We start from the raw sequence: 70,352 nt of genomic DNA on the forward strand, positions 1-70,352 counted from the left end.
ATCCAGCTCCAACCCTCTGCCATGGGCAGGGACACCTTCCACCAGCCCAGGTTGCTCAAGGCCTCATCCAGCCTGGCCCTGAACACCTCCAGGACTGGGACCTCCACAGCCTCCCTGGGCAGCCTGTTCCAGTCTCTCCCCACCCTCACTGTACAGAATTTCTTCCTCATCTCCAGTCTCAATATTCCCTCTCCCAGCTCAAAGCCATTGTCCCTTGGCCTGTCACCCCCAGCCTTTGTCCAAAGTCCCTCCCCAGCTCTCCTGCAGCCCCTCAGGTACTGGAAGGCTGCTCTGAGGTCTCCCTGGAGCCTTCTCTTCTCCAGGCTGAACAGCCCCAACTCTCCCAGCCTGTCCCCACAGGGGAGGTTCTGCAGCCCTCTGATCTTCTTGGTGGCCTCCTCTGGACCCTCTCTATCAGGTTCATGTCTCTATTGGTTTGGGGGCTCCAGAACTGGAGGTAGTGCTGTAGGTGAGGTCTGAGCAGAGCAGAAGGGCAGAATCCCTTATTGACCTGCTGGCCACACTTCTTGCAGTGTTTTAGCAGGAAAATATTGCTGTTAGCCCCCACATGAGCCCAGGCCAATACACACCAAGGGAACCAAGGGACACCAATGGCCAGGGCTTTGTCACTCTGTTAACCTCTGGCTTCATCAGTGGAAAGCCCAGAGCTTGAGCAGTGTCAGTGAGCACAGAGCTTTGATGAGACACTTGCCTTAGCAGATGGAGACAAAATCACGTGCTTTGGTCTCAAATATTGATCTAAACCCTCCCTGGACAGCAGTGATTCTAGGAAGGGTTTATTGTTTGGTCTCATCCTCCTCTCCAGAAATCTGAATGGCAGTCAGGGAGTGTTCCAGGATAGCCTAAGTTGCGTTTGCTGTGGTACCAGTGGTTAACAATCAAAGGAGAAAAAAGAGAAGATCAACAAATCACTTCAGATTGGCTGCTGACTCCTGAGTAGTTAATTGTTTGCTAACCAGGCCAGCTCAGTGTTACAAAGCAAGCCCTACCTGAGCCTTTACAGCCACTTGAGATTAGCAGGGTTTCATTTTTCAGTGGTGTGATTGTCCTCCTCAGGCTGAACACAGGCTGCTGGTGACCTCTTTGGCTGAAGATGTGTGTGAGAAAAGCAGAGTTTTAGCTGTGGTTTAAGGAGCCAAGAAGCAAAGGCTTGCTCTGAGAGGAGGATGCTTCACTGAATTCTGTACCAGAACAGGCTGCCCAGGGAGGTGGTGGAATCCCCAGCCCTGGAGGTGTGCAAAAAACCTGTGGCCACAGCACTTGGGGGCATGGTTTAGTGGCCATGGTGGTGTTGGACTGGGTGATCTCAGAGGCCTTTTCCAACCCAAACGATTCTATGTGGTTCTATGATTGATTCTATGACTGACTGATTGAGTCTATGACTGACTGAGTCTATGGCTGAATTTTCACTGAATTAAGATTCTCCATGTTGCATGCACTCTGCTGGGCAGGGATCTGGTGATTCCATTCCCCTCCAACTGCTTAACCCTTTACATTTGTACCCTCTGTGGACTGGGCATGTAGGCATGGAAGACAAAGCAGTGCTTGCAGAGCCTGCTGGGTTTCAACTCTATGCAAATTGCTTTGCATATTGTGAAGGAACAGAGGCTATTGAGGCTGAGATCTGCTAAGAGCTCTAAGAGAACAGTTTTGCCCTTGAGGTGCTTGGGTTTGATGGTAACATCTGTCCTGGAGCAGAATGCTTGCTCCCTGTGAGGCATTTCCTTTGCAGGAGGGCAATGAACTGGTCCCCTGTGTCACACAGAGTCCAAGCAGTGTTCATTTCAGTCAAAGGAGTCAGGAACAAGAACAAAAGCTCTTTGCTGAGAGGAGAGATGCAATGATCTAAATGATCTATTTTTTTTTTTACAGAGTTGTCAGGGCCAGTTTCTCATTTTACAGACATCCCCTTTAGGAAAGGAGGTGCAGTGCTCAGCCACACTGCTTTAGCACCGTGTCCAGCCTGAAGCTGCCACTGCCAGGAGAGGTCTCCCTGCCACAACTGCCTTGAGAAGCAATACACCACCGACTAGAGCACACACACACACTGCCCACCACTGGATGCATCTCTGCAGCTGCAACCCAAGCTCTGGTCACAACGCACTGGCCAGAGCTCCACACCTTTTGCTAAGTGTAGGATGCTCTGTTTTGGTCTGTTTGTTCAAGGAGCTCTCCCTTACAGAGAAAAAGAGAATTAGGAAAAAAGGAGTTCAAGGTCTCAGGAGAGCTTGGAGAACTTTGCGTTTCCTATAAAATTCAAGATTTCCACAAAGAAGGCTTTGTGTGTTGCCTGGCGATTGCCTGGCCAAACCAGTAAAAAAGGAATTGCTCTGCTGGCTCTGTGAGCTCCCCAGGGCCTCCCTGGCCCCAGTGCAGAGCTGGGGTGCCAGTTCAGGTGGGGATGGCACCAGGTGGGATACAGCTGCCTGAACGCTCACTGTACCTTCTGAGGTGGCTCTATGGGCTCGGTGCCTGAGAAGTCCAGATGCTGATGCTCCTGATGATCAGCCACTCCTTCTGGCTTTTGGTGACAAGTATCCTCATGCAGCTCACCTCAAACAGCACTTTGTGCTCCACCTCTGTCACTTCAAACCTCCCACCGCTGAACTCCCCCAGTCTCAGGTAGGTGCTGCACTGCCTCCCTTTTTTGCTCCCCACCAGCTTCTCCCCTACTTCCAGGGCCCCGTGGTGCAGGATGTCGTTTTGCCTGTCCTCGGTGCCGGTGACCACCTTGATCCTGCTGATCCTGGTGGGCTTCTCAAACACCACCCCATAGAAGTCGCCGGCAGCAGGAGCCTTGCCCCAGAAGTACTCATCGCCGGCACTGTACGCCCGGCTGGCCTCGTAGTGCTCGAAGACATTGATGTTGGTGTGCAGCCTGGCCGGGGGGTTGTCGGGGAGGTCGAAGGATTCCTCCTCGAAGTCGTCGTCCTTCAGCTTGTTCTCGGCCCCCTTGTAAGAGGAGTAGTATCCCATGTGCTGGAAGAGCGAGGGCTTGAAGCGGATCACCTCCTTCTGCGCCAGCAGCCCGCGGAAGTGGATGAGCAGCCAGTCGCAGGGCATCTCCTGGTAGAACATCAGCAGGAAGCGGGCCAGGCGCGGCAGGTCATGCGAGTGGTAGAGCTTCCCGATGTAGCCCAGCTTGGAGAACTCCAGGGTCACCCAGTAGGAGCCCTCCCGCGAGGCGATCACCTTCTTGACGGCCGTCAGGAAGTTCCTGGCGCAGCGGACATCATCCTCCAGCATGACGTAGTAGTCGGAGAGGTTGGCGCAGAAGTTGAGCAGGAAGGCGTAGTCCACGTTCTGCTTGGAGCGGAATTTCACCCGCTCCGCAGGGTCGTTGTAGTTCCTCTTCAGCCCCTCCAGGGCAGGGTAGTGCTCCTCGGGGACATGGATGACCAGCAGCCTGCCGGCGATGATGTGGTGTGCGAAGCGCTGGGTGATGCCCTGCGCCATGCCGGCGCACCAGGCCGCGTCGAAGTCTGCCAGCTGCACCACCACCGCGATCTCCTTCAGCTCCTCGTAGCTCGACTGCTCGAAGATGGACTTGATAGTCTCCAGCAGGTAGTTGCCCTTTTTCCTTTTCACAGAGGAGAGCCCGATGGTCAGGTACCCTGCAGAGGAGAGTGCAGACACAACTCGGTGGGACTGGGGGAACCCTGTGGCCGCCCTGCAGAGCAGCGCTCGGGCACACCCAACCCTTGGGAGGCTGAAGGCTGAGAGCTTTGCCTCAGGTCTCCTCTGGGTCTCAGGGTGGGACAGGGCTCAGGAGGCTGCATGCAACAGGGGTTGGTTGTTGGCTTTCCATACTGCAAGCAGGCAGACACATGGAGGCCACTGCACTCAACAGTGCTGGCTGCAAGGGACGTGGTGGAGAAAAGCCAAGCAAGGAGCAGCTTTGTGCCTGGCAGGGAAAGCAGAGAGAAGAAGCCAGGACTGGGAGGTCTGCTGAAAGGAAGGAGAGGATCAGCTATGAGTCACAGCACAGCTTCAGAGCAAGGAGCTACAAAATGCAGCACAAAAATGTGATGGACAGGGGAACTGCCAGCTGCTGGCACTGTAAGCCCTCTATAGGACTGGTTGGACTGAATGAGCTTAAAGGTCTCTTCCAAACAGAACAATTCTATGACGCAACCCCTCTCTGTGTCCCCCCTGGGAATCCCTCTGTGTCCCTGTCCCTACACCCCTCCATGACTTCATAGTTTAATGAACATTGCAGGAATATTTTTTCCCTGCCTTTCTGTTCATTTTTAACTGAAGTTGTCCAATTTTCCCTCACTTGTAGTTACTCTTCTACTCCTCATTATGGACTCGGTGAACTTTTCACAGGGAACTCCCTATTGCAAGTTGTGATTTAAGGATTATTTGAAAGTAGAAGGATTCTTTTAAGGTAGAAGAGTGATTTGCAAGGAGAAGAATTAGTCTGTAGAAATAAGTTTTTACTGCTGCTCCATCTTTCCAGGGAGAGATTCATCTGAATTATAAGGAAAGAATTTTCCTCTCTGCTGTTCTGGAGTCACTGCCATTGCATTTTTGCTAGCAGTTGAAATAATTTTGCTTTTCCAGGTGCTAATGCAGCTCCATTTTCTTACCTTTTGATGTAACCCTAAAGTTCTGACTGACAGGGAGTGCTTCACCTGACCTCCCCCCCAGCTGTTGTAGAGTGTTTGGGTTAGTACCAGACTGCTGAAGTGGTTCAGACTTTCTTGTGAGGCTTAATTCTGCTCCTAATGTGGTTGTAGAGTGAAGCACAACCCCCAGAAGCCACTTCTGCTGCTTGCAGAGACTCCAGTTCCTCACATCTCCTTGGAGCAACCTTTGCTTTATAGCTTTCCATGAAGTTCACAAGGTGGTTTTGCTTGACCTTGAGTGCTTGGGCTTCTGAGCCTTGGTGAGCTGTGTGAAGTGATTGCTTTGGAGCCCAGAGGAGACTTGTCTGAAGCCTGGGCATGGTCACATTGCACTGGAAGATGAAGTCCTGAGCCCTGCCTCAAGTCACAGTCACCAGATTGTCCGTCTGCAGATGGCTGAGAGAAAACTCCTCCTCTGCTGTCCCCACAACAGCACCACTCACCTAGAACTGGGCCTGGGGAACTCTAGGCTGGAAGTGAAGAAAAATTTCTTTGTTGCAAGGGTGGCCAGGGGTTGGAACAGGCTGCCCAGGGATAGGGTGGATTCCCCATCCCTGGAGGTGTTCGAGAAGCTGTAGATGTGGTGTTTCAGGATGTAGTTTAGTGGTCGTGGCAGATGCGTTATGGTTGGATGTGATGATCTTAAAGGTCTTTTTCCAGGCTAAATTCTGTGATTTGGTCAGGAGGTGACCAGGAGGTGGTCTGGGGCAGTCACTCCTAGGACTGAAGTAGCAGTTGCCCAGGAACAGCCTACACCAAGAGAGAGCTGTCCACGGAACTCTGAGCTCCTCACTGCTCCTCAGGCCCTTCTAGAACCCCCCAGGGAATCTGTGCAGGTCACCCTTGTGCAGTGCCCTGGTTCCAGGACATTCAGAGGGCAGTTACTTACTTTTCTTTGGCAGAGGTGTGCCAGCCAGGTAGTGATAGGAAATGTTCCTGGCTGCTGAGAAATTGGAGCCAGCCTGAGCAGGGTGCAGGGAGCGCTCGGGGCTCAGCTGGTGCATGGCCGTCTCGCTCAGGAGCTGCTTGTCCCCTTCCTGTTGGGAGAGAACAGAGCACGGAGCAGGAGAGGGGAGAGACAGACACAGACATGTTTGTGAGTGCCAGCAGGGAGGAAACAGGCAGCTTTCCAAGAGCAGCATCTCACAGCCAGCTCTCGGGAAATGATGGAGATGTCACCTTGGGTTTGTAGTAGCTCAGTGTCAGGCACTGTTGGCTACAGAGAGTCCATCAGAACCCTTCAGGTTATGGGAACAAGGAAAGAAAGGAAGGAACAAAGGAAATAGGGAAGAGGAAGAAAGGAAATTTGGACAAGAGCTCTAGAAAGGTGGCAAACACTGAATCATTGCCACTTACCACAGCTTCACAGATTGCATTGGCTTGGAAGGGACCCTCCAAGATCCTCTTGTCTAACCCCCTGCAGGCAGCAGGGACACCTCTAGCCAGAGCAGGCTGCACAGGGACACATCCAGGCTGATCTTGAATGTCTCCAGGGATGGGGCCTCAACCACCACCTCAGGCAGCCTGTGCCAGGATTTCACCACCCTCAGGGTGCAGAACTTCCTCCTGATGTCCAACCTAAACCTGACCTGCTCCAGTTGTGCCAGGGGAGGGTTAGGTTGAAGAGGAGGAAAAATTTCTTTGGTGAAATAGTGGTCAGGGATTGGCACAGGCTGCCCAGGGAGGTGGTGGAGTCCCCATCCCTGGAGGTGTTCCAGAAAGCTGTGGCCATGGCACCTGGGGCCATGGTTCGGTGGCCAGGGTGGTGTTGGGTTGCTGATTGGACTGGATGATCTCAGAGGGCTTCTCCAACCCAAACCATTCTGTGATTCTATGATTAAGCAGGGCTGGATCCTGTTTCTTGCTCCATGGTCCTTTCTCCCACCTGAGGAACTCACCAGCACGTGGCCATCTTCAATGTAGAGGCTGATGAGGAGCAGGCAGAGGACGAGCAGCCCTAGGAAGGGCACTGCTGAGCGCTTCCGCATGCATCGCATCTTCTCCAGCTGCTTCAGGCTGTGTCTCCTACCAGAGGCAAACAGCAGTGTCACCTGGGGAGGCACTCACACCTCTGCCAGGGGCTCACCACCCTCACTGGGAAGAATTACCTCCTGATCTGCAGTCTCAATCCGTCCTCCCCCAGCTTCAAACGTTTCACTCTGTCTGACAGCCTCAGAATGACACAAAATGCAGCCCCAAGCCCTGCTGTGTCCTGAGCACAAGGAGATGGATTTCCTCTGCTCTGGAGGAGTCAGCTCCTATCCAGGGGCAGAGATGACTAAGAGATGTGAAGATCTATTGGCTCAGACAGCCACGCTGCAGCTCATCCATCAGTGGCTGCCTGGCTGCTGGGGAGTTCATCATGCAGGCTGTGGTATACAGGGTGGGGTTTGGAAAATGATGGAGACAAGGAGCTGCTGGCACTGGAAAGAGAAGGACAAGGACATAGTCCTGAAGCTCTGCACCACAGAGACACAGCACAGCAGAAAAGCATGGACCTAGAGCATGGACCTAGGCCCTTCCTGGGCTAAAAATGCTGGGGCAGATGGTGTCTGAGGTCCCTTCCCACCAGAGGCATTCCATGAGCAGCCCCTAGTGCTTGCTGACCCCTTGGTGTTTCTGCTGGACACAGGAAACCCTCCTTCAGGCCTCTGTGGGGCTGGCAGTGTGCAGTCACTGACAAAGGAGTGCAACCTTCTCAATGACTTCATCTGCTGGACCCTTCTGCTTCCACCCAGTGCCTGTCCCCATGCCCTCAGCTCTGTTGATTTCTCCATGGGATAGAGCCCAGGTGCAGGCCCTGCATTGACAGGCACCATGGTGAGAGTCCTGCTAAAACAGCCTTGGATCCAGCAGGAGAAGTTTTTCCTTACACAATGAGCTGCACCTGGATTGCCTGGGGAGGCAGGAAATGGAACTGCCCTGCTGATGGAGAGACATAGAGCCCAGGCAGCAGTAAGCACTCAGCTGTGGCTGGCAGGGCAGGAGGGAAAAACATGCTACTGGGGACAGTGCTCTTTGGGATAGTGCTCCTTGGAAGCTGTGGCTTTCACATAGGAAACCCCCAGGTTGCTGAGTTGTGGCTGTGTGAAGAGGTGTGGGTAGAAGAGGAAGCTGTGCTGGCCTAGAGGGTTATGCTGTGTGGCAGCTGGGGTGGGAGGGCAGGACTTGGTGTGCTGGTGCCTGGGAAGCTGGCCGTGAGCCAGCAGTGGGCACTTGCCAGCAGGTGCCCCTGGTCTGCCAGGGGGCTGGGCTGGATGATCTTTGGAGGTCCTTTCCCACCCCTCCCATTGTGTGACTCTGTGAGTCCAGATGTCAGCTTGCTGAGGTTCAGCTGCACATCTAAAGAACAATTCTGTCCCTCCTGACCAGCAGAGTTTCCCATTTCCAAAAGGAGCAGCCCCCAAGGCTGAGTGGAAAGCAGAACCCCTCTGAGTGCAGAGGGTTTTAGCCAAGACAAATGGGTCCTGGAAGTTACCCCAGGAGGGCTGTTCCCATTCAGAGTGCTTGGAATTGAAATGAGCTTCCCCCTGCTCCTTCATCTTACCAGTGCAGCCTGGAGCGCTGACAGCTGTGAGTCAGGGACTTGATCTGCTGGTTTCAAAGGCAAGATCTAGGGGACAGACCACACCCATGGAAGGGTCACAGCAAACTCAGTGCTGTGCTTAGCCCTCTCTGCTGAACTTGGTGTTTGATCTCCTTTCTCCTGCAGCTGACTCCCACTGCTGTGCCCTGCTGCCCTGCTGGGAGACCTTCAGCCTGCAGCTTGGGCACACCAGCAGGGGCAGGGGGCAGGCCTGGTGGCAGTGTGGGCAAGCAGCTGTGCCTGGGCTGGGGTTTGTCTTGTTGGCAGAGCTTTCCCAGTCTCAGCTCCTCCTGTGGGACATCTCCAACAGACAGGATGCTGTAAAGCACACTGCGGGGCTCAGAGGGAAGCCTTTGCAGTTTCCCAGGTGTGATGGTTTGAAATTGTCTTTTTAATTTTTCCATGCAAAGTTCAAAACAGAGAAAGTGAAAGAGTATAAATAAGTCACTATTGGGTGTAAGAAAGCAAAATAACGATTGTTCTAAACACTTCCATTGGATAGATAGAAATGTTTAAGAACTATTACCCAAAACAAAGTAGGCATTCGGCACATTCTGCGTTCGGCAGTGGGGGCAGTTGCTGGGCTGTCTGGCTGCTGTTTCTTCTTCTCTTCTGGCTGAAGATAACACACTGACCTTGGCAGCTAAGTTAACAACTTTCTGCTCTAACTCACTCTGCTTTCTGTCCAAGGGGGGTCTGAGGGGGAAGCTCCTGGGAGAGAGAGAGAGGCCCCTTTGGGAGGGTCCCCTTGGGGGGAAGCAAAGGGAGATCAGTTGTGCTTTTTCTGTTGATTGTATATATTTGTAAATGTTGTGAATTTTGTATATTTGTACATATTAATTGCATTTCATTGTAGATTTTAGACTCTGCTTGTAAATACAGCCTTCATTTGCTTCCAGACTGGGCTAGCCTGGTTATTGTTGGTGGGGGGGGGGAATTTCAGCTCACACTGACACATTTTTTATTTTCGGCGCTCCAACTCGGGGCTCGATTGCTTGTTTGATTTATTCCTGCTCAGATTAGGAAGCAAAATGAAGCTGTTTTGGATTTTGAGTAACTTTATTTCCTCTGTTATCAGTGTGATTGTCTACAGATGGGCTGTTTCCTGCATGATAGACAAGATTGTGAGATATGTGGCATATAAGTCGTTTCTTTGTGTTAAGAACAAGTTACTGAATGCTGTTGAATTCTGTTGTGGTCTTATTGGGCTAAGAAGATATGGTAACTCAACTATGAATCTGCTAGCAGACACATTTGAGTTTGTTACTCCTCTTACAACTACAGAGGGTCTTTGGAACCAGTGGTACCCTAGATATCTTGTGCTAGCCTTAATTTTGTTGTTTCTTGGAATAATCATATGGCTGCTGATAGCACTGTGTCAAGAAAGGCGTAAGGCTACTCACTCTTCCGACCTGCGTAGATGTAAGAGGAAACATAGAAAAGCTCAGAGAGGTTCAGAATTGGTTTCTGATTCTGATTACGGTGACCAGGAAATCACAGTTCAGGTTTGTGAGAAAGCTGCTGAAAGTTTTGACTCAGAGCCAGCAGCAGTAGCTGCGGGACCTTTGCCAGAATCTGAGATAACAGACTCGGGTACACAGGCAGACATAGTTACACAGACAGACTCGGCGACACAGACAGACTCGATTACACAGGCAGAGAGGGGTGCACGGGCAGACAGGGGTACACAAACAGACACAGCTGCACAGAGAGAAATGGATGCGCAGACAGACATGGTTACACAGAGAGAAATGGTTGTCCAGGCAGACATAGTTACACAGAGAGAAATGGCTGCGCAGACAGACATAGTTACACAGAGAGAAATGGTTGTGCAGACAGACATAGTTACACAGAGAGAAATGGTTGTGCAGACAGACATAGTTACACAGAGAGAAATGGTTGTCCAGGCAGACATAGTTACACAGAGAGAAATGGTTGTCCAGGCAGACATAGTTACACAGAGAGAAATGGCTGCGCAGACAGACATAGCTGTGCAGGCAGACGCCATTAACGAGGCACAGTCTCCTCCTCCTCCCTCTGCTGCCCAGACGGACGCAGCAGTGGCTGCAGGATCTCAAAGCACACCTCCTGCCAACCCTGCACAGACTCCCTCTGCTCCTGCTAACCCTGCACAAAAATCCTCTACTCCTTCCAACTCTGCTGTGAATGTGAAAGCCAATCCAGTAAATTTGGTGGCCACTGTAAGCAGAAAGCGTAAAGGAGCTACAGGAGGAGATGCAGATGCTGCAGGAGATGGTGCAGATGGAGATGAGGGTCCTTCTACTCAAGGTCCCTCTGTTAAGAAAGATCCTTCTGGTGAGGAAGAGAAGGTTAGCCTTAAAACTCTGGCAGACCTCTTGAGACACCACATGGATGATGGAGATGTAGACCCTGCTAAATTAGCAACTGCTGGCAGTGCCTCTGAACTCAAGGAAATTCAACGGAGGATTAAAATAGGATTATGGGGACAGCGACCTCAGGATGATGATGATGATGAGGATGACATACAGTCAGCTAATGCACCCAGACAGGAAATTAGACATGTGAGGAAGGATTACATCAGAGGAGATAATGAGCCAGTCCTGTCTTGGCTAGCCAGGTGTTTTGATATGGGAGCCCCAGCATTGGTGGTAGGTGACAAGTCGGCCTCTCAGTTGGGGATGCTCTCAAAGGATACAGGCATAGACAGGCACCTAGGCAAGTGCATTGGTAAAGTTTCTCTGTGGGCACGCCTCCTACTGGCAGTCTCGCTGAGGTACCCCAGCAGAGATGATTTACCATGGAACCCTAAGCCTTGGACCACAATAGCTGAGGGAATCAAGCGTCTGAGAGAATTTGCTGTGAGAGAAGTAATGTATGGAGATCATAAGACTCTGAATCCTGATGAAATTCCTGTTGGAACAGGCCTTGCCAAAAAGCTCATTAAGCTTGCTCCTCCTAATTATGCTACTATTCTGGCAAGCAGGATTGTGGCAAGAAATTATGGTGGAGCACCTCCTACTGTTGGCCATTTCACTGACCAAATGAGGCAGTTGGAGGATAGTCTTGCACGTACTTCTTTGGTTTCAGCCATTGAAACTTTGTCTGGAGAAATGAAGAATTGCATGAAAGAGCTGAAGGAGGAACTTAAAACCTCCATATCCAACTTGATGAAGGGGGATGATTCTGATTCCTCTTCCTCCAGATGGATACAAGTTTCAGCTGTCAGAAACAGACGTGCTCCAAGAAGGCCATTCCAGAATAGGTCAAACCAAAACAGACAGCAGAGGCAATCACGTGGCAGTATCTGGATAACTCTGCGTGATCAGTTTGGTGAGAACATGAACAGATGGGATGGTCAACCAACTTCTGATCTTTTCAAGAGGTTACGGGAGCTGCAGAGGGGCAGATCCCGAGGTAGCAATACCAGGAGGGTAGCTGTCGCTTCCTCAGTTTCCCAGAACAACTCTGATAGCTCCAACAGTGATCCTAATTCTGGTGCTGGACGTTGTGCCAGCTGTACATGTGGAGGTAATCCCCACCATTAGGGGTGCCCTGCCTTCCGCCAGGGGGAGGTAAGGGATAATGGAGATAACAGAATCTATTGGGATGTGTACATCCAGTGGCCTGGCACTTCAAAATTTCAGAAGTACAGGGCCTTGGTTGACACAGGAGCTCAGTGCACCATAATACCATCAAATTATCAAGGGGGAGAATCTATAACTATTCAGGGAGTCACTGGTGGATCTCAAGAGTTGTTTAAGATAGAGGTTGATATAAGTTTAACTGGGAAGCAGTGGAAGAAACATACTATTGTAACAGGTCCTAATGCACCTTGTATTTTGGGAATTGACTTTCTGAGAGAAGGGCGTTTTAAAGACCCTAAGGGTTACAAATGGGCTTTTGGAATAGCAACTGTAGAAATTGATGGAGGAAAATTGAAGTTGTCCATTAGACCTGAGCTTTCAGATGAATCTGCAGTTGTGGGACAACATGAGATAGAGGATGTAAAGCTGCCGGTTGCTTCTCAAACTGTGCATCACAGACAATACAGAACCAACCGTGACTCTTTGGTGCCCATTCAAAACTTGATTCGTCAGTTGGAGAGTCAGAAGGTCATCAGCAAAACTCATTCACCTTTCAACAGTCCAATCTGGCCTGTGCGAAAGCAGAATGGAGAGTGGCGTCTGACAGTTGATTTCCGTGCCTTGAATGAAGTAACTCCACCCATGAGTGCAGCTGTACCAGACATGATGGAACTCCAATATGAGCTGGAATCCAAGCAGGCCAAATGGTATGCTACCATAGACATTGCTAATGCTTTCTTCTCTATTCCCATAGCAGAGGAATGCAGGCCTCAGTTTGCTTTCACCTGGAGAGGCATTCAGTACACATTCAATCGTTTGCCCCAGGGGTGGATTCACAGTTCAACCATCTGCCATGCAGTGATCCATGATGCTTTGGAGAAAGGTGGAGCTCCAGAACACATTCAGTTCATCGATGACATCATCGTCTGGGGTGAGACTGCTGAAGAAGTCTTCGAGAAAGGTAACAAAATCATTGACATTCTCTTGCAAGCTGGTTTCGCTATCAAGCGAGACAAGGTGAAAGGACCTGCCAGAGAAATCCAGTTTCTGGGAGTGCGGTGGCAAGATGGTCGCCGTCACATCCCAATGGATGTGATAAACAGAGTCTCCACCATGGCAAATCCCATCAACAAGAAAGAAACTCTGCGTTTCTTAGGCATAGTGGGATTTTGGAGACTGCACATTCCTGGATACAGTCAGATTGTGAAACCTCTCTATGATGTGACTCGAAAGAGAAACAGTTTCCAATGGGGTCCTGAGCAACAAGCAGCCTTTGACCAGATCAAGCGAGAGGTAGTCCAAGCGATGGGTCTGGGACCTGTCCGAACTGGTCCAGACATTAAGAACATTCTGTACACGGCCGCGAGTGACAATGGTCCAACCTGGTGCTTATGGCAAAGAGCTCCAGGGGAGACACGAGGACGTCCTCTTGGTTTCTGGGGTCGTGGCTACAGAGGCTCAGAGGCAAACTACACTCCAACAGAGAAAGAGATTTTAGCTGCTTATGAAGGAGTGAAAGCTGCTTCTGAAGTGATTGGAACTGAGTCACAACTTCTTCTAGCTCCTAGATTGCCAGTTCTGAATTGGATGTTCAAAGGCAAAGGTTCTTCACCACATCATGCAACAGATGCTACCTGGTCTAAGTGGATGGCTCTGATAACACAGAGAGCTCGAATGGGAAATCTCGAAAGGCCTGGTTTGGTGGAGGTGATCACAAACTGGCCAGAAGGCACAAGCTGTGCTAAACCTCCAGAGGAGAGAGTAACTCGTGCTGAGGAAGCTCCTCCTTACAGTGATCTGTCTGATGATGAAAAGAGATATGCTTTGTTCACAGACGGTTCCTGTCGTCTTGTTGGGAACAAGCGGAGATGGAAATCTGCAGTGTGGAGTCCAACGCGCAGAGTTGCAGAAGCGAGAGATGGAGAAGGAGAATCCAGTCAATTCGCAGAGGTAAAAGCTGTCCAGCTAGCTCTTAACATAGCTGAACGTGAGAGATGGCCAAAGCTTTATCTCTACACCGACTCGTGGATGGTAGCCAATGCCTTGTGGGGTTGGCTGAAAGACTGGAAGAAGAATGGCTGGCAGAGGAAAGGAAAGCCAATCTGGGCTGCAGATCTGTGGCAAGACATTGCTGCTCGCATTGAGAGAATCCCAGTGAAAGTGAGACACATCGATGCTCACATTCCTAAGAGCAAAGCTACTGAGGAACAACAACACAACCATCAGGCAGATCTAGCTGCAAGAGTTTCCCAGGTGGACACAAACTCTGATCCTGATCCTGATCTTGACTGGAAACACCGAGGTGAGCTGTTCTTAGCTCGGTGGGCCCATGACTCGTCAGGACATCAAGGCAGAGATGCAACCTACCGATGGGCTCGTGACAGATCCATTGACATTTCCATGGATGCTATCACACAAGTCATCCATGACTGTGACATTTGTGCTGCTATTAAGCAGGCAAAGCGGATCAAGCCCTTGTGGTACGGTGACCGATGGTCCAAGTACAAGTATGGTGAAGCCTGGCAGATTGACTACATCACTCTACCTCGTTCTCCATCTGGTAAGCAGTATGTGCTGACTATGGTAGAGGCAAGCACTGGATGGCTGGAAACTTATCCAGTTCCTCATGCAACTGCACGTAACACCATTCTTGGTCTGGAGAGACAAATCCTGTGGAGACACGGAACTCCAGAGAGGATTGAGTCGGACAACGGAACTCATTTCAAGAACAATCTTGTAAAAAACTGGGCCAAAGAGCACGGCATCGAGTGGATATTCCACATTCCCTACTATGCACCAGCTGCAGGGAAGATCGAACGCTACAACGGTTTGCTGAAAACCACTCTCAAAGCCATGGGGGGTGGATCTTTGAAAAACTGGGAGAAACATTTAGCACAAGCAACCTGGTTGGTGAATAGTAGAGGTTCAGTGAATCGAGCTGGACCTGCCCAATCAGATTTGTTGCGAAAGGAAGAAGGTGATAGAGTTCCTGTTATCAGAGAAAAGAATCTGTTAGGCAAAACTGTTTGGGTATTTTCTCCTTCAGGAGAGGCCAAACCTGTCCGAGGGGTGGTTTCTGCTGAAGGTCCTGGTCACACCTATTGGGTGATGCAAGAAAATGGTGAAATTCAGTGTATTCCACAAAGAAATCTAACTTTGGCTGAGAGAGGTTAAATTCAGAGTGTTGCGCAGATACAGCATCGCGCCCAAGAGGAGAGTTCATGAGATCTACGGTGCACGAACCCTGAGAGCCCTGAGTCACCTGAGAGTCCCTGTTCCTTCCTTCGCTCCATCTGCGAGGAAACAAGCTGTTTGCTGTTTTTCCTGTGATTTGACTCTTTTGAATCATCTACATCTGAGATAGCCGGAATGGACTATGGTCTTTATTCACCTATTGTTGTAGATATTATTTTAGATTAGATAAATGATAGTAGCAGCCAATGGAATTGTTTAGAAGGGGTGGACTGTGATGGTTTGAAACTGTCTTTTTAATTTTTCCTTGCAAAGTTCAGAACAGAGAAAGTGAAAGAATGTAAATAAGTCACTATTGGGTGTAAGAAAGCAAAATAACGATTGTTCTAAACACTTCCATTGGATAGATAGAAATGTTTAAGAACTATTACCCAAAACAAAGTAGGCACTCTGCACATTCTGCGTTCGGCAGTGGGGGCAGTTGCTGGGCTGTCTGGCTGCTGTTTCTTCTTCTCTTCTGGCTGAAGATAACACACTGACCTTGGCAGCTAAGTTAACAACTTTCTGCTCTAACTAACTCTGCTTCTCTGTCCAGGGGGGTCTGGGGGGAAGCTCCTGGGAGAGGGAGGCCCCTTTGGGAGGGTCCCCTTGGGGGGAAGCAAAGGGAGATCGGTTGTGCTTTTTCTGTTGATTGTATATATTTGTGAATGTTGTGAATTTTGTATATTTGTACATATTCATTGCATTTCATTGTAGATTTTAGACTCTGCTTGTAAATACAGCTTTTCATTTGCTTCCAGACTGGGCTAGCCTGGTTATTGTTGGTGGGGGGGGGGAATTTCAGCTCACACTGACACACCAGGGCAGACAAAGGGCTCCAATGTTTCTGTGTAATGATCTGAGTGTATTGAACAGCTTTGTGACTCTTCAGCAGGGTTCTGCTGTTCAGAAGCAGAGCTGTTTCCAGTGTGCCATCACCTTTTGTGTCCCCTGTTGTCACAGCACCCTGCAGAAGGCTGCTCCTCACGTGGGGCTGGACAAATGGACAGAGGAATGGAGAAAGCAAATGATAACTGCATTTGTTGGCTGGTGCCACAAGCAGGCAGATTCCTCCCCGGTTGCCATGGTGATTGCAATGTGTGCTGCAGGAACAGATCTCAAGCAACTTCTGGCTGTGTGCTGCTGCACTCACTTGAGGGCAGGGATCCATCCAGAAGGATCAGGACAAGCTTCAAAAGTAGCCAGGGCCAACTGCCGGAGGTTCAACAAGTCACAGTGCAAGGTCCTGCAGCTGGGTCAGGCCAACCCCAGGCACCAATCCGGGCTGGATGCAGAGTGGGTTGAGAGCAGCCCTGAAGAAAGAGCCTTGGGGGTGTCGGGTGCTGAGCAGCATCCCAGGAGCCAGCAGTGCCCTCCTACAGCCCTCAGGCAGCTGTGTGCTGGGCTGCAGCCAGAGCAGTGTGGGCAGAGGGCAGGAGAGGGGATTCTGCCCCTGGGATCTGCTCTGCTCAGACCTCACCTCCAATCCTGCCTCCAGTTCTGGTGTCCCCAGCAGGAGAAGGACTCAGAGCTGCTGGAGAGAGTCCAGAGGAGGCCCCAAAGATGATCCAAGGGCTGGAGCAGCTCTGCTGTGAGCACAGGCTGAGGGAGCTTGGGGTGTGCAGCCTGGAGAGGAGAAGGCTCCAGGGGGACCTCAGAGCTGCCTGCCAGGACCTGAAGGGATCCTGCAGGAAGGCTGCAGAGGAACTTTTGCTGAGGGTGTCTAGAGCCAGGCCAAGGGGGAATGGTTTGAAGCTGAGGCAGAGCAGGGTTAGAGTGGAGCTGAGGAAGTTCTTGAGTAGGAGGGTGGTGAGACTCTGGCACAGACTGCCCAGGGAGGCTGTGGCTGCCTCCTGCCTGGGGGTGTTGAAGGCCAGGCTGGATGAGGCCTTGAGCAGCTGAGTCTAGCTGAGAGATGTCCCTGCCCATGGCAGGGGGTTGGAAGAGATGATCCCTGAGGTCTCTTCCAGCCTGAGCCATTCTAAGTTTTTGTGCATAACCCTCAGGTCCAGCTGACTCTCCACCTCCTCTGGGTTACCAAGCCACAGCTCTACCACAGAAGTGCTGCTGGCAGGGATGCTGTGGAGCTCAGGTAGGTCAGGTGCTGCTCATGCTGGGGCTATGACCAACACTTTCAAAGGCCACCTGTGGCTTGGTCTAGTCAAGGCTGGGAAGATTCCATGGATGCCTAACTGTTGGAGGAGGGGAGAGTTGAGTTGCAGAAGGTAGTTCCTTCATCTGAGGTGTTCAGATCTGCTACAGCAGCAGCCTGGCAGTACCCGAAGGGAGCTCCAGGCAGGCTGGGGAAGGGCTGCTCAGAAGGGCCTGTGGGGACAGGACCAGGGGCAGTGGTTTAGGTTGGACATCAGGAGGAAGGTCTTTAGTATGATGGTGGTGGAGCAGTGGAACAAGTTGCCCAGGGAGGTGGAGAAGGCTCCATCCCTGGAGACATTCAAGGTCAGCCTGGATGTGGCTCTGAGCAACCTGCTCCAGTGGGGAATGTCCCTGCTGGCTGGGGGTGGCCTGAGAGACATTTGCAGGTCCCTTCTGAGCAGTGCATCCTATGACAATGTTTACAGCCATTCCCCAGCCTCTCTGGGCAGCTCCTTGCATTGCTCCATGGCCCTTCCAGTGGCTTCTTTGCCAGGTGTCTCACCTGAAGGTCTCAGGCTCTGACCTGAGCAGGGTGCTGCAGCGGTGCCATTCTGTCACCTAACATTAAGCAGCACAACTGTGACATTAACAAAGCCACTCACAACATCTCCTTCGTGCCACCAGGTGCAGGGACTGACAACTTCAGTGCAAAGCCATCTCCCAACAGCTCACAAGGAAGAGGTGAGAGTGCTCCTAGCAGAAGCTGGCACCACTGATGGCCCAAGCCGGGAACTGAAAGACAAGAAGTGAGAAGAGACTGCTCAGGCCTCCCCAGCTTCAGCAGGATGCCTGTGGGAATGGCTAAGTTAAGAGCAGTGGGAAGGACACCAATTAGCTGAAATGCCAGGAAAATGCATGTAGTATTGAAAAATCTGATAAGTAATGCTCAGTATGAACAGTGTCCAGGCAAAACCACATCCCCACCCCACATCCTGCTCAAGATCTCCATATGCCACATCTGGAGATCCAGCTGTGCCATGGCAGAGAACGTGAACGGGAAGCTCCCAGCCGCCCCCCCCCCCCACCCCGGTGGAGGGATTAGCAGTGGCATCTCACTGGGAGAAAAACAGCCTGGGGCAGACAAGCCCTGAAGCACTCTTGAATACCTAAAAAGACAGGAAATCAATAAGGCCTCTCATTATTGGCACAGAGGTTTAATGAAGTGGAAAACTTTGGTGTAGCAACAAATTAAAGCTCCATTAATGTCCAGGGGTAATGAAGAACAGAAAATGATGCAGAAGAAAAGGCTCCATTTGCTTTGCCTTCCCCATGCACTTCAGGCACAATTGGGATTTATTTTTTCTGTATTAAATAGCTAAGGAGGACCTAAAAAACCGTAATTTTAATGGACATTTAACGCTTATTATGAAACAAAGCAGCTCCAGGGCTGCAGGTGGGGTGTGAGCAGAGCAGAGGGGCAAAATCCCCTCTCAGTACTGCTGCTCTTCCTGCTCTGGATGCAGCTCAGCACGCAGCTGGGGTTGGGCTGCCAGAGACCATTGCTGGCTCCTGAGGAGTTTGTCACCAACTGATACCCCCAAGGCCTTCTTCTCAAGGCTCCTCTAGAGCCACTCCTGATTGGGATGCCCTGACCCAGGTGTAGGATCTTGCACTTGGCCTTGTTGAACTTCATGAGGTTGGCTTGGGCCCATAGTAGACCATAGTGACATGGTCTGTGCTGCAGCAAGGACTCTGCTCACAGATAAATGCATGGTCTGTGCTGCAGCAAGGACTCTGCTCACAGATAAATTTATGGTCTGTGCTGCAGCAGGGACTCTGCTCACAGATAAATGCATGGTCTGTGCTGCAGCAAGGACTCTGCTCACAGATAAATGCATGGTCTGTGCTGCAGCAGAAACTCTGCTCAGCACAAGGAAGACTTTGGGATGCTGGAGCAGGTCCAGAGAAGGGCAGCCAAGCTGGGGAAGGGTCTGGAGAACAGGGCTGGGGAGGAGCAGCTGGGGGTGTTCAGCCTGGAGAAGAGGAGGCTGAGAACTATCTGAGGGCTGGGTGTCAAGAGGAAGGGGCCAGGCTCTCCTCAGGGGTGCCCTGTGACAGGAGAAGGGGCAATGGACACAAACTGGAACCCAGGAGGTTCCACCTCAAGGTGAGGAGAAACTTCTTTGGTGTGATGGTGCTGGAAGCCTGGAGCAGGCTGCCCAGAGAGGTTGTGGAGCCTCCTGCTCTGGAGCCTTTCAATATCCACCTGGCTGTGTTCCTGTGTGCCTGCAATGGGAGCTGCTGCTCTGGCAGGGAGTTGGACTGGGTGATCTTCAGAGGTCCCTTCCAACCCTCCCATTCTGTGACTCCATAATTCCATGATTTTCAGGCACACATCCACACAGCTCAGCACTGAAAACAAAGCAAAGCCAACATGGCTCAGACAGAAACCATCTGTAAAACACCAGAGTTCCCTAATTTTTGGTATTCAGTCTGCCCTGTCAGGAATCAGGTTGCAGCTGTGCCTCAGTAGTGACTATTTCCTTTCATTGCCTAAGTTGTGGAATTCAAAAACATCAGGAAGAAATGGGAGACTGAATTTTCCCCAAGTGGGTCAGCAATATGGGTTGCTATGGGCAACTGAGCTGCTGCTGAAGCTTTGTGTTTCCACTGCTGGGGGAGAATGCTGGCTGCCTTTGTATGCCTCCCGTGGCGCTGCTCCTGCAGTGACACACTTGGAATGACTCTGCTTTGGGGTCAGGTGGCTGAGAGGGGACAGGAAGAGAGATCACTTATTTCTAGATGGGAAAAAAAAGTAATCCCTCTGCAAAATAAGGGATTGCTGCTTGGAAGAGGAGGAGTTTGATGCACAGTGCAGCCATGAGTGATGGGCTCAGGTTTGGGTCCCTCACTCCCAGAAGGACACTGAGAGGCTGGAGCAGGTCCAGAGAAGGGCAACAGAGCAGGGGAAGGGTCTGGAGAACAGGGCTGGGGAGGAGCAGCTGAGGGAGCTGGGGGTGGTTAGTGTGGAGAAATGGAGGCTGAGGGAGACCTCATTGCTCTCTGCAGCTCCTTGAAAGGGGGCTGCAGTGAGCTGGGGGTTGGGCTCTGCTCTCTAGCAATAGGTGATGGACAGGAAATGGCCTGAAATTTTGCCAGGGAAGGGTTAGGTTGGAGAGGAAGAAAAATTCCTTTGGTGCAAGAGTGGTCAGGGATTGGCAGAGGCTGCCCAGGGAGGTGGTGGAGTCCCCATCCCTGGAGGTGTTCCAGAAACCTGTGGATGTGGTGCTTCAGGACAGGGATTAGTGGCCATGGTAGTTGGGTTTGTGCTTGGACTGGGTGAGCTTAGAGGTCTTTGTGGTGTCCTATGGGAGGCTCCAGCTATGGACCTCCTGCTGGGGGTCCCACAGCTGGACCCAGCACTCCAGTATCACTCTGCTGTCAGGTGTCAGTGAATGTGTGATGGAGCTGATTGACAGCTGGTGATGTCCTACCTCTGAGGACAGCTGGTGAGCTCTGGGGTTCTGGAACACATTGCTCCTTACAGCCACAGCTTGGTGTGCAACTCATCCATCCATCCATCCGTTCATTCCCCCCTTTTCTCCCTTTCATGGGATCAGAAACTCCCTCATCAATCACAGCTGTTTCCTCAACAGGTGCCTGTGACAGTGCCACACTGCAGTGCCCTGCAGTTATTCAGAGACTCATGGAATGGGTTGGGTTGGAAGGGACCCGAAAGCTCATCCAGCTCCAACCCCCTGCCATGGGCAGGGACACCTCCCACCAGCCCAGGCTACTCAGGGCCTCATCCAGCCTGGCCTTGAACACCTCCAGGGTTGATGTGGATGCTGCAGTCAGGGATGCTGCCTGCTGTTAATGCTCCACAGGAACCCCTTTCTTATTTCACCTTCTCCTCAGGGCACAGATTGCATTTTCTGTCCCACCAGATGGAGCACTTTGGGTCAGTATTAAGCCATTTTGCTCTTCTCCTTAGCTGGAGAATTTCTTCCCTGACAGTGTCAAGCCCAATATCTGCTGATAATGGAGAGTGATTCATCGTGCCCACAGCCTCTTCTCTCCTCTCACACAGTGTGAATCCACCACAGCTTCAGAGATCCTCAGCCCAGGGATCCCAGGAGGCTGTGATGTGTCAGCAGCTCTTCAAAGGCATGTGGCAGGGGATCACTTCTAGCTCTGCTCTAAATGTTCCACCTTCCAACTCCATTTCCTTTCTCTTTCCCTTCTAATCCCACTCCCCAGTTCAATTTGCAGCTCAGAGAGGAACCCCCAAACCAAATCAACCCCAAAACACAGCTTTCATTACACTGTGAAGCAATATTTCAGTGGAAGCACTAAAAATCTTCTCTCTGGCCCCTTACAAACTCTCTGGGAAGCTTGGTGAAAGCTGCCTGACAGAGAAAGGCCTGGGGGTGCTGGGTGACAGCAGCTGAACAGGAGCCAGCAGTGCCCAGGTGGACAAGAAGGGCAGCAGCAGCCTGACCTGGAGCGGCAATGGTGTGGGCAGCAGGAGCAGGGATGGTGCCCCTGGGCTGGGCACTGGGCAGGCTGCACCTTGGGTGGCTTTTGGGTCCCTCACTCCCAGGAGGACATTGAGGAGCTGGAGCAGGTCCAAGAGAAGGGCACCCAGGCTGGGGAAGGGTCTGGAGAAGAGGGCTGGGGAGGAACAGCTGAGGGAGCTGGGGTTGTTCAGTGTGGAGAAGAGGAGGCTGAGGGAGACCTCAGTGCTCTCTACAGCTCCCTGGGAGGAGGCTGCAGTGAGGTGGGGGTTGGGCTCTGCTCCTTGGTATCAAGTGATAGGAGAGGAACTGGCCTGAAATTGTGCCAGGGGAGGATTAGGTTGGAGATGAGGAACAATTTCTTTGGTGCAAGAGTAGTCAGGGATTGGCACAGGCTGCCTAGGGAGGTGGTGGAGTTCCCATGCCTGGAGGTGTTCCAGAACCCTGTGGCCATGGCACTTGGGTACAAGCTATAAATATCACCTTGTAGCCACCCTGCAGCCTCCATTCCTGAGCTGTGACAAAGGGACACTCAGTTTGTCACAGAGCATTCCAGACATGTTGAGTTCTCTTCCACAGCAGTGTGATTGCGAAGGACCCCCCCAGGCTCTGTTATCTGCTGGGATTAAAGCAGTGTTGCAGGCTCCCTGCCACTCAAATTGTTCCCCAGCTGGTGAGGAGCAAGGAAATGTGGAAGAGGCTCTCTGGAGGAAACAAACTGGGAAGGAAAAGTTCCCTGTTTGCAGCAGAACTGCAGCTGCACTCTAGCTGCTGGCAAGTTCCTTGCTCCTCAGCTGGGATGGAAAATATTTTCCAAGAGCATTTTCTTCTCTCTGATTCCTTTTGGGAAGGCTGTGCAGGCTGATAAGGATAAGGCTTTGCGGATGCCCAATGACTGCTAATGACTCTGTCTGAAAGTGCAAAGGAGAGAACAGCCCTGAGGATGAAACTGGTTCCACTTAGCTGCTGGCATGGTCTCTGTCTGGCGTTTTTAAGCAACCAAAAGGGACAAGGAAATTGCAGCTGAGAATCAGCATGGAGACAGCTGTCTGACAGCTAAACTCTTCTTGATCCCCCCTGAGCCTGCAGAGCCCCTCAGTTTCTGAAGACTGCCAACCACACTGCCCATTTGTTTTTATTTTCAATCATCAAACCCTTTTCACTCCACCTTAAAAACAAAACAGCCAAAAGCTCCCCAAAGCAAACAGCACACCACCAAACCAAGCAGCAATAAACCCCAGCCTGAACTAACAGCTCAGCCTTGAACAGCTCAGTCTTGAACAGCAGGGACTCACAGACTGCATTGGCTTGGAAGGGACCCTCCAAGGTCCTCTTGTCCAACCCCGTGCAGGCAGCAGGGACACCTCCAGCTGGAGCAGGCGCCTGGGTACACATCCAGGCTGATCCTGAATGTCTGCAGGGATGGAGCCTCAACCACATCCCTGGGCAGCCTGTTCCAGTGTCTCCCCACCCTCACTGTGCAGAACTTCCTCCTGATGTCCAGCCTGACTCTGCCCTGCTCCAGTTCCAAACCATTGCCCCTGGCCCTATCCTCACAGTCCCTTTTGAGCAGTTCCTCCCCAGCCTGCCTTTAGCTCCCTACAGAAGAAATTCTTCCCCACTGGGCTGGTGAGGCACTGGAACAGGCTGCCCAGAGAAGTTGTGGAAGCTCCAAGCCTGGAATTGTTCCAAGGCAGCTTGTGGGGGGTCTTGAGCAACCTGGGCTGGTGGGAGGTGTCCCTGCCCATGGCAGGGGGTGGCAACTGGATGAGTTTTGGGGTCCCTTCCAACCCAACCCATTCTGTAATTTTGTGCTCTCCACTCAAGCACAGCAGTAGCTCTCTGGAGAGAGACAAAGAGGAGTGGTAATTAAAGGCAGGAGTGACAGTTGGCTGTGTTGTGATGCTGGCAGAGCAGAGCATAGCCAAGCTCCCGTGGCACAGCTCTGGCAGTCCCCAGGGGTGCACAGCAGCACCTGTGCAGAGACTCTGCAGAGGCAGGCAGCACTCAGGGGACATCCCTGCCAGGTGACTCACTGGAAAATAATCTAATCACTCTGGGGGATGATTGGCAGATCAGCAGGTGGGGAATCCACAGGCACATCACAAAGGATCTCCCTTGCAATGCTGTGTGAAACCTGCTGCAGGTCTGGGTGTGGATTCACAAACAGAAATTGCCTGCACACAACAGGCTGCACACAACAGGCTGCACTCCAGCTCCTGTTCTGCTCTGCACTGATTCATTTTCACACACATAAAACTCTTTGGGTTGGGAAAGCCCTCCAGGATCACCCAGTCCAACCAGCAACCCAACACCACCAAGGCCATGGCCACAGGGTTCTGGAACACGTCCAGGCATGGGAACTCCACCACTTCCCTGGGCAGCCTGTGCCAATCCCTGACCACTCTTGCACCAAAGAATTTTTTCCTCATCTCCAACCTATGTGAATTTTCAACCCACCACAACCCAACCCTCCCCTGGCACAATTCCAGGCCAGTTCCTCTCCTATCACTTGATACCAGGGACCAGAGCCCAACCCCCACCTCATTGCAGCCTCCTCTCAGGAGCTGTAGAGAGCACTGAGGTCTCCCTTAGCCTCCTCTTCTCCACACCAAGTACCCCCAGCTCCCTCAGCTGCTCCTCCCCAGCCCTCTTCTCCAGACCCTTCCCCAGCTTTGTTGCCCTTTTCTGGACCTGCCCAGCCCTCAATGTCCTTCTGGGAGTGAGGAGCCCAAAACTGACCCCAGGTTTCAAAGTGTGGCTTCAGCATTGCCGCCAGCACAGGGGCACCATCCCTGCCCTGCTCCTGCTGCCCACACCACTGCTGCTCCAGGCCAGGCTGCTGGTGCCCTTCTTGGCCACCTGGACACTGCTGGCTCATCTTCACGTTTTGACCATGTCAGAAAATCTACAGCTTGATGCCAACTTGCAGCCACATTTTAGGAGTGAGAAATCACTTTGGGCATGATGGGATGAGGAAGTGTCCTGTTAACTTTCTCGCCAAAGAGCTGGGAGGGAGCAGAGGCAAGACAGGCAGCTGGGGCAGCCAGTGGCCTGGGTGAGGCCATTAGTGCCTCTTACATAAGGGCAGGGCTGGCAGGGGCTGGGGTTTGCTGTGCTGGCTCTTGGTGCCTGTGGGAAGCATCAGGTGAGTCATTGGTGTGTTGCACTTTTGCTGTCTGGCTTCACCTTCAGCGTTCATTGTTCTACCTTTTCTTGCCTTCGTTCTATGATCTGGGGGATCCTGCTTGGCCTGCGGGGTTGGACCTGATGACTGTTGGAGAATGGCTCGAATCTAGGGGGCATGGATCTATGGAACAACTGCTTGAGCAAAATGTGTAGGCTGTACTCCATCTTGTTGCTTACTGCTCACAGATAGCTTTTAGGCTGATGTGTTGCAGCTGTGTTATCGAACTACAGGATGTGCCAAGGTTACTATGGCCTTGTGGTTGTCCTTGCAGCTGTGTTTAACAGGATGAAAACAAGTACCTAATTAGAGAGAAGTTTGTGGAACTGCATGTAGGATTAATTGCAAGTAGGTGTGACATTATAATCGAGCTTTTTCCCTTAAACCAATTAAATGATGACACTTGGTATATTCAATTAAGATGTACCAATAGAATTATGCCATTTGTGCATATTTTCCAAAGATGCTATATAAGCTGTGCTTTTGAACAATAAAGTTGAGACTTGCTTATCAATCATATTGATTGTGCGGGTCTTCCCTCTCCACCCTCGCCGTGGGTTCTCCCCGACAAGCAAGTTCCCGACAAGCAAGTTCCCGACAAGCAAGTTCCCGACAAGCAAGTTCCCCAACAAGTGGCGCCCAAACAGGGACACGAAGGATCAACAGGGACACGAAGGATCAACAGGGACACGAAGGAGCAAAAAGGACAGGAGGGAACTGTTGGAGACCCCATGGCTGCTGAGGAACACGGCGGGCCCGGAGAGGCATCAGGCTAGGATTGCAGCGGCTGGCGGGCGAAGTACAACTTGACGCTGGTGTAAGAAGTTCGTACGCAAGGTGTGTTTAGTATCGCCTGGGCAGGAATTCTACAGAAGTTCCGCTCGCCATCTGGGTAAGGGCTGCAAGCTTGGTTGAAAGCTGCACTAGGAAATCTCCGGGGTATGGAGAGCGTAGTGGCCCTTAGTTTACTTAAAAGTTTCCTTGAGAAACGCAGAGTAGAGGATGTGGATTTAAAGAAACATCCAGAACTTTTATTGCAGTTTGGTAAAGAGCATGGATGTTTTAAAGTGTCAGAGGATGTGTTGAAGTGTGGAGAGAAGTAGGTAATATTTGTGGGATAAGGAAATTGATGATGATAAAGCTGTTATGGACTGTTTGAATCGATATCAGACTGAGAAAAAGGTTGCAGCAGTAGCCACAGCTGCCCTAGATGGAGTGCGAACGGGATTGGAAGTGGGAGGCACTGACCCTATCACAGCCCCGCAGACAAGACAAGACGGGCACACAGACGCAGGTTGCTGGACAAGCGGCGACACCACAGCCCAGCCTGCCCGGCCTGGCCCCCGCATGGCCTTGCCACCAGCCTCCGGCGGCTGGAGTCCAGCCAAGGGCAGGGCAGCACCGACCCAGCGCCGCTGCCACGGGCAAGGGACCCGGGGGCCCCCTGAGCCGAGAGAACTGCGCTGCGGCCCGCCCCCGAGGCGTGCGGCCCCGCAGGAGAAGCCCCCCAGCCTGCATCGTAGGAATCCACCTCAGCCCGGACTTTGACACCTATTAAGGTGAACCACCAGAAACATAATGGGACAGAATCTAATAAAAGAAAAGGGAATTGAGCTGGGTGTGGGGGAGATAACTGAAGCAGTGGATGACATACCAGCAGTCTCCGCACCTCCCGCCCCTAGCTGCCCAGCTGCTCTGTCAGTGCCGGGAGAAAAGGGTGCTGGAGAGTAGAAAATCCTCTTCCTAATGAGCAACTTAAAATCCCTATGAAGTGGAAAAGTCCCCGAGATTTTGTTATAGCAGCAGCAGCAGTAGCATTTACAGCTCTTGATTTTTTTTTTTTTTTTTTAAAGAAATGTCACAGTTTTTTCATCAAGAAATTAGTGAAAAAGCAACTTTGGAGCTGAAGGCAGTGCTCATGCAGTCAGAACTTTCACTTCAAAGTTTGAAAATCTGCACATTTCTGAAGACAACAGCATGTGAACAACGAAAAGAAAAAAAAAAGGAAAAAAGTGTCTTCTCTACTGCCGTTTGCTACGCTCTTTTTCTCTCCCCCCTTTCCTTCTCCCTTCTTATGTCACTCCCTTGTTTTTTAGCTGTTGAAGGTCTGCAAGCTGTGTTTTGATTTTAAAGTAACAGTGTTAAGTTTTGTTAAGAAAGGTATTTCACCATTTTATGAATGCAACTGATATCTATGTATTGTTTTTATCATTAATTTTGATTGTAAGGCATTTTGGAACTTTATTATTTTAGTGTTTGTAATTGTTGTGTTTTTTACAATAAGTATGATAATTATTGACTACCCAAAAAACAAACAAACAAATTTGGTACTTGTGATAAGGTATATTGAGTGTTATAGAAAATGATGTTTGTTTATAAGTTTTTAGTGATTATGTTAAAGTATGTTTTTTAATCAACAAGCATAATATCGTATAAGTGTTATTGGTTTTATGAGTTTATAGGTTAAGGTTTCTCTTTTTCTCTTTTTCTGGTTTGAACCTCTCTTTTTTTTGAGTTTGCCGGCAAAATTTTAAAAGGAGCTCTATATGGTAAATAAGTTTTTATTTTGAAAAGCGCACATTATCTTTTTTTTGGTGTTTTTTTGTATATTATATTGATGGTTTAATTTTTATGTAGGTTCTTTTTTAAGTTTTTAGGATCTTTTTTGATATTAGCAGGACATAAGATTATTTTAGGAACGTTATAGAGTGTTCTATTGTTTTTTGTGCTTATAAAGGCTTTAAGATAAGGTTATAAGACTATGAAAAGCGACAAAACCAACCAACCAACCAAAAAAATTCTTTTCCTTTTTGATACAGAGGTTTACCCTAGGGAAAACTCAGGGCTAGGAAAGGGATTCACCTTTTCCCACCTACAGGTTTTTCCTGATGCCAGCATGGCAAGGCCCAGCGCAAGACTCCAAGGATGGGACAAACAGCAGTGCCCATGAAGCTGACAATCAGCTTTTGTAGATTTTGATTGTTTTGCGTATTGCATATGGATGTATCATGTGAAGTGTCAATGAGGTCACATCCCGAGCTTTTCTCGTACAAAAGAAAAGTGGGGGAATTGTTGGAGAATGGCTCGAATCTAGGGGGCATGGATCTATGGAACAACTGTTTGAGCAAAATGTGTAGGCTGTACTCCATCTTGTTGCTTACTGCTCACAGATAGCTTTTAGGCTGATGTGTTGCAGCTGTGTTATCGAACTACAGGATGTGCCAAGGTTACTGTGGCCTTGTGGTTGTCCTTGCAGCTGTGTTTAACAGGATGAAAACAAGTACCTAATTAGAAGTTTGTGGAACTGCACGTAGGATTAATTGCAAGTAGGTGTGACATTATAATCGAGTTTTTTCCCTTAAACCAATTAAATGATGACACTTGGTATATTCAATTAAGATGTACCAATAGAATTATGCCATTTGTGCATATTTTCCAAAGATGCTATATAAGCTGTGCTTTTGAACAATAAAGTTGAGACTCGCCACCCTTGCCGTGGGTTCTCCCTGACACGTTCCTGACAAGCAAGTTCCCCAACAATGACCTTCAGAGGTCCCTTCCAACCCCCTTCTATGATTCCTTGTGTTCTGTTTGAATCTCCTCAGCCCCTGAGGCTTTGCATTTTACTCCCAGTTTCTGCTTCCCGTCTGGGGTCAGGGAATAGTTGTGTTAGTGGCTGTGTAGGGCTGGACCTAAACCCAGCCACCAGCCTTGGTCCTTGGGTAGGACTCCAAGAGAGGTTTAGTGGATGGTACATGTGGCTGCTGGGTTGGGTTTGATGGAGAAGGGGCTCAGCACAGCTCCTGGGGGGGCTTGGTGGTGTCAGGTCGAATGCTTAGCCTCTGCTCAGGCAGGAAATGTGTGCCAGGAGAATGGTAAACCCTGGAATTAGGTTATTGCCTGGAACAACAGCAGTTGTAATTGACTGAGAAATGAGCAAGGGAAGGCAAGGAAAGGAGGGCAGCCATGGGCAGGTTTGTGATGGGAAGGGGGAAGGTCCCGGAGCATGGCTCAGTGCTGGCGGTGGGCATACAGGCACTGCCTGGGGGCAAGCTGCACTTGGGGCCCAGATATGGAGAGCAGAGACTCATGGAATCAGAGCAGTGTTTATGGATGCTTCCAGCACCAGTGGGCATGGTAATCGTGGGGTTGTGCTGCTCCTGTGGAAGGGGACAAGGCAGTGACCCCACGTTGCTGGTGTGCACTTCCAAGCCTGTCCCGGGCCACACCAGGCACCGAATCCTGCTGGTGTCGTACAGCTGCGGGAAGGACCCGAAAGCTCAGCCGGCTCCAGCCCCCTGCCATGGGACACCTCCCACCAGCCCAGGCTGCTCGGGGCCTCATCCAGCCTGGCCCTGAACACGTCCAGGGAGGAGGCATCCACAGCCTGCCTGGGCAACCTGTGCCAGTGTCTCCCCACCCTCACTGTACAGAATTTCTCCCTCATCTCCAGTCTCAGTCTCCCTTCTCCCAGCTCAAAGCCATTGTCCTTCATCCTGGCACTCCTAGCCCTTGGTAAAAGTCCCTCCCCAGCCCTCCTGGAGCCTCCTCAGGTTCTGGAAGGCAGGTCTAAGCTCTCCCCGGGACCAGGCTGAACACCCTCAGCTCCCTCGGCCCAGCCTCATAGCAGAGGTTCTTAGCCCTCTGATCACTTGGTGGCTTCCTCTGGACCCTCTCCAACAGGTCCAGGTTCTTCTTGTGCTGGGGGCCCCAGAACTGGAGGCAGTGCTGCAGGTGAGGTCTGAGCAGAGCAGAGGGGCAGGATCCCCTCCCTGCCCTGCTGCTCTCCCTGCTGTGGATGCAGCCCAGGACGTGGCTGCATCTTTTCTGATGTCACATTTTGCCAACCTTCTCTGCTGTGCAAGATTACAGAGCTAGGAGTGTTGGGATGAGCTGGTGCCAGGTTCAATGACTGTCCCTGGTTAATATCTCTGGGAGGGACAGCACTTCCACTTGGGGAGGTGAAAATCCAGCACTCACCCCCAGCAGCCATTGCCACTTCCAGTTCTTAACTTGCAGCTTCACAGCTCTGTGATGCATGTTCAGCCCAGCCCTGCTGCAGCCTCCTCCCACCACGACTTTACTCTGACTCCTTCCTTTCACACTTCATTAACGTGGTTAAATATTTATCCTGCTGTCACAGCCCATGTCCCCAGCAAGACTGAGGTCCTATTGTGTTAATTGCTAGGCACAGTGCAAACACAGGAGTCCATCATCTTAATTACTCAGGAAAACTGTGCTTAGCTTTCTTTGGAGAGTCCCTGGCTCTGTGAAACACTTCCACTCTCCTGATGGAAAATAACCTTGCCTGATAGCCATGGCTTTCCTTGGAAGGGAAAATGATGACCTGGGTTCCCACACTTAAAGCCTGGGCTGCTGGCTGGCAGCAGTCACACATTGCCCTCCTCCTGGTTATGGTTATGGCTCTGCTCCACCAGCTCCACTAGCAGCACTCAACACTGCAAGGTGAGCAGAGAGCTTCACAGCACACAGCCAGCAGTATGCACTGGGGTGGCAAAACAGAGCAGAAAGCAGAAGTTTGCATCCACAGGAGTCAGAGGACCATAGAGTGCTTTGGGTTGGAGAAGACCTCATAGATGACTCGGAGATTCCTGGAATGGTTTGGGTTGGAAGGGACCCCCAAAGCTCATCCAGTTCCAGCCCCCTGCCATGGGCAGGGACACCTCCCATCCAGCCTGGCCTTGAACACCTCCAGAGAGAGGACATCACAGCCTCCCTGGGCAACCTGTGCCAGTGTCTCACTACCCTCCCCTCTTCCTCTCCAGTCTCAGTCTGCCCTCTCCCTGCTCAAAGCCATTGTTCCCTCATCCTGGCACTCCCAGCCCTTGGCAAAAGTCCATCCCCAGCTGTCCTGCAGCCCCCCTTAGGCTGTTCTGTGTAAGACTGGCAGGCAGATGAGGTACAAAGCCTATCTGTGTTTCTTAGATAGCAATGAAATGTTTCCCCCCCCCCTGTTTCTAACTGCCTGCTGCCTTCAGAAAGGTGAGCTGGGGTGAGGGTTTGAAGGGTAAAGTGTGTGGAGATGGCTGAGGCCAATGAAATTGATGAAGGAGTAACTGATTAGTGCCAGACAGGAGTGTGCAAGGCTGTGCCTCTGGGCATGCAAAATTGAATTTACCTCTATTGCTGCTTCACACAGTGGGGAGCTGACATTAGCACCCAAACTGCCACTACAAAGGAGCAGCAAATTCTTTTGATAAACCTCAAGCAGTGTTGTAATGGCACTGGGGCTGGGACCCAGGCAGCAGATTTCAGCTAATCTCTCATCAGGCCTGTGGGATCCTCCTGCTGCAAATGCAGTGATGCAAAAAGAGGCAGCCCTGCTGCTAAGGCTGGTCCTGCTCAGGCCACTGAAGGCAAAAGGGAAAGAATCAGCAATGAACAGATGCACCCTTGGGGATGACACCAAGCTGTGTGGTGCAGTTGGCACCCTGGAGGGAAGGGAACCATCCAGAGGGACTTGGTCAGGCTGGAGAGGTGGGCCCAAGCCAGCCTCATGAAGTTCAACCAGACCAAGCGTGAGAGACCTTAAATATCATCCAGCTCCAACCCCTTGCCATGGGCAGGGCACCTCCCACCAGCCCAGGTTGCTCAAGGCCTCATCCAAACTCATCCATGCCCTCCTTGGGCAACCTGTGCCAGTCTCTCCCCACCCTCACTGTACAGAATTTCTTCCCTCATCTCCAGTCTCAGTCTCCCCTCTCCCAGCTCAAAGCCATTGTCCCTCGTCCTGTCACCCCAGCCCTTGTCCCAAGTCCCTCCCTAGCTCTCCTGGAGCCCATTCAGGTACTGGAAGGCTGCTCTGAGGTCTCCTTGGAGCCTTGTCCAGGCTGGAAGCCCCAGGTGTCCTGAGGGCAGTGTGAGCCTGCTGCAGGCACTCAGGCTGTCAGTCTCTGGATGCATCCGGAGGCATGGAGCAGGTGGGATCTGGTCAGCTATCTCCTCTTACCCCTGTGGTCAAACATTGTTCATATCAATGATTCAGCAGTTGTCTGTCCCAGCCCTCTGTGAGTCTCCAGCTCCTGCCACTCAGAGTCACTCCAAACCATTTCTTACAGTGAAACTCTCCTGGAGCTTAGACTCCTGAAATACTGGGAGGCCCAGGAGGGAATTGAGTGCCAGGCTGCAGGGAGCTGATAGCTGCTCTCCCTGGCACAGGAAGGGAGCTAACAAGCCCTCTGAGATCCTGGGGCTGCTCATTCTCTTGTCTATTTCTAATTTAGAAGCAACCTAAAGGTCTTTGTCTGTCAGATACCAGGCAGAAACAATTCCCCTGCTGGGACTAAAACGTTTGCCTGCTAAAACTTTTTGGTGAAAGCAAAGAGCTGAATATGTTTTGAGCGCTCCAGCCCTCAGAAACCTGTGCTGGAAAGAGTGCAGGGAACTGCTGCTGAGAACCCCTGGCAAAGGGGTGCTGAGCATGCTGTTGGGCATGGAGAAGAGAAGGGTCTGAGAGACCTTAGAGCAGCATCCAGTACCTGAAGGGGCTACAAGAAAGCAGGGGAGGGCTTGACAAGGGCTGGGAGTGACAGGATGAGAGGGAATGGCTTTGAGCTGGAAGAGGGGAGCCTGAGGCTGGAGATGAGGAAGAAATTCTTTGCAGTGAGGGTGGGAGACACTGGAACAGGTTGCCCAGGGAGGCTGTGGAGGTCCCAATCCTGGATGTGTTCAAGGCCAGGCTGGATGAGGCCTTGAGCAAGCTGGGCTGGTAGGAGGTGTCCATGGCAGGGGGCTGGCACTGGATGAACTTTGAGGTCCCTTCCAACCTGAGGTACCTCAGTGTCTTACTGAGCCACGTTCATGCAGGCTGACTCTGAGCTCAGTGAGGACTGCAGGCAGCACTGTCAGCTCTGCTCCAGCTACCACAGCTCCTGCAGGGTTTAGCAGGACATCCTCTGCAGGCTGTGTCCTCATAACAGTACCCATCAAGTGCATCACCTCTGGCTCATTCCAACCTGCCAACTTCCAGCCCCTTCCCAGCCCCACCATGGAAGAGGCCAGACCCATTCCCCAGTGATACCCTCAGAGCTCTGGTGGCACAGTTCTGGTCTCCAGGCACTAGGAGTCCCACTCTGTTTCTTTGAGAAGACAGAGGTGTTCTTCAGCCTCAGAGTGGCTTTCCAGTGCAGCAGTAGACACCAAAGTCAGCCAGCCTGGGGAAAATTTTCTAGTGCCAGCTAGAGCAGCACACAGCCACCTAGCCCCTGCTCCCTCTGCTTGCTGCTGGAGGAAGCTGAAAGGGGAGGTAGAAAACATAGTAGCAGTGCTGGATTCTAACAAGTTGCAACAAGCCAGAGCTTCATTAATCATCCAAGAAAGCCAGAGAATCATTAAGGTTGAAAAGGCTCTGAGCTCATCCAGTCGAACCAGCAACCCAGCACCACCATGGACACCAAACCATGGTCCCCAGCACCACGGCCACATGGTTCTGGAACACCTCCAGGCATGGGGACTCCACCACCTCCCTGGGCAGCCTGTGCTAGTCCCTGACCACTCTTACAGCAAAGCAATTGTTCCTCCTCTCCAACCTAACCCTCCCCTGGCACAGTTCCAGGCCAGTTCCCCTCCTTCTCAGCTGATGTTAGGGAGCAGAGCCCAACCCCCACCTCACTGCAGCCTCCTCTCAGGGAGCTGTAGAGAGTAATGAGGTCTCCCCTCAGCCTCCTCTTCTCCAGGCTGAACACCCCCAGCTCCCTCAGCTGCTCCTCCCCAGCCCTCTTCTCCAGACCCTTCCCCAGCTTGGCTACCCTGATGTGGGCACTGGGAGATGCAGCCTGGCAGGAGAGAGGAACTGTGGGAGCTGCCTCTGTCCTTGAGGAGAGCAATCCAATGCCATGCAGCCCAGCTGCAATGCTTTGAGAAGATGTAGCAGACATCAGCCACAGCTGGAGGCTCAAATGGTTCTGGGAGCAGGGAAACAAATGGTCAAGAACAGGAGCAAGAGGAATTGTAAGCATGGGAGACACTGAGTGTGAAAGCTGGCCTGAGCTTCTCCCCCTTGCCAGCCAGTGAGCTACATTTCCCAACCTTTCAAACTCCCTGAGTGCCAGCAAATCCCTGTGGAAGCTGTGAGGCCAAGTCCTCTGTTGCCCACCCCTGCTGCTGCAGAGCTGAGCTGAGTCCATCTGCTGCAGAAATAAATAGCTGAGCCTCCACTGTGCAGCAGCTGCTGGGCACCGTTACTGGTTTGTGATTTATGCTCCTAGAGGGGCTCAGTGCCACACCCAGATATTAAAGAGCTTAATTAGAGCAGAGTTAAAAGTCTGGGAGGTAGACACAAGTGAAAATAGGCAGCTAGGCTGTGTGGAGAGGGTCTGAGCTCTCCAGGGAGTGATCCAGCTTGGCTGCCTGCAATCATCTCAAGGGTGAGAGGAATCCTGGCTTTGAGATGTCTCTTTCTCTGCCCCTGTTGTAAGAGGAACCTTCCTGGCTGAAATGAGCTGCAATGAGCATCACCCTCAGCACAGCACAAGGGACTGTCTCTGTGTGCTCCCAGGGTCACAATCCTGCGTGGAAGCAGAAAGTTGTGGAAACAAAAAGCACCATGCTGGGTGCAGGCAAAAGATCTACAGAGAAGGTGGGGAGTCACTGGCACAGGCTGCCCAGGGAGGCTGTGGATGCTTCCTCCCTGGAGGTGTTCAAGGCCAGGCTGGATGAGGCCTTGAGCAGCCTGTGCTCAAGGTGTCCCTGCCTATGGCAGGGGGTTGGAACTGGGTGGTCTGTAAGGTCCCTTTCAACCCAACCCATTCCATGAGTCTGAGTCCAAGCTGAGGCTGTAAAACCTGAGCTGTAAGCCCTTGTCCATGCCCTCCTTTTAGTACAATCTCTGCTGTGCATTTTATTGAAGAGTCCAAAGAAGGCAGGAAACAGAGAAGTTGTCAGAGTCCTGCCTGTGTGATAAGTGTGTGAGCTGCAGCAGTGCTCCCTGACTCATCCTGGCAGGTGCCCTCCTGGAGGGAAGTCAGGGGCTGCTCTGGGTCTGTGCCTCTGGAGTCCTGTCCAAAGAGCAGCAGGGGCTTGGGGGTGGCTGCTGCCCCACATCACAAACTCTCTTTGGAGTCTCTGCTCCCTGTGTCTTTACTGACAGAGAGGAAAGAGAGGGCTGCAGAGGGACTGTTCCTAGAGGCCTGCAGTGACAGGACCAGGGGCAATGGTTTGAAATGAGAGCAGAGCAGATTGAGATTGGATGTGAGGAACAAGTTCAGCGCCAGGAGGCTGCTGGAACACTGCAACAGGTTGTCCAGAGAGGTAGGTGAAGCCCCATCCCTGAAGATATTCAAGGTGAGGCTGGACAAGGCTCTGGGCAACCTGATCCAGTGCAGGCTGTCCCTGCTGACTGCAGGGGGGTTGGGCTGGATGACCTCTGGAGGTCCACACCACTCTGTGATAAAGAATCTCAGTGACACCCAAGGAAGGTGGCTGTAGCACAAGGGTTTGGGGCTATTTTTGGTGATTTTCAAGTTTCTAGAGGAGTCTTCTTGCAATCTATTGGAGATAAAGCAGAAACCTGAGTGACTCTTGGCCGTGGGATGGAGCACAGAGGAACTGCTTTGCCTCCTGCCCTTCCTGTAAGCTGAATGCAGCAGCAGCAGCAGAGTTGTTACAGTTGCACTTGAATTTGCATTTCCTAAGGATAGTTTTCCTTTGCCAGCTCCAGGGGAAGAATTGCCTCTGTTTTTTCTGACTTCTGGTGATATGGATTCTCTTCCAGCAACTGATGTAAGGATCACGCTTGTGCTTAGCTGACAGCTTGAGTCCCTTAGGAAATATCAGATGCATTGAATTTATACATATATAATACGCAGATATAAACAATCCCCATTTGTCACTCCCCTCCCAGTCATCTGACAAAAGCAGTGAGTGTCTGGTGTGGGAGGGATGACTCAGACCTTCATTGTGAGGGTTGTTACCTGATACTGTTGTGTGCAATGTGTGGCTTGACTCATTCATAGAGCTCAGGCAAACCAAAGGAGCTGCTCTCGCCCTCAGGCACCCTGCTGCTGGGACAGGACCCAGCCAAGCAGGGCACAAGGAGGGCCAGGCCCAGGTCAGTCTGCTCTGCAGCCCCTCTGCTGGCACTGGCAAGGTGATGCTCAGTGTTTAAAAAAAAAAAGGCCACAGCACTAGGTTGGTTGGTTGGTTGGTTTGTTTTTTACCCTAGAAATGTGGTTTCCTTTGCTTGGAAGAGAAACTTAATTTCTGTTTGAAAATAAACACAAACCCCACCCGTGTTTTTCCTGGGAAATGGCCCTGCAGAAAGGATTTCTCTTCCCTTTGAAAACTTAACCTAGAAAGCATCATTTCCTAGCAGGATGTGGTTGTTACCTGTCTGGATTCTCACCTCATTAGGCTTCCTTGGCTTGCCTGGCTCTGTGATTACCATCTAATAAAGCAATAATTAAAAGGACTCCTATATTGGGAACAGTCTTGGAATGCTTGGGACCAGGAGAAGGTGAGTGTGTGGCACAGCAGCATTAACCCTGTGCCAGAGCCACGCCCCTGTCTGAGCAGAAATAGCAGTTTGCTCACAGGTGAGCCTTGAGCCTTGGCTGCCTGTGGGAGCAGAACCACTGTGAGAACAGGCAGGAGCCTGGGAATGAGGCACTGACAGATGACATGGATCTGTGCAATGTGCAGGCATTAAACCCGAGGGAGACACTGAAATGCTTCCCATTTTTGATTTAGAAAGACGAAGATGGCAAAAGGGCAAGGCTGGCATAAGCTACACTTGAGTTAAGTTTGATTCTGCAGGAAGGGTAAAGCACTAAGATGCCAACTGCTCCTCTCCCTTCCAGGCCATAGGCAGCTCCTGTCTGAGCTGAACATCTGTCTCGTGTCAGCAAAAAGGCAACAAAGCACAAGGAAGCTTTCACCTTCACAAAAATGTGGTGTTCTGAGCCCAGCCACCTGCTTTAGTGGCCACGGTGGTGCTAGGTCAGTGGCTGGGCTGGATGATCTCAGAGGTCTTTTCCAACCCAAACCAATTCCATGATTTAATATAAGCTTGGGATCATTTGGGCATATCACAGCCCAGAGCTGAGTGAAGAATGGTAAATGCCAGGAGGTGCAAAGACAAGGCTGAAGCAGCAAGAGGCACAATGTGTAACAGAGCTGAGAAAACCTCACGTCTCAACTGTTCTGCTGCTGCTCCTTATCAGAGCAGACCTGGTCACAGCTGGGCTGAAGGCAAACAATCCTCAGCTTCACCAAGCTCCCTGCACAGGGCAGCATCTCAGCTTTGTGTTGTGTAACCATCTGAAATAAACACAGAGTTCTCCAGGGACCCAGGCTGGGAGTGAACTCCTCTCACTGTAAGCTCAATGTCATCAAGCTTCTGAATTAACTGGAGCCTGCTAGTTACTGTTTGCCACTAGGTGCAGTAGTTAAAGTGGTATTGGCTGCTGCAGACAGGAGCCCCTCAGCTCCTCCAGTCAATTAAATCCTTTATTGCAGCTGGCTTGTCACCCTCCGTGTCACTTTAATCTCTGAAATACACACCGGTTCCAAAGCTTTCAAGGACTGATTCTGCTGCAAACCGAGGGAGCTGCACAGACAGGATCCTCTCCCTCCTCCTCTTCCTCCTTCTCCTCCTCCTCTGCAAACCTAAAGCTGCTAATGATGTGAAAGACAACACCCCTTCTGTGTGTGCACTCCAACCTACAGACTGAGACAGCTTTTAGTATGAGCTACAGAGTGTAAAGAGGAGAAACAAACCCAACTGAGCTGTGCAGGGTGGTTTGCTCCCAGCACACTGCACTTGGATCACTTCTCATCTTTGACTCAGTTTCTTACTGCTGCAAATCACAGAGATTGGCAGAATAAAGTAACTGGAACTAACCCCAGAGCTGGAAACTTGAACAGCTTGGGATGCATCTTCCCAGATTTGTGATCTAGAGCTGCAAAAGTATTCCAGGAGTATTGTTTTAAAGTTCGTATGCAAGCTTAGCATGCCCTCTGCTTACACCTCCCCATTTATTTGTTAAGCAGCAAAGGCCAGAGGTGAAAGGAAAGGCAAAGGTGAAAGAGAAGGGAAAAGAAAGGAAAATGCAGTTTGAAAAAAGGAAAACAGGGAAAAGAAAGGAAAAACACAGGCAAAATGGGAAAGGAGGAAAACCACAGGTTAAATAAAAAAGAAAGGAAAAACACAGGGAAAAGGAAAAGCACAGGTTAAAGGGAAAAGAAAGGAAAAAAGGAAAAGGGAAAAGAAAGGAAAACGCAGGTTAAAGAAAGGAAAACCAGAGGGTAAAGGGAAAAGGCAGGAGAAGCAGGGGTGTGAGATGGTGGCTTTGTGCAGTGTCTCAGCCCAGTAACTCCTGAGTGCAGCCGGAGAGCAGTAGCATCAGCATGCAGGTGAATGATTTCCGTGCGCTAGAGTGGAGTTCGCAGCCACAGACCTGTTCCTGCTTTCCAGCATCATCTCCTGCGTGCCAGCCACAGCCGCTCCTCGCACACTGCAAGCCCCCGGAGCAGGCGAGAGCTCTGCGGTGCAGGATGGGCTCCTGCCCTGCCTGTGCCGGAGCAGGCTCTTACCGGGCAGAGCGAAGCGGTGCTCGGTGCGGTGCGAGCAGGCAGCGGAGAATCCACTCCCGGAGACGAGCTGCGACCATCCCCAGCATCCGTCACCGGCTGGGAGCTGCCGCCCGGGCTGGGGGCTCCGTGCTGGATGATGTCAGACAGCGACCGGCTGGAATCTCATTGGCTTCCCTCACCTGGAATCATCTCTTAACCCTCAGCTGCCAGCCGTGCTCTGCAATGTGCCGCCAAGCCTCAGGCAGATGCCTGCCCCTTGCTCTTTTCTTTCCCTCCCTTTTTTCCTCTGTTCTTTCTTTTTTCCTCTCCCCCTTCCCCATCCTCTTCTTCTTGCTTCCTTTGTCCTTTTCTTTTTCAGAGAGTCACAGGATGATAGGGGTTGGAAGGCACCTTGGAGATCATCCAGTCCAACCCCCTGCCAGAGCAGCATCATCTGGAACAGATCACAGGAACACATCCAGATGGGCCTTGAAAGTCTGCAGAGAAGGAGACTCCACAACCTTTCTAGGCAGCCTGCTCCAGGGCTCAGCACCAAAGAAGTTTCTCCTCATGGTGAGCTGGAACCTTCTGTGTTCCACTCCGTGCCTCTTGTTCCTTGTCCTGTCACTGGGCACCTGGCCCTAGGTGCCCCTGCTCTGGCAGGGGAGTTGGACTCTAGGTCCCTTCCAGCCCCTACCATTCTGTGATTCTGTCGCTGAGTCTTTTGAAGCATTTCACACTAGCAGGAAAACCAGAGAGCTGCACAAATGCAGCTGCAAACTTCTTTGCATGCTGAGCAGCAGCCCAGACCTTCTGTAGCAAATGAGGCATGAAACACACAGGCAGATAGGTGCTATCCTGACTCCAGTGGCACCGCCAGCACAGGCAACATCATAAATCATGGCAACTGGCACAGGAGGCCAAAGCACTGCTTAAAGAATTGATTGATTTATTTACTTTTCAATAAATAGATATTTTCATCATGCTCAGCCTGAAGGCTCCAGGCAGACCTTAGAGCAGCCTCCCAGTACCTGAAGGGGCTCCAGGAGAGCTGGGGAGGGACTTTTGGCAAGGTCTGGGAATGCCAGGACAAGGGACAATGGCTTTGAGCCGGAAGAGGGGAGACTGAGACTGGAGATGAGGAAGAAATTCTGTACAGGAGATCCATCTGGCTGTGTTCCTGTGTGACCTGCCCTGGGAAATGCTGCTCTGGCAGGGGGCTTGGACTGGGTGAGCTCCAGAGGTCCCTTCCAACCCCTGCCATGCTGTGACTCCATGGTATGGTGCAACCAGGGCATTTTTCAAGCCAGATGAAGCCATGCAGTCAGATTTTGTCAGCATGGTGTCTGTTTGGTCTGGACCATTTCTAGCTCTAACTATTCAGGAGAACACAACTTCCAGGTATGATTCCTGTAAGGCCATCAGCCTTCGTCAGGCATCATCCTGCTCCTCATGGCTCTCATCTCAGCACTTCCTGCCTTCTACCTTTGACATCAATCCCAGGGAAGCAAAGCTGGCATTCCCATTCTCCAGATCCACTTTTCCTGCTCTGGAATTCTGTTTTGTCACCTTGCATGGCAATGACTCTTGTTTCTCTACCCCTTTCCAGCTGAACCCCTGTGTTTGCTGAGCAGAAATAAATGCCCAGAGGCTCTCATCTCAGCCTGGAGTACATCTTGACTAATGAGTTACCCTCCAGACCCCCCCACCCCAGTGCTCTTGATTAAGTCCCCAGGATTTAATCTCCTGAGCCTCTGTAAGTTGGTTGAAGAAGCAGAGGGAAATGGCAGAGCTGTTCATCAAGCTGATTTTAGAGACCTTATGTGGCCTGGTGCAAGCTAAACCCTCTCTGAGGATATTTCTTGGTCTGTTTTTCCCTCTGTGTTGGACTGGGTGCAGTTGGCTCCTTGCTTTTGATTTTTTTTTTTCCTCCAAACAGAATATGATACTTTGTAAAAATACTGATTTGGGCTTGGTTTGGTCTGGCTTTCTTTGTTTGTTTTTGGTTTTGGTGTGTTTTTTGCCATGAGGGAGAGAAGTAACCAAGTGTGGTATTCAATTTACTGTGAATAAACACTCAGTCAGCTTGCTCTCCAGGCAAAGGAAAAATTACTTTCCATAGGTGAAAAAAGCCCAAGTGGGTGCAGAATAAAAGATGCAAATCCAGCAGGTGCTAGAGGAGAGATTTTGCTTTTTCCACAGAGCAACAGGATGTGGGAATGGTGCTGAAGAATTCCTAAGAGGCTGCAGTGCAGTGGGGCTTGGGCTCTGCTCCCTGGTATCAAGTTATAGGAGAGGAACTGGCCTGGAATTGTGCCAGGGGAGGGTTAGGTTGGAAATGAGGAAAAATTTCTTTGCTGCAAGAGTGGTCAGGGATTGGCACAGGCTGCTCAGGGAGGTGCTGGAGTCCCCATCCCTGGAGGTGTTCCAGAACCCTGTGGCCATGGCACTTGGGGCCATGGTTTGGTGGCCATGGTGGTGTTGGGTTGCTGGTTTGGACTGGATGATCTCAGAGGGCTTTTCCCACCCAGACAGTTCTCTGAGAATCCTTCTCCAGCAAAGCAGAACTCAGGTTTAAGTGTGCATTTCCCAGGAGCTGCAATCGTGACTGTATTTAATTGCCTGACAATTATTTCTGTCACATCAGTTTAATGGTTAAACCAATTATTTATATTATAAACCAGAGCTCTGCACCAGGCACTAATTGAAACCCACAAGTGGCTTCTTCAGGTTTGCTGAACCTCTGCATTATTGATATGGGAAAGGCAAGGGCTGAAGGTCTGGGTGGGTATTAGAGCTCAGCCAGGTGAGGAGGGGGCTCAGAGGCTCAGGGTGCAAGCACTGAGCTCCCATAGCCCTGGGGCTGAGCTGAAGGCCAAGCCAGGCAGAGCTGAGCACTGCTGAAAAGGTGATTTGCTTCTGCACCCTGGCAACCTGAGCCTCCTGCTCTGGGGAACTTTCATCCAGGAGATGGCAGCTATGTTGGCATGCCCCTGCAAACCACCCCCTGGGCACCCAGGCCTGTGAGGGTTTGGCAGTTCTTTGTCAAACACTTACTTGGTTTTGACTAATAAATGACTTAGCTATTGACTCCTAAAGAAGCCATTTAAAGTTTAGAAGTTAAAAGGAGATCCAGGAAGGACAAACATAAGAGGGAAGTCTCCTAAGGACTTCACACCCAGCAGTCAGAACACAGCAGCACTTCACAGCTTCCCCCTCACCCCAATTTCTGTTTAATTAACACTGCCTCTGGTTGCCAGCTTTAGCCCAAACAGAGAGATCAGAAGCATTCCTGCAAGCCACAGCTGCTGTGTTCTGTGCTTTGGGCAGAGCAAGTAGCACAGGGATAAAAGATTGAGGAGAACTACACAGAAATAGAGTTTTAAATATCAAATACTCATTCCAGCAGCTTGACCTGGAAGGCAGTTGGCCATCCTGGAGCAGCATTTTCAGACACCACTGCAGCAGTGTTCAAATCAAGAGGCAAAGAGCAATTCCTGCAGGCTGAAGTCCTGGTCCCTGAGAACACCTCTCCTGATCACTGCAGAACGTGGTGCAAGCATCCTCCACTGCAGCCCAAGGTTTCCAGTCCTGGATGTGCCAGCTGCCAGTTCACATGCCAGGGCATGTGAAGGTACCAGGTGCCAGTGCCAGCTTCTGAGTGGCATACAGCAGGTGAGAGATGTGTGTCCCTGGTTCCAGGGAGCCATGGAAGAGTATGGGTGGGAAGAGCCCTCTGAGCTCATCCAGTCCAACCAGCAACCCAGCACCACCATGGACACCAACCCATGGCCCCAGGTGCCATGGCCACAGGGTGTGGAACACCTCCAGGATGGGGACTCCACCACCTTCCTGGGCAGCCTGTGCCAATCCCTGACCACTCTTGCACCAAAGAATTTGTTGCTCATCTCCAACCTAACCCTCCCCTGGCACAATTCCAGGCCAGTTCCCCTCCTTCTATCAACTGAAGCTAGGGAGCAGAGCCCAACCCCCAGCTCACTGCAGCCTCCTCTCAGGGAGCTGTAGAGAGCAATGAGGTCTCCCTCAGCCTCCTCTTCTCCACACCAAGCACCCTCAGCTCCCTCAGCTGCTCCTCCCCAGCCCTGTTCTCCAAACCCTTCCCCAGCTTTGTTGCCCTTCTCTGGACCTGCTCCAGCCCTTCAGTGTCCTTGGAATGAGGGCTCAAAGCTGCACACAATACCTAAAAGTAGCCAAACTCAGATATTTTGGTCAATGCTGATGCCTCTTTCTTAACATTCCCCATAGGGAATGTGGCCTGGTTCAGTCAGCTGCAGTGGCTGCAGCTGGAGAGAGCAAGGAGAGGTCCCTGCCCCTTCCAACCCAAACCATTCCTTGATCCTACAGCTCTGTGCCAAAATCCTGCCAGCACTCTCAGAGCCTTGGCTGTTAGGCCAGTGAGGTGCAGTTTGTCCTCCTTTGGAGTGAAGGGTGAGTGGAGCACATGCAGAGGGTCCCAGGGACTGGCAGCTCTCTACATGGCCCAGCTCTAACATGGTTCATTAAGCACAGTCTATTAAATGATAACAGCTGAGGGGCTGGAGCTGCTGCAGAGGTTACAGCTTGGTGGAACCATCCTGCAGAAGATAAAGAGCCTGCTGGATTGAACCTGCCTGGGCTTAGGTCTGTCTGTCTCGGTGATGTCAAATGGTAATGCTGTGCTGCTGCTGGGATCCAGGGGCAGATCAGCTCTCACAAATGCAGTTGTCTGCCTGGGAGCTGGGCTTCTTATCTCACTTTCTAATCAAGGCAGAGCCAATCAGTGCAATCACTGGAGCCTAGAAATAAGTTCAGCTCCTTTTGGGTACCTATGGAGAGATGCAGACAGAATCACAGAGCTGCTGGGTTGGAAAAGCCCTCTAGGATCATCCAGTCCAGCACCAACCCAGCACCACCATGGCCACTAAACCAGTCCTTTGCAGTTTCGTTTACCTCTCTGTCCCCTTCCAATTCCAAATCTCTTTGCAATCCCAAAATCTCTTACTGTCACTGCCTGGCCCCTCTGAACTCCCAGAGCTGGTGTAAATGCTTTCTCTTAAAACCTGCAATAATAGCAAACTTCCCCAATGCTTGGCAGTGCCCTTATGGGCAAGGCTGACTCCCTGCTTTAGTTTTGATGTGCTCATTTGCTGTGGAATTATTGGCAGGAACTAAATTTCTTTGTATTTTCCCCATGATTGTCTCAGCAAGGTGCAGGCTGAGCCCTGAGTTCCACAGCTCTCCTCCACCTCCTCCCTGTGCAGATTGCAGCCTGGCTGGAATTTATCCCTTTGGCAAAAGGTAAGAACAAAGTCTCTGAATCACCTCAGTCCAGATGAAGCCTCCAAGGAGGCTTTATCTCATCATGCTGCATACAAATGAGTTTTATCAGGAGAGCTTCCCCAGCTTTATTTGTCTGTAGCTCCCCTGGGAAGGTAAAAAACACAACAGAAAACAACCCAAACTGCCTCACTTTTATGAACTTCCAGAGCTGGTGTAAATGATTTGTTTTCAAAAATAGAATGTTTTAAAAAATTGGATGTGGCTGTGAGCAGCCTGCTCTGGTGTGAGGTGTCCCTGCCCATGGCAGGGGGGTTGGAACTGGGTGAGCCTTGAGGTCCCTTCCAACCCTGACAGTTCTGTGATTCTATGAATAAGAAAATCACAGAGTCCTAGAATGGCTCAGATGGGAAGGAACCTCAGAGCTCATCTCCTCCAACCTCCTGCCACAGGCAGGGACACCTCTCAGCTAGACTCAGCTGCTCAGGGCCTCATCCAGCCTGGCCTTCAACACCCCCAGGCAGGAGGCAGCCACAGCCTCCCTGGGCAGCCTGTGCCAGACTCTCACCACCCTCCTACTCAAGAACTTCTTCCTCAGCTCCACTCTAACCCTGCTCTGCCTCAGCTTCAAACCATTCCCCCTTGGCCTGGCTCTAGACACCCTCAGCAAAAGTCTCTCTGCAGCCTTCCTGCAGGATCCCTTCAGGTCCTGGCAGGCAGCTCTGAGGTCCCCCTGGAGCCTTCTCCTCTCCAGGCTGCACACCCCCAGCTCCCTCAGCCTGTGCTCACAGCAGAGCTGCTCCAGCCCTTGGATCATCTTTGTGGCCTCCTCTGGACTCTCTCCAGCAGCTCTGTGTCCTTCTCCTGCTGGGGACACAAGAACTGTAGGCAGGATTGGAGGTGAGGTCTGAGCAGAGCAGATCCCAGGGGCAGAATCCCCTCTCCTGCCCTTTGCCCACACTGCTCTGGCTGCAGCCCAGGACACTTTCACAGCACTTGGTAGTATCCTCCTGGACAGGGCTGATTCCTTGCTTTCCTGTATTCCTCTGTGTGGAATTCTTGGCATGAACTCCATTTAGCACAGGATATGAAATGGCTTTGGTGGATGCACTGAAAACTCTAAGTGGGTTCTAAGTTTGTGTTCTGGGAGCTGGTGGAAATGTTTCCTGGCTTCACATTTCAGACCTCTGAGATGCTTTCTGGGACCTTCAGACAACATCTAGCCCTAAGGTCTCTTTGCCAGGTGACATGTGGTGCCAGTTGGATGTCACCCTTCTGGCCCTGGCAGGGGAGGTCACTGCTGGGTGTGGTTCAGCTTTGCAGGTCTCAAGCCACATTTTGTAGGAGGTCTCTTCTAGACTCCACTGATCCATTAACAATTGAAGGGCTGGAGCAGGTCCAGAGAAGGGCAACAAAGGTGGGGAAGGGTCTGGAGAAGAGAGCTGGGGAGGAACAGCTGAGGGAGCTGGGGGGGTTTAGTGTGGAGAAGAAGAGGCTGAGGGAGAGCTCCTTGCTCTCTACAGCTCCCTGAGAGGAGGCTGCAGCCAGGTGGAGGTTGGGCTCTGCTCCCTTGCATCAGCTGATAGAAGGAGAGGAACTGGCCTGGAATTGTGCCAGGGGAGGGTTAGGTTGGAGAGGAGGAACAATTTCTTTGCTGTAAGAGTGGTCAGGGATTGGCACAGGCTGCCCAGGGAGGTGGTGGAGTGCCCATCCCTGGAGGTGTCCAGAACCCTGTGGCCATGGCACTTGGGGCCATGGGTTGGTGTCCATGGTGGTGCTGGGTTGCTGGTTGGACTGGATGCTCTTGGAGGCCTTTTCCAACTCAAACCTTCTGTGATTCTGTCCTTGTTGTTGTTGTTATTTCCCATCCTTTCCCCTGCCATTCAGCTGTCTTTATCTCAGCCTAGCAATTCCACTTTGCTTTTCTCACTCTGTGGTGTTTTCCTGCCTGGCACAGCAGCTAGGATTAGCCAACCCACCCCTGAAGCTTTCAAATCATTTATTGCAGAACCTGATGGCTTTTTCATCTCTGTACTGAGAGATTCCATCTAGGCAATAAGATCTCTCCTCCTGTGCAGTCAGCTCTCAGTAAGCAATCCCTCTGCTCAGGCAGGAGGGAACTGCCAGCAGGGTATTTTTTTTTATTTGGCAGGATGCTCAGAGCTGGAATTGTGCTTCCTGTGCTGGTGTCTGAGTGTTGATATCTGCAGCACTCAGCCCTGACCATGGTGCTGGGCTGCTCATTCCCCTGGGGTCTAGGAGTGGAGATCCTGAAGGCAGCTGAAAAAATCCTGATGGTTCACCATGAGGTGTAGAGCCCTGCAGCTGGGGAGGAACAGCACTGTGCACCAGCACAGGCAGGGCTTCCCTGCTGGGGAGCAGGGCTGGAACTCCATCACTTTTAAGGTCCCTTCCCACCCAAAACATTCAAAGAATCGATGGATTAGGTCAAGCCCCTCTCAACTTGTTAGCCCCTCTGGAGCTGCAGGGAAGGGGAATGCACAAATGTGCAGTGAGCTGTCCTCAAGCACACTAAAGCTGAGAAATAGATTTGCTAACTAAAAAAAAAAAAAAAATCATTTCTACCTACCCAGAGTCACAGACTGCATCAGGTGGGATGGGACCCTCCAAGGTCATCCTGCCCAGCACTCAGCAGGGACATCTCCAACTGGAGCAGGCTGCTGTGGATGCACTGGGAAGGGGCTGAAAGCTTAGCTTCAAACCCCTCCTGCCCTGTTGCTAGCTGCCTCCTTGCCTGGTTCTTTCCTCTCTTGGCTTGGGTGATTCCCCCTGCAGGGCATTTGGGACTCCTTTGTCCCCAGCTCTGTGGCCTCCTCTGGACCCTCTCCATCAGGTCCATGTGCCTCTTGTGTTGGGGTCCCATAGCTGGACACAGCACTGCAGGGAAGCAGAGCTGGGCAGGACCCCCTCTCTGAATCTCTGGCAATGGGCACTTGGGCTGCCATTGGCCTTCTGGGCTGCCAGTGCCCATTGCTGGCTCCTGTCCAGCTTCTCCCCTTCAGGGTTGCCTTGACCCAGCTGCAGGATCTTGCACTTGCCCTTATTGAACCTCATGAGGTCCTCCTCATCACCACCTCTGCAGCCTGTCCAGGACCCTCTGGGGTGGCTCCCATCCTGTCCTTCAGTCTTGTGAACAGCACCACTCAGCTTGGTGTCATCTGCACACATCTTGTCCAACTCCCAACCTCCATCAAAGCTTTCTGTTCATAGAATGAAAAAAACCCCAAAATCAAGCCCCTGGGAGCCTGCCTGGAGGTGATTCACCCTGAGGGCTGCAGCAGCTGCCACAGGGACCCACAACACCCTGAAATTCACAGAGGTTTGCCCTGGCTCTGTTGTTCTCCACCCAGAGTGCTGTTCCACTCTCTCTGACCTTAATTAGGATAATTGATAGTAGTTTTGGAGCTGCACACAGCTCTAATCAATGTACTTACAGCTGCCCTGACAGGAGAGAAATGAAAGAGCAACTGGGAGCTCTCTATTAATAGTGAGGGACCAGAAAGGTAGAAGCAGAGATTCTGCCAGGACTCCAGGGCTTTTGGGGGGCTAGTAATGGAGGGGGAAGGATCACAGAATGTCAGGGGGTGGAAAGGACCCAAACAGATCATGGAGTCCAACCTCCCTGCCAGAGCACACCCAGAGGAGCACACTGACCTCCAAGGGCAGCAGGAGGCAGGACCAGTGTGAGAGAGGAGCCTGAGAGCAGCAGGAAATCAGATGGCAGCAGGAGGGCAGGGACAGAGAGAGGGACAGAGACAGGGACAGAGGTAAAGATAGGGATAGGGGTAGGGATAGGGATAGGGATAGGATAGGGACAAAGATAGAGACAGAGATGAAGTTAGGGTAGAGATAGGGATAGAGCTAGAGAGAGAGAGATAGGGACAGAGACAGAGATAGAGCTAGGGATAGGGATAGGCCAGGAAAAATGTCAGAGCTGGAGACCAGGAACCATGTGTGGCTGGGATGAACCTGGGCATGGCTGCCCAACCATCAACCCAACACCACCCTGGCCACTACAGCTTGTCCCCAGGTGCCATGGCCACGTGGCCCTTGAACAGCCCCAGGGAGGTGAATTGAATCCAAGGTCAAATCCAGCTCCTGATGGGGGTAAATCCCTAGGGCTCCTGCATTTTGTCTGTGTGAGGACCAGGTTGTGTTTTAATGCACTGTTTGGTCTGGTGCTCTTTGAACAGATGGGTTTGGAAGTGCTCAGTAGGCAAGAGCAGCAGGCCAGGTACCCCCCTGACCCCACAGACCCCCCTGATTCCAAAGCCTTTTCAGCAGCAGCCCTAAGAGCTATCAGGCTCAGAGCTGGCTGGCAGACCACAGGTGCCTTTGGCTCTTTGCCATGAGCCAGGCTCAGCTGGGGGTCTCACAACGTTGAGTTGGTTTTTTTTTTGTTTTCTTAAATTTCCTTTTTGGTTTTCTCTTCTATCCACTTTCAGCTTCCCTCTGAAAATGAAGCCTGCTGAATCCAGATTATCAGAGCTTGAGCTAAATGGCCACAAAAAGCTTTCTTTGGCTTCTTTTCCCCTTCCTGCCATGCCAGCCACTCCTCACTCTGAGGAGCCTACACATTCTTCATGCTCTAGATCTCCCTGTCCAAACATGTTAGGGATAGATGGATGCTCTTCCCTAACTTTGCTTCACTTTGAACCCCCTTGGTGCTCCCTCATGGAATTGCAAAGCTGCCATCATTTGTCAGCTCCTCCTTGCTTTGTTGCCAGCAGATGTTAGGAGAAAGTGAGTTCAGCTGAAGTTCACCATGGAATCCATGCACCAGATTTTACCTGTGGGGCCAGACCAGGCCCAAAGGTGTCCCAGCCCAACTGCAGCTCCTAGCACATGGCAGGGGAAGGTGCTCCAGCAGGGTTCCCTGAGCAGAACAGCTTGGAACAGGCTGTCAAAGCCCAGAGCCTTGTCACCTCCCATGGACTCTGCCCAGCAGATCCCTGTCCTTTGAGCTGGGGAGCCCCAAACTGGACACAGCACCCCAGGGGTGGTCTCAGCAGGGCAGAGCAGAGCAGGAGGAGAACCTCCCTGGCCCTCTCTTTACCCTTGTGCAGCCTAAAGAGCAGAGTGAAGGGAGCTGTGCTCGGTCCCAGCAGCCTGCTCTGCACACCAGAGCTCTGCTGAGCCCCTGCACTGCACCATCCCAGCCCCTCTGCCTTCCCCCAGCTGGGATTTGGTGTCTGGATTTGCCTCCTGCCCCAGAGGTGCCAATCCAGCCCCTTATTAGCTGTCCAATATTCCTCCTGTGGGTTTCCAGCTATATCACCCAGCCCCTGGAAAAGGCATCAGCTGCATGACAACCTTCACCTTTGGGGTCCTTGCTTTTCAGCACATGGAACAGGATAAATCCAGCTGGTTACCACTGGGCGGATGCAGTCCAGTCCCTGCCTGCCTGAGTGGTGGTCTGAGGCAGACATCAGCCTCTGGCAGCCATTTCTGATACTTACAGACGCAGCTGGAGCACAAATCTGTGCAGATCAGCAGCTTCTGCAAACCATTTTCCTTCCTGCTCCGGGGCCTCCTGTGGGGGTGCAGCAGCTCTGGGGATCACAGCCAGCAACTGTTTCACAGAGTTAAAGAATGGTTTGGGTTGGAAGGGATCTTAAATCTCATCCAGACACCCCCCACCAGCCCAGGCTGCTCAAGGCCTCACCCAGCCTGGCTCCAGTGTCCTTTTTTCCCTATTACAAAAGCTGTCCAAAAGCTGATCAGGGGATGGGTTGGGTAGGAAGGGTCCAGTGCCAACCCCCTGCCATGGGCAGGGACACCTCCCACCAGCCCAGGCTGCTCAAGGGCCCTGGCTGCATGCAGAGCAGATGGTGATGGAGCAGAATCCTTTAGTGCTCCTGCTGGAACTGAGGGAGATGGAGCAGGATTTCATCCCTGCCAGGTGCCTGGCACTGCCTCAGCTGTCCAGCTACCGGCAGCATTCCCTCAGGGAAGCAGCAGCATTCCCGGGAAAGGTACAGCTGCACTCTTCTAAAGGCAGCAGGGAGGGGCTGTGCCTTTTCCCTTGCTTTCTGGGCAAGATTCCTGCAAACAGGAATGAGGATCTTCCATGCAGGAAAACCATCAGATCACAGCAGTGCACCCGGGGTTGGCTTTTCTGGGGACCTTAGTCTGCAGTGCAAGGGAAGCTTGGGGTCTGCCCTGCCCACCTCTGCTCTCCCCATGCACAGGACGCCCCTGGGAAGTTGAGGGCTTGCATGGGCATGGGGTTGCCTGGCAACAGCATCAGTGTCAGCTCCTCTCAGGTGTGCTGTGTGTCCATGGCCAGAGTGCTCTTTGTCTTCAGCAGACCTCAGCCATCTGTGCTGCCAAGCCCCTGGTACCCATCAGCTGTGTGATCACCACCTCTTCCTGGCTCCACCAGCTGCACTTACAGGCAAAACAGAACCAATACCAACTCCCCAGCCTCTCTGCCCAGAGCATGACCTCATTGACACTGCTGCTGCCTCCCTCTTCACTGCTCAGTGCTCTGATGGCTCTCCAGGAATTAAACTGTGCCCACAGCACCTGAAGACCAACTCCTGACTGCCAACCTTCCTGTGCCCAGTGACGTTGCTCTGCCCTGCTGTAAGCATGGCTCTTGCATCCCAGTTACAAACTCTTAAGGTGCTTCCTTCCCAGGGTACCCCCAAGCACCCCAAAGGCACTGAAGGCAGGGCTGGGTCTCAGTTTCACTGTTTGAGAAGAAAAGAGCAAAGCAACAAAACACATCCCCCAAAGCCAGACAGCAACAGCAGAGATGCTTCAGGCATGTCCCTGCATGCCTCTGCATGTCCTTGCATGTCTCTCTGTTCACAGATTTGTAGAATGGGTTGGATTGGAAGAGATCTTAAAACTCATCCAGCTCCAACCCCCTGCCATGGGCAGGGACACCTCCCACCAGCCCAGGCTGCTCAGGGCCTCATCCAGCCTGGCCTTGAACACCTCCAGGGAGGGATCATCCACAGCCTCCCTGGGTGACCTGTTGCAGTCTCTCCTCATCCTCATCTCCAGTCTCAGTCTCCCCTCTCCCAGCTCAAAGCCATTGTCCCTCATCCTGGCACTCCCAGACCTTGTCCAAAGTCCCTCCCCAGCTCTCCTGGAATCCCTTCAGGTACTGGAAGGCTGCTTTAAGTTCTGCCTGGAGCCTTCTCTTCTCCAGGCTGAACAGCCCCAACTCTCCCAGCCTGTCCCCACAGGGAGGTTCTCCAGCCCTCTGATCACCTTCAGTGCCTCCTCTGGACCCTCTCCAGCAGCTCCAGGTGCTCCTTGTGCTGGTGGCCCCAGAACTGGAGGCAGTGCTGCAGGTGGGGTCAGAGCAGAGGGCAGAATCCCCTCCCTGTGCTGCTGCTCTCCCTGCTCTGGCTGCAGCTCAGCACTCAGCTGGGGTTGGGCTGCCAGGGAACATTGCTGTGTCAACTCTGTAGGTGACCCTGCATGGACAGGCAGCTTGGACTCAGTGATCTCTGGAGGTGCCTTCCAAGCCCTACCCTTGTGTGGTTCTGTGATCCCAGGTTCAGCAGCAGGAGGTCACTGACTGCCATCCTTCCTCTGGCCCAAAGGCTGTTTCAGAAGGAGTTTTTTTGTCACTAATCTCCTGTTCCTACCCAGGGAATGTGGGAATGACCTTGGCAGAAGGACATCAATCTTCTTGGGCTAATTGCTGCATCTACATTTTATTTAGGTCCTGCTCTAGAGAATTTAGATTTCTTCTCATTTTGTAATATTTAAGGTTTTTGGTTGATTTTTTTCCCCCACTCATACTTAACTAAAATACTTCCAGGACATCAAAGAGCTGGGGGGGGGGGGGGGGGGGGGAGGAAATAAATCAGATGTTAATTTATTCCATCACAGCCACACTGGGTGGAGGTTTTCAGGCTCCTGAGACCTTTCCTTCTGATGAAGTTGTCAAAGAACTGCTGGAGTTTCTCCACTCCCTGAAGGAATGATGATGTCTCTGATAACAAAAATCAAACTGCATTGGGGCTGGGCAAAATTTGCCAAGGAGCTTGGTTGGGGAGAAGCTGGACAGGAGCCAGCAATGGGCACTGGCAGCCCAACCTTCTGGGCTGCCAGTGCCCATTGCCAGAGGTGGAGTGACACCACCAAAGAAGTTTCTCCTCAGGTTGAGGTGGAACCTCCTGGGTTCCAGCTTGTACCTGCCCCTGGGCACCACCCAACAGAGCCTGGCACCTGCGTCTTGACACCCACCCCTCAGATATTGATAGACATTAGAATCAGGGACTTGTCAGGATTGGAAGGGACCCATGGGCAGGGACACCTCACACCACAGCAGGTTGCTCAGAGCCACCTCCAGCCTGGCCTTAAAAACCTCCAGGGATGAGGCTTCCACCACCTCCCTGGGCAACCTGTGCCAGTCTCTCACCACCTCATGGGGAAGAACTTCTTCCTGACATCCACTCTGAGTCTCCCCACTTCTAGTTCTGCTCCATTCCCCCCAGTCCTGTCACTCCTGACACCCTAAAAAGTCCCTCCCCAGCTTTCCTGTAGCCCCCTGCAGATACATTGCTCAGATCCCCTCTCAGCCTTCTCCTCTCCAGGCTAAGCAGCCCCAGGGCTCTCAGTCTCTCTCCACAGCAGAGCTGTTCCAGCCCCTTCATCATCCTCACAGCCTCCACTGGACTCTCTCCAACAGATCCCTGTTCCCCTTGTCCTGGGGAGCCCAGAACTGGACACAGGATTGCAGCTGTGGTCTCAGCAGAGCAGAGCAGAGGGGCAGGAGAGCCTCCCTAGCCCTGCTGGCCACACTTTTCTTGCTGCCCCCCAGGATGCCCTTGGCCCCCTTGGCCCCAAGGGCACAGTGCTGTGCCATGCAGGACTTGCTGCCCAACAGGACCCTGAGATGTTTCTCCATGGAGCTGCTTCCCAGCAGGCAGTCACCTACAGCAAGGTGTCCATGGATCATCTGCTAATTTAGAGCATGCAAGGAGTAGGGACAGAGAAGGAATTCATTCCACATTACCAAGTGTGTGACTGGGCTGTGCTAGGGAAATGCTGAGAGACAAATGGAAGGCCATCAGTATAAATAAATCCTCAAGCCTCATTCCTTCTGTGGCAGACATTCCAACACAGCCCCTGATGCTGGATCCTGGGGAGATTTATGTCAACCAACCTTCCCTCTTGAAATTTATCACCTAATTACAAGAGAAAATAAATGGGGACAGTGTCCTGGAGCATGTAAATTGTGGGCAGGCTCCCTGCTCCCTTCTCCCACACATCATAACAAGTTGTATATTTTTCTCCCCAACTACATGTCTTAAAAAGAAATGAAGTTGTAATTACCTTGGCATCAAAGCTCCTGTGGAAGGGAAAGGACAGACTGCTCATACCCTGCTTTGTTTTGTTGTGCTTCACTGTCACATGCAAGGAGGAAAAGAACTGAGCAAGACAGGGAGAGGAGCACTGGCTCCTGCTGGCTGCTTTGCCCCAGGGTTCTTCCTCATCACATTGCAACACCTCAGTCCAAAACACTTCCTGAAGCACTGTCTTGTAAAGTGCAAGCAAGGCTGGGGGTGATGAGACTGAGAGCAGCCCTGCAGAGAAGGACATGGGGGTGCTGGTGGGGGAGAAGCTGGACAGGAGGCAGCAATGGGCACTGGCAGCCTAAAGGCTGCCATTGGCCTTCTGGGCTGCCAGTGGCCATTGCCAGAGATGGAGAGAGGGGATCCTGCCCCTCTCTGGGGAGACCTCACCTCACCAGTTATGGGACCCCAACACAGCAGAGACATGGACCTGATGGCGAGGGTCCAGAGGAGGCCACCAAGATGATCAGAGGGCTGCAGAACCTCTGCTACAAGGACAGGCTGAGAGAGTTCAGGGACCTCAGAGCTGCATTTCAGTATCTGCAGGGGAGCTACAGGCAGGCTGGGGAGGGACTGCTCAGGAGGGGCTGTGGGGATAGGACCAGGGGCAGTGGTTTGGAACTGGAGCAGGGCAGAGTTAGGTTGGACATCAGGAGCGAGTTCTGCACAGTGAGGGTGGGGAGACACTGGAACAGGCTGCCCAGGGCAGGGGTTGAGGCTCCGTCCCTGTAGACATTCAGGATCAGCCTGGATGTGTCCCTGGGCAGCCTGCTCCAGCTGGAGGTGTCCCTGCTGCCTGCAGGGGGTTGTGCAAGGGGACCTTGGAGGGTCCCTTCCAAGCCTAATGCAGTCTGTGAAGCTGTGAAGTGGCAGGGACAGCAAGATGAAATGTGTGAGACTTGCAGGCAACTGCCCATGAAGATTGAATTAGTAAATGGGATAAGAATGTGTCCCAGAAAGGGACAAATTAGAGCCATTTGCTGACACCACACAGCAGATCTGTAGCTTGAAAGATGGAGGTGAAAGAAGAGGCAGTTAGGGGGAATGGATGTGTAATAAAAGGGATGAGAAGGAGCTCTTCAGGAGAGCCAGGTCAGTAAGTGACCTTGTGGAGTAGCAGATGGATGGGAAGCCATAGCTAGAAGGTAGAGAGGTAGAAGGAGAGGAAGAGGTAGCACTGCTGAGCCCCAGCCTGCAGAGTGTTTGCTGTCCAGAAGGAGCAAAGCAGAGTGAGGTGTGAGGGGAGGGCAACAGAAGGAGCCTTGGCAGCAGGAAGTGCAGCTAGGAGCTGGCTGAGGGATCTGCATGGCCTCAGTCCTGGAAGGAATCACCACTTTCATCCTTTCCTCCAAACCAGACAGAGCCTGGCTCTGCTGATTCTCTCCTGAAGTCACTGCCCATAGCCTGCATGCATGAGGAGGATCTGTGGTAAAGTGACAGAGAGCTCAGGCTGTGTAGAATCACAGAATGGTTTTGGCTGGAAAGGACCTCTGAGGTCATTGGGTCTGGCCATTTATTTGTTGTATTGGTCAAAAGAGCTCAAAACTGAAGTTCTATTTCAGTCCTGAGAAGGAGGATGTGACCCTGCTTCCTACAGTGCTGCTTCATGAAACCACAGAGGAGAGGCTGCTCCTGTGGGAATAATTACAGCAATGCCAGTGATGAGCTGCTGCACAGGCTCTTGGAGAAGGGAAAGAGACAAAGTGGAATCAGGACTGAGAGTGTCACTGGCAGGAAAGCAGTGACTGAGGCAGCAGGGGAGCAGTGAAAACACTGCAAAACCAGAGGAAGAAGCACAAGTTTAGCACTAGACACGGTGAAGAACTGGAGGATACCAGAGAAGGAAAGGTCAGAACTAGAAAAAAAAGGCAGAAAGTGTCTCAGGGAGGTGGATGCCCAGCAAAGACGAGTGAGCAGCCCTCTGTGAAGAGGCAGAAACAGACAGCAAGCAGCATGAAACAGGCAGCAAAAGCAGAGATTCCTTTTGCTTAGGGCACTGCCCACAGACATTTGGCATTCTGCTGGGATGTGATGACAGCAGCAGCACAATGAATGTCACTGCCCCACAGCAGGGGCCACAGCCCAGGACAGCTCCTCTGCAGGCTCTGTGCCACTGGGATTGGTGCTGCAGCTGGTGCTGAGTGCAGGCAGTGGGAGCAGCACAGTTCAGGCTCTTTGCTGCATTCATCTCTACCCTGCCTTCCTCCCTGCCCTCTCCCTTCCCAGACAAAGGATGCTCCAAGGCTCCAGCAAGTCCTGGCTAACAGATAACTCTCTTCAGCCAAGTGCAATGGAATAAATGGAAGGAAAAATGAGCCTAGAACAGGTCTGAATCATGCAGCAGTGTACAGAGGAGATGTTCTTGGCTGGCACTCAGACAGGAGGATTTTCTACCAACCCCTTCAGAGAAAGGCTGTTCCAGTACATGTCTAGAAGGAGCAAAAGCCTCAGAGAGTCACAGGATATGTTGGGATGGGAGGGACCTGTAAGCTCATCTTGTTCCAGCCCCCTGCCATGGGCAGGGACACCTCCCACCAGCCCAGGGTGCTCAGGGCCTCATCCAGCCTGGCCTTGAACACCTCCAGAGAGAGGACATCCACAGCCAACCTGTGCCAGTGTCTCCCCACCGTCACTGTAAGGAATTTCTTCCTCATCTCCAGCCCCAGTCTGCCCTCTCCCAGCTCAAAGCCATTTCCCTCATCCTGGTACTCCCAGCCCTTGGCAAAGGTCCCTCCCCAGCTCTCCTGCAGCCCCCTTCAGGTCCTGGAGGGCTGCTCTAAGGTCACATTTTGACTATAAGATCCAATTTTGGGTTGGTTTGGTTTTAATTTTAATTTTTCTTGCAACAAAACTTAACTAAACACAAGATGCAGAGCTGCAGAGGATCCTTACCTGAGGCTGACTTAAGAAAACAAAAGAGAGAGACAAAATCCCTCTCATGACTGAAAGAGCAGTGGTGGCAATCCTGTTCTATTAACCTCCCAATAGTGCTGCTACCAGCTGAAGGCACAGGGATTTTCTCACTTGCAAACTTAAGTTGAAGCTTAGCTCATCTTTAAGTACAAAATCAATCAGGAATAGCAAAGTGTCTCAAGAACAGCAGATTTTCTTTTCCAATATCCCTGGCCCCAAGGCATTAGAGGAAGGGAGATTGATTTAGTGCAGTTTAATTATTCACAGGAGTTTCACTGAGCAGACTGGATCCAATCTGAGGGAAAAGAAAACTTTCAATAGGATAAAGAAAAAAACAGATGTTGGAAGTGTCCCAGAGCTGATGAGAGCCTGGAGAACCTCCCCTGTGGGACAGGCTGGGAGAGTTGGGGCTGTTCAGCCTGGAGAAGAGAAGGCTCCAGGGAGACCTCAGAGCTGCTTTCCAGTACCTAAAGGGGCTCCAGGAGAGTTGGGGAGGGACTTGGGACAAGGGCTGGGGGTGATGGTTGCCACCATCTGTAAGGAATGATTTCAAACCTGGAAAATGTGAGAGCCTGGCCAGGGGAGAGGTTGGGCAAAGGCTGAGTGATGGTTGGTGAGCTGGGCTCAGCACAGCTCAGCTCCCCTGCACTCAGAGCAGTCCTGCACTCAGAGCATTCCTGCTCACAGTGCCCTGCAGGGGAGCAGCAGCTCTGTACCAGGCTGAAAGACTTGGGGTGCAAAGAGTTTTACTGCTCCTGACATTTATAAAAACAGCAAGAAATGCACTTTGCAAAACACTCTTAAGGTAATGATCTGCTTTTAACCACTTCAGCTGCCCTCAGTACCACTTTGGAATGGATGACATTGAGAGAGTCACAGAAGGGCTTGGGTTGGAAGGGACCTCAAAGATCATCCAGCTCCAACCCCCTGCCAGGGGCAGGGACACCTCCCACCAGCCCAGGCTGCTCAGGGCCTCATCCAACCTGGTCTTGGACACCTCCAGGGAGGGGACATCCACAGACTCCCTGGGCAACCTGTGCCAGTGTCTGCCCACTCTCACTGTGCAGAATTTCTTCCTAATCTCCAGCCTGAATCTCCCCTCCTCAAGCTTCAATCCACTGCCCCTCTCACTCCCAGTCCCTGTCAGAAGTCCCTCCCCAGCTTTCTTGTAGTCCTTTTTAAGGTACTGGGAGGCTGCTCTAAGGTCTTTTGCCCCTGAGGTCTCCATAAACCTCCCTTGGACCAGTTCCACTGCCCTCAACAGCAGTTTGGAAGGGCTGAGACTTTGTCCCTGCTCTGTTTCTGCTGGAATCAAACCTTCTGTGGTGTGTTCCTTTCTGCAGTCATTTCCTCCCAACTCTGGACACTCCACTGAATTTCTCCAATGATTTCATTATTTCCAGGACAAGCTTGATTTTTTTTTCTCTCTCTTTTTTTTTTTTTTTTTTTGACATAGTTTTAGTCTATCTCAGAGCCAGCTCTGGAGGGAAGAGCTGTAAGATTTGATCTAACAATATTCTCCTCTCCTACCTCCCTGTGTCTTGAGACCAACAAATTGGGAATGATTGCTGAAATCAAGGCATGTAATTAGACAGCAGAACATCCAATATAGTCCTTTTGTCAGGCTGCCAGGGAGAGAATTTCAGTAAATGATACATTACACCATGAAAAAAGCCTCTTTTCAAACAGGGCTGTTAATGATGATAAATAAAGACCTTGTGCAAACCCAGGCGATTAATCCTTTGGAAGCCTTCCACTGCAGTTACCATCACGGCATCAAGGAATGCAAATGCAAACAGAGCAAACCCTCTGTGAATATCCCACTGGGGGCTACTGCAGCTTCTTCAAACCCAGCTGCAGTCAACCTTTTCCATGTCATTTCCTATTCATTGAAGGCCTTTCCTTGTTTGGTATAATCACAGCCCTTCTTGGGCTGGGAAAGCCCTCTGAGACCCTCCAGTCCAACCATCAGCCCAGCACCACCATGGCCACCAAACCCTGGCCCTGAGTGCCATGGCCGCAGGTTTCTGAAGACCTCCAGGAGTGGGGACTCCACCACCAGGGAGAATCTCAATATCAAGTCTTTTTCTCCCAGGAATTCTGTATCAGCTCCCTTGGCAGGAATTGCTGAGAAGCCAGAATCAGCTCATCACAGAATGGCTGAGGGCAGCAGGGACCCCTGGGATCATCTGGTCTAACCCTCCCTGCTCAAGCACAGTAGTCATAGATCCATGGAATGGTTTGGGTTGCAAGGAACCTTAAAGATCACTTAGCTCCCACCCTCCAGTCTGCAGCCAGTTGCCCAAGACCATGTACAGACAGCTTTTGACAGGAAGAAGCCTCCACAGCTCCCCTGGGCAGCTCCAGTTACCCTCACAGTGAAACATGCAACACCCTCAGGTGTTTCACTTTGCCCCCACTGCCTCTCGTCCTGTCCCCCTGCACTCATCACACTCTCAGATGCTCAGACATTTCAACAAGAGCCCTATGAACCTTTCTCTTCTCAGCCCAGGCAAAAAAGTGTTCTTAGTTTATGTTCCTCTGGGTGACCACCAGGCCCTCTTCTGCAAGCCTGCTCTGCAGCTGGCCAGTCCCCAGCACTGACTGCTGCATGGGGCTGCTTCTCCCCAGGCACAGGACTCTGTGCAGCTCCCTAAGACTGGACAGCAGGAACAATTCCTTTGCTGCAGGGGTGGTCAGGGGTTGGAACAGGCTGCCCATGGAGGTGGTGGAGTCCCCATCCCTGGAGGGGTTCAAGAAACTGTAGATGTGGTGCTTCAGGGTACAGTTCAGTGGTCGTGGGAGCTGGTTACTGTGGGACTGGATGATCTTGAGGGTCTTTCCCAACCTCAGTGACTCCATGGTTCTGTGAAATTGCCTTTGATGAGCTTTCCTGCCAGCCCACCTCTCTAGCCTGTCAGGGTCTCTCTGGGCAGCAGCATGCCCCACATGAGGGTGGTAAGACACTGGCAGAGGTTGCCCAGGGAGGTGGTGGAAGCCTCATCCCTGGAGGTTTTTAAGGCCAGGCTGGATGTGGCTCTGAGCAACCTGCTCTGGTGTGAGGTGTCCCTGCCCATGGCAGGGGGGTTGGAACTGGATGAGCCTTGACGTCCCTTCCAACCCTGACAGTTCTGATTCTATGTTTGGCTCACACTTGAACATATCTGAAATGTTCTTTCTGGCACCTGAGTGCAAACAGCCCAAGCCTGAAAGCAGGAAGCAGAGGACAAATGCTGGGCCTGTGTGCATGAACACTGGATGGTGTGAAGAACAGTCACAAATAATTAAGACAGCAGGAGAGAAGTCATCTAATTGAGGAGAAAGGTGAGGTACAGATCAATAGACTTGTTCCCTAGCACAACATCACAGCCTGCTAAAGCCCAGGGCTTTGCACCATCTCAGCTCCTCATCCAATTACCTGGGAGACAAGAGGATTTAATTGAACTCTGCCACTGCAGTTGTTTGCAAGGCTGTGTGAAAATGCCTCATCGAGGAAAGAAATTACTTGGAGGCCAAAACAAGCCCAGATTTAAATCCAGCCACTTGCTTGAACTGCACTTCCCCCTCAAGGAGAAAAAGACAGAAAGGAGGAAGAGGGAAAAGGAGCCAGCAACACCCTTTGGCTAAACAGATAGTGAAGCTTCCCCTGGCAAGCGCTCCATTGGTGACTATTTTAAATCAATTAATTAGCAACACTCAGAGATTTCTGTTGTTTCTGCAATTTGGCCTCATCTGCTCTTCCCTCAGATTCCATCTGAACGCCAAAACACAATTATCAAAAAGTCCCTCTCCAAGGAGCTGCTTCCCAGCAGGACCACCCCTGGTTGTTCTCCCCCAGGTGCAAGACTCTGCACTTGTCCTCCTCGAGCTTCATGAGGGTCCCCTTTGAGCCCAGCCCTGTGCCCAACACCCCCATGACCAGGAGACCTCTCAGACAAGATTCCTCTCAGTACTTGAGTACATTTCTGACTGTCTCAATGCCCTGGGGCTTGGCACAGCCACACAAACACAACCCTGCTCCTCCCCAGGCTTCACCAAACCTCACTGCTTACAGCCTCTGTGCTGGCACACAGCAGCAAGGGTGTGGTGCCAGCAGCAGGGCTGACTGCCAGCTTAGCTGCAAACCTTCAGCCCCTGCCTGTGGGTGTAAGAGCCTGCTGGTGCAGTGCCAGGTGCTGGTGATGCACTTACCAGACGTGCCAGGGGTGTGCTTTAGAGCTGAGACTACAACAACCTACAGCTTAGAGCTGCCAGCCAACAGCTGCAGGGATCCTACACCTTTGTTGCCCTTCTCTGGACCTGCTCCAGCCCCTCAGTGCCCTTCTTGGAGTGAGAGGCCCAAAACTGAACCCAGCACTCCAGGTATGGCCTCAGGAGTTCACTTTTAGTGATGGTTCTGAGTGATGAAGTCTCTCCAAGCTACACTTAGGTCCAGACAACAAAAGCAGCAGATCCAGAGATAAAAGAGTGTGGGATCCTTCCCCTTCCCTGGAGAACCTCTGCTGTGTAATTCCAGAATGAAAGCTCCTTGCCAGCAGCTGATAAAATCTGGAACTAATCTGCAAAGCACAGAGAAATCAAAGCCTGGGGGGGACCTGCACTATCTTCTGGCCTGCTTCATTTCTCCTTCTGCATTAAGAAAACCACCTGAGAACTGAACCTGACCATGGCCAAGGTCAGATCCCAGCCTCAGAGCCATTCAGGCGGTCCAGCTGCTCTCATCCAGCAGAAGCTCCTCAGCACTCACAGTGATGTTCTTATGAGGTGGCAGGGACCTGTGGAGCAGCAGCAATGTCAGAGGCATCCAGAAGGAGTTTTCACTCATGCTGGGGCTTAGGCTGGGGCCTTGCACTTGAACCCCAAGTGCATTGAGCAGCAAATTCCCTCTGAGCTTTACACCTGAACCAGCTGGAAGGAGACTCCACCAGCAGGTCAGGTCAGGTCAGGTCAGGTCAGATCAGATCAGATCAGATCAGCCCTTCCCAGTGACAGTAGTTTGTGATGCTCATCTGCATTCCTCCTGAAATACATCAGCAGACCTGGTTCTCACCTCCTGCAAGGCATTAGAGACTCTACAGCAACCCAGGAGGAGCAGCTGCCCATTTTCACTGCAGGGATTTTCCTCTCTAATGCATGCAAGGCTGCAGGGAGAGAGGTGCTGGGGGTTCTGTTAGCAGCCCTAGATCAGCCCATCAGAAGGCCATTTCCTGTGCCAAAGGCACTTTGGGGAGTATTTAACTCCTAAGCTCCACAAACCAGGTGGATTTCTGCCTGCATCAGATGCATCTGATGAGGAGATTTTAGTCCTGATTTATTCCAAATTCCAAGGCCAGCAGAGAGGGAAAGCAGAAATCAGGAGCAGTGCAGGGTTTGAAGGCACAGCTGTTAGCTGCTCCTGGAGGCTCTTCCTATTGCTCCCAGAAGAACCCAAAGCAGTGAGTTTTAAATTATTCATGAACTTTCTTTCTCCTTGAGGCAAGAGCTGACCCACAAAGATGTACAGGATTAAAAATGGCTTTCTGGAAGAGAAAGGCCCTGATGGTGTAGGTGGCACTCCCCTCACTGCTCCTGGCTCGTGCCAGTGTTTGCAGAAAGCCTTTTGCAAGCTATGGCCAAGGGTCTGCTCACCTCCATACTCCTCACCCATTCTGGCTGCCAAGAGCAGTCAGCTCCATGGCACTGATTGGAGTGAGGCTCATTTCACAACAGGCATCCAGCCCTGTGTAGCTGGCCAAGCCCTGCCAGGACAACTTTGCCAGCCTGGCTTGGAAAGCTTTCTGAGATCATCCAGTCCAACCATCAGCCCAGCACCACCATGGCCACCAAACCATGGCCCCAAGTGCCATGGCCACAGGGTTCTGAACCCTTCCAGGGTTGGGGACTCCACCACCTACCTGGGTAGCCTGTGCCAATCCCTGACCACTCTTGCAGCAAAGAAATTTTTCCTAATCTGTCACCCAGCACCCCCAGGTCCTTTTCTGCTGGACAGTTTCCAATCCTCTGCCCCCCGGCTGGAGCATTTCCTGGGGTGGTTGTGCCCCAAGTGCAGGACCCAGCACACAACTGTCCTCAGCTCCTGGCTGCAGCCTGGCCAGCTGCCTCTGCAGCGCCTTGCTGCCCCCAGCAGCTCCACACTGCCACCCATTCAGTGCCACCTGCCATCTAACTCTTTCCATTTTATTGATTATTTCAATCCAGGTTGCCCAGGTTTTGTTTCCTGCTTTAGAAACAAACCAAGCCAGGCCCCCAGGCAAACACCCCGGCCCCCCCGTCCAAAAGCCACAGCAGCAGGTCCCTTACCCTCACTCAGAGCACCCCACGTTTCATCTGTCCTCCTCTCACACCTAGGAGCTTTGAAACCTGGACTTCTTCTCACAATGACCCCAGGTTGCTTTGGTTCACAGCTTACCAAGCACCAGGAAGAAATGAAGGACATCACAGCACTGTGAAGGACATCACAGGACTCTGAAGCACATCACAGCACTGTAAAGGACATCACAGCACTGTGAAGGACATCACAGAACTGTGAAGCACATCACAGCACTGTGAAGCACATCACAGGACTCTGAAGCACATCACAGCACTGTGAAGGACATCACAGCACTGTGAAGGACATCACAGAACTGTGAAGCACATCACAGCACTGTAAAGGACATCACAGCACTCTGAAGCACATCACAGCACTGTAAAGGACATCACAGCACTGTGAAGCACATCACAGCACTCTGAAGCACATCACAGCACTGTAAAGGACATCACAGCACTGTGAAGGACATCACAGCACCAGGAAGGACATCACAGCACTGTGAAGGACATCACAGCACTGTAAAGGACATCACAGCACTGTGAAGGACATCACAGGACTCTGAAGGACATCACAGCACCAGGAAGGACATCACAGCACTGTGAAGGACATCACAGCACTGTGAAGGACATCACAGCACCAGGAAGGACATCACAGCACTGTGAAGGACATCACAGGACTCTGAAGGACATCACAGCACTGTGAAGGACATCACAGCACTGTGAAGGACATCACAGGACTCTGAAGCACATCACAGCACTGTAAAGGACATCACAGCACTGTGAAGGACATCACAGGACTCTGAAGCACATCACAGCACTGTAAAGGACATCACAGCACTGTGAAGCACATCACAGGACTCTGAAGCACATCACAGCACTGTAAAGGACATCACAGCACTGTGAAGCACATCACAGGACTCTGAAGCACATCACAGCACTGTAAAGGACATCACAGCACTGTGAAGGACATCACAGCACTGTGAAGGACATCACAGGACTCTGAAGGACATCACAGCACTGTGAAGGACATCACAACACTCTGAAGCACATCACAGCACCGTAAAGGACATCACAGCACTGTGAAGGACATCACAGGACTCTGAAGGACATCACAGCACTGTGAAGGACATCACAGGACTCTGAAGCACATCACAGCACCGTAAAGGACATCACAGCACTGTGAAGGACATTACAGCACTCTGAAGCACATCACAGCACTGTAAAGGACATCACAGAGGCCCCCCGCAGGTCAGAACATTAACAGCGATGCCTACTGGAGACAGAGGTTCCTGCTCTCTCGGCGGGGTTGATTTCATGTGTGTCACTTACCTTGGAATCCTGCCAAATCCAACAGGCTAGGCAGGGGAGAGGTCACACAAGGAAATCCAAGCCACAGCTGTTTCAGCACCAAGCAGAGCAAAAAGCAAGCCAAGAGTGCTCAGAATGAGCTCTTTCTCCCTCTTTTTGCCCAGTGCTTCACTTCACAAGATCCTTGATCACAGCAAAGCAGCTGACCCTGGCCAGGGTAACATGCCCAGAGCTGTCCTGGCGCTTCCAGGGGCTGCTCCACACACTGCAGGACTGACTCGTGAGGGGAACATTGCTGGGGAGCAGAGCCACAGCAGCTGTGGTTCTCACCACACCGACGTGTCCCTGCTGACTGCAGGGGGGTGCACAAGATGAGCTCTGAGGGTCCCTTCCAGCCTGCTGCATTCTGTGGCTCCTCACAGGCTCCTCACAGTGGTGACTGTGCTGGGGCAGCTCACACTGCTCAGCAGTGCAGAGCAGCTCTGAGACTTCAGGATGGGCAGAGGGCTGGATAGCCTCCCCTGTGGGGACAGCCTGAGAGCTGGGGCTCTGCAGCCTGGAGAGGGAGACCTCAGAGCAGCCTTCCAGGACCTGAAGGGGGTCCAGGAGAGCTGGGGAAGGACTTTGGACAAGGGCTGGGAGTGACAGGGTGAGGGACAATGGCTTTGAGCTGGGAAAGGGCAGGTTGAGAGTGGAGATGAGGAAGGAATTCTTTACTTGCATTTCTCACTTGCACTTCACTTCTCTCCAAGGCTGCAGTTCTTGCTTGGTGGTGCAGGGGGGTGGGGAAGAGTGGGTGGCTGGTTGGGCTCTTTTCAGGCACTGGAACAGGCTGCCCAGGGGAGGTGGTGGAGTCCCCATTCCTGAAGCATGTGGAGACAGCTCCTGGGGTCATGGTTTAATGGCCATGGAGGTCTTATCTCCAAGAAGGTGACGGACAGAAGAAAAAGATGAGCTGTAAGAGAGCTGGGAGGACAAGTGTCCAGAGGGAACTGTGGTGGGGGGCACTGGAGCTGGCAGCTGAGTAAAAGCTCAGAGGAGTTTTGAGGGAGGAGAAAAGGAAAGAAGTTCTCTGAGAGGAGAGTGATGAAAGACAGCTGATAGAGATCATTCCTTGGAGGCCTGGCATTAATGAGGCTGTAATGGGCTTGTTAGCCTGGGTTATCTTCTGCTAGGATGACTACAGGGAAGAGATTAAGCTGCTAAGGAGCTGAGTATCAGGAGGCATTCAAAGGGAAGGCTCCAAAGTGAAATCCGGAGCTCTGCATTGCTGGGCAGTGACAGCAGAGTTACCTTTGCAGGGAAAACCCAGCAAGAGAGGAGGCTGAGAGTGGAGAGTAGGAAGAAATTCCTGACAGGGAGGGTGGTGGGACTGCCAAGTAAAAACTAGAGTCACAGCATGGGTTGGGTTGGAAGGGACCTCAAAGCTCATCCAGTTCCAGCCCCACCCTGCCATGGGCAGGGACACCTCCCACCAGCACAGGCTGCTTAGAGCCTCATCCTGGCTTTGAACACCTCCAGGGAGGGGACATCCACAGCCTCCCTGGGCAACCTGTGCCAGTGTCTCCCTACCCTCACTGTACAGAATTTCTTCCTCATCTCCAGTCTCAATCTGCCCTCTCCCAGCTTCAATCCATTGTCCCTTACCCTGTCACCAGCCCTCCTCACTGCCTCCTTTCTTCACCACACAGCATCCTGCCCAGCTCCCATTCAGCTCAAGAGCCATCATGAGCATAACTTTAACTGCCTGGCTTCACAGAGCTGATAAATCACAGAACCACAGAGCTGTTGGCTTGGAAAAATCCTCTGAGCCCATCAAGTCCAACCAGACACCAGTGAGCTTCTTAGGACCTATTTCCTGAGCAGCCTGAGAACACCTCAAGCTCAGCTTTGTGCCCTGGTCTGGGTGAGGAGAGAACTGATTCTGCTCAGTGACCCTGGGCAGAGCTTGGAGCTGCCTGTCAGAGATTCCTGCTGTTCAGTGTGGGGGCAAATCAGCCCTGCTTCAGCTCAGCTGCTCTGGGGATCTGTATTTCGACTTGGTGGAAATCAAGATTGTCTCCTGCCACTGTGTGTGAGAGGCAGAGAGCAGCACTGTGGGCATTAGCAGGAGCACAGAGCTGGAGCTGTCAGTCGCATTGAGCACAACCTCACCTGCCAGACAACCACTCCAAACAGCAGTTGCCAGTTTAGCTTTAAGGCACTCATCTGATTTATTTCCAAGCATATCCTCGTTGCTGAAGTGATCTGCAGTGAAACCTCCACAAGTCTCTAGTGCACAGTGAATAATTAGCAGCAAAGCTTAGCTGCTCCCTGGGCTGTTCTGGGAAAAGCAGAGCTTACACAGTGCTTTTTTGGGGCTTTTTTGTAGATTCACAGAATGGGTTGGGTTGGAAGGGACCTTCAAGATCATCCAGTGCCAGCCCCCTGCCATGGACAGGGACACCTCCCAGCAGCCCAAGTTGCTCAGGGCCTCATCCAGCCTGGCCTTGAACACCTCCAGGGAGGAGACATCCACAGCCTCCCTGGGCAACCTGTGCCAGTGTCTCCCCACCCTCACTGGAAAGAATTTCTTCCTCATCTCCAGTCTCAGTCTCCCCTCTTCCAGCTTCAATCCATTGTCCCTTATCCTGTCACTCCAGCCCTTGGCAAAGGTCCCTCCTTAGCTCTTCTGCAGCCCCCTTCAGGTACTGGAAGGCTGCTCTAAAGCCTCCCTGGAGCCTTCTCTGCTCCAGGCTCAATGTTTACTTGCTCTTGAAAATCTGAAGAACTCCTGATTTGAAATGGATAAAATTCACAAGGATGCTGCCTTGCCTTCCACACTTGGTGTGCATCTTCCCTCTTCTCCCTAGTCTCAGGTGATAAAAGAGAAGAAATGGCCTGAAATTGTGCCAGGGAAGGGTTAGGGTGGAGAGGAGGGAAAATTCCTTTGCTGCAGTAGTGGTCAGGGATTGGCACAGGCTGCCCAGGGAGGTCCCCATCCCTGGAGGGGTTCCAGAACCCTGTGGCCATGGCACTTGGGGCCATGGTGGGGCTGGATTGCTGGTTGGACTGGATGAGCTCAGAGAGCTTTGCCAAGCCAAACAGCTCTGTGATTCTCTGATCTACCTTACAGACCATTTGGCCACTCTGTGCTCAGTTTCTTTCCATCTGCATCACAGAGCCAAAGGGTCAGAAATCTTTCCAGGGAATTTAAAAGCAGAAGAACATTTTGCATTGGGTTCCCTCCCTGCCAAAGCACAGACGCCACTGACCTGCTTGGCTCTCTAAGCTCCTGAGCAGCAGGCACCAGCTCTGAGTGACTTACAGATTTATTTCCCATTGAAATCCTAAACTTATTTCCCCTTGATATTAATCCCAAACTTCATTTGATATTCATCATCTCTTGTTTGCCACTCCACTGGCTTGGCAGGTGAGCATTTCTCTAGGTATCTGTTGATTAACTCCTAATTATCTACTCATTCTAAACTCCACTGCTTCCATCTTGCCTTTCCCCACCCTGGAAATGGAAGTCACAAGCTTCTAATTAAACCCAAACCTTGGTACCAAGAAGCTCCACAGAACTTTGTGTGTCTCCAGCCACATTCCTTCAGTGTTTCTGAAGCCTGGCAGTTTGCAAAGCAAAGCTGATGCTGAAAGCTCAGTGGGGTTTGGTTAGAGGTACATAAACCCAAGCTTCATTATTTCACTTGTAATTGAATCTAAGCAGTACAGGCTGAACTGCAGGGAAAACAATTCACTGAACACAGCAATCAATAGAAAAGCTTTTGCTTCACCAGAAGGTTTCACAAAGGACAATTCTGGAGTGAAAGCTCTGAGGAATCCAAGGATTTGGCAGCAAAGCTCTCAGAATCTGATTAAATGTTTACTGAGGGCCCTGCACTTCTGCACCCCAGAGACAGAAGTCGTTGGTGTGCAGAGTGCCCACTGCCTGGGCAGAGGAAGAGGAGAAGCAAGAGGGGGGAAAGAGGCCCCCACCAAAACAGCAGAGAAGTTCTGGTCCAGCAATGGTCACAGAGAAGCCAGGTAGGTGCCACTTCAGACAGCTCTGCACCCCAGAGTGTAACCACTCTGAGGTGCTGCAGGGCTCCCCTGCAGGTGTGCTGCACAGGAGTGGCACTGAAGAGAGGGAGCAAAGCCAGGGGCAGACCACTGCAGCACTTGGCTTTGTACCTCAGGATCTTGCTCTGCTCAGAGAGGAAGCCCAAAGGAAGAGACCAACTTGTCTCAGCAAGTCTGTGTTTGTGTGCCTGAAGGAAGAGAACCCCCAAGGCACAGCAGTGCCAGAGAAAAATGATCCCCAGGCAGTGAAGGCCTTTGGCTGGCACAGCTGGAGTGTGTCAGCACAGCACCAACAAGACCCAGCTCCAGCACTGCAGGTTTCCAAGGCCAGGCTGGATGTGGCTCTGAGCAACCTGATCTAGTGCGAGGTGTCCCTGCACATGCAGGGGGGTTGGAACTGGATGAGCCTTGAGGTCCCTTCCAACCCTGACAATTATTCTATGTTTCTATTGACTACTCTCTTTCCCATCTAACTCTCCTCCCCACTAACCCTTTCCCATCTAACCCTCCTCCCCACTAACTCTTGCCCATCTAACTCTCCTCCCCACTAACCCTTGCCCATCTAACCCTCCTCCCCACTAACTCTTGCCCATCTAACTCTCCTCCCCACTAACCCTTTCCCATCTAACCCTCCTCCCCACTAACCCTTTCCCATCTAACCCTCCTCCCCACTAACCCTTTCCCATCTAACTCTCCTCCCCACTAACCCTTTCCCATCTAACTCTCCTCCCCACTAACCCTTTCCCATCTAACTCTCCTCCCCACTAACCCTTTCCCATCTAACTCTCCTCCCCACTAACCCTTTCCCATCTAACTCTCCTCCCCACTAACCCTTTCCCATCTAACCCTCTTCCCCACTAACCCTTTCCCATCTAACCCTCCTCCCCACTAGCCCTTTGCCATCTACTCTTCTGCCTCACTTCCCTTCCTTCCCTTCAGAATTCTGCATGATAGAGCAAGGTCTGCTCATAGGACCACAAGATTCACAGACTGCATCAGGTCAGAAGGGCTCCTCCAAGGGCATCTTATCCTACCCCCTGCACTCAGCAAGAGTGCAGCCTCCAACCTGAGGGGACACAGCAAGGCTCATCCTGAATGTCTCCAGGTTCAGAGCCTCAACCACAGCCCCGGGCAACATGTTCCAGGGATTCACCATTCTCACTGTGCAGAACTTCTTCCTGATTTCCAACCTACATCTGCCCTGCTCCAGTCCCTCTGCAGCCTTCCTGCAGGTCCCCTCAGATAATGAAATGCAGCTCTAAGGTCTCCCTGGAGCTTTCTCTTCTCCAGGCTGAACAGCCCCAGCTCTCTCAGCCTGTCCCCACAGCAGAGATTCTCCAGCCCTCTGATCACTTGGTGACCTCCTCTAGACCCTCTCCATCAGGTGCTTGTCCTTCCTGTGCTGAGGACCCCAGAGCTGGGCACAGAACCCCACTTCTCTTGGTCCTTGTCTTTTCTCATCCATCTTTTTTACCAAGATGCAAACCACCACAGCAGCCTAGAAAACTTTTTTGGTCTCCAAACCACTTCCTCCTGACTCAGCTGCTTTCCCCTTCTCCTAGCCAGCCACCACCTCCACTCCCAATGAAGCTCACTCTCTCCTCTCAGACCACTGCCTGTGGCCTTCTCCTTACCCTGGACACATCCTGGTTTCTTTCTTTCAGGCTGGTGTCACATGTAGCTACATCCTAAGCCCTGATAATTCCTTTCACACAAAGAAAATAAATTGCCTGAGCTCCAACCCTTGCTGTAAGTCATCTCCTTTATCTGGACTATTACAGCTCCCATCTCAGCTCTGCTAATATCTCTACATTTGTCAGGAGCAGATGAGGTCTAGTTCAATCAGTGCTCTGTTCACAATTCTATTAGAAGCTCATTTATGGAGATTGCTCTTTTAAGCCAATCACATTTGTTAGTGCACTGCTCTGGTGCCACATCAAGGGCTACTTCTCTCCAGCCTGAAGGAATGTCACAGCAGAGGTAGCAGGTGGCCCAGGCTGCCAGCTCCTATCAGCTTGGACACATACTCTAGGTCAGCCTGGCATGGAAGTGTGTATCCCACACTGCAAACTCCTCTCTGGCAGCTGATTTCAATGAGCTCTCACTCAGCATCTGCAGCATCCACCCTTCCTCTTCACTCCTGTTCTCATTTCCCATGATGTCTACCAGAAACAAGGCAGCAGTGCTGGAGGGTGACCACCTGCCCCCCTGACTGCTGCTGCTGCTGTGATTCATAGTCACACAATCACAGAATGGGTTGGAAGGGACCTTAAAGCTCATCCAGTGCCAACCCATGGCCAGGGACACCTCCCTCCAGCCCAGGCTGCTCAAGGTCTCATCCAGCCTGGCCTTGGACACCTCCAGGGAGGAAGCATCCACAGCCTCCCTGGGCAACCTGTGCCAGTGCCTCACCAGCCTCACTGTGCAGAATTTCTCCCTCCTCTCCAGTCTCAGTCTCCCCCCGTGCTGGGTTTTGCTCTCCAAAGGCCATTTGTGTGTAACAGAGTTGGTTTGGGGTATTTTCCCCTTACCTTTTCATCTCAATTCCTTTTTCCTCTTTATGAAAACACAAGTCTGGAAATAAAAATATTCTTGCAATTCTGATCTATGAGTGAGCAAACACATTCAGACTAAATTCAATTTCAGGCCAATGCTTACTGATCCAAATAAACTAAATATGGATGAGCTCTAATTTCCTGCTCTTTAAATGGAGGCTTCTCTACATTCAGAGGAAATCATGCACCAGAAAAGCAGGAGAATGGCTTGAGAACACTGATGT

At 51.7% G+C, this 70,352-nt stretch overlaps 1 protein-coding gene across 1 annotated transcript; it reads right to left on the reverse strand.

Annotated features, from left to right (window-relative positions):
• Nucleotides 1-2,478: 2,478 nt before the first annotated feature.
• On the reverse strand, nt 2,479-29,826 carry MGAT4C (MGAT4 family member C). Its single transcript, XM_054386755.1, has 5 exons — nt 29,814-29,826; nt 26,240-26,384; nt 6,551-6,677; nt 5,542-5,689; nt 2,479-3,635 (listed from the first exon to the last, which is right to left on the reverse strand). The coding sequence occupies exons 1-5, from the start codon at nt 29,824-29,826 to the stop codon at nt 2,479-2,481; spliced, it is 1,590 nt and encodes a 529-aa protein (XP_054242730.1).
• Nucleotides 29,827-70,352: the final 40,526 nt, after the last annotated feature.

This window comes from Indicator indicator, chromosome 14 (assembly GCF_027791375.1).
Source record: "Indicator indicator isolate 239-I01 chromosome 14, UM_Iind_1.1, whole genome shotgun sequence".
NCBI classification, from domain to species: domain Eukaryota; kingdom Metazoa; phylum Chordata; class Aves; order Piciformes; family Indicatoridae; genus Indicator; species Indicator indicator.

What these genes read in the sequence shown, in the direction of transcription:
- MGAT4C (XM_054386755.1), bottom strand. An exon ending in GCCCGTGGCAGCGGCGCTGG is followed by an intron (nt 6,678 to 26,239) that starts GTCGGTGCTGCC and finishes TGCCTCTGGTAG; the next exon opens with GAGACACAGCCTGAAGCAGC. An exon ending in CACACCTCTGCCAAAGAAAA is followed by an intron (nt 3,636 to 5,541) that starts GTAAGTAACTGC and finishes TCTCCTCTGCAG; the next exon opens with GGTACCTGACCATCGGGCTC.